General features: G+C 40.6%; 5 protein-coding genes across 5 annotated transcripts in view; 2 read left to right on the top strand and 3 right to left on the bottom strand.

Annotated features, from left to right (window-relative positions):
- LOC146578391 (putative C-type lectin domain family 20 member A) overlaps positions 1-287 on the bottom strand; it is a 1579-nt gene extending 1292 nt beyond the window's left edge. The window contains exon 1 of the mRNA XM_085259253.1: positions 1-287. This exon is cut by the window's left edge and continues 341 nt beyond it. Within this exon, the coding sequence (XP_085115379.1) occupies positions 1-140 (140 nt within the window). The 5' untranslated portion in view covers positions 141-287.
- A 22958-nt stretch (positions 288-23245) lies between these two features.
- Positions 23246-33870, bottom strand: LOC146578389 (putative C-type lectin domain family 20 member A). Its single transcript, XM_085259279.1, has 5 exons — positions 33825-33870; positions 24256-24639; positions 23828-24172; positions 23654-23742; positions 23246-23570 (listed from the first exon to the last, which is right to left on the bottom strand). The coding sequence occupies exons 1-5, from the start codon at positions 33862-33864 to the stop codon at positions 23445-23447; spliced, it is 984 nt and encodes a 327-aa protein (XP_085115405.1). The 5' UTR covers positions 33865-33870; the 3' UTR covers positions 23246-23444.
- Positions 27350-30328, top strand: LOC146578390 (zinc finger MYM-type protein 1-like). Its single transcript, XM_085259015.1, has 3 exons — positions 27350-28753; positions 29178-29292; positions 29500-30328. Exons 1-3 carry the CDS (start codon positions 27597-27599, stop codon positions 30025-30027), a joined length of 1800 nt encoding a protein of 599 aa, XP_085115141.1. The 5' UTR covers positions 27350-27596; the 3' UTR covers positions 30028-30328.
- Positions 33871-51404: 17534 nt separating the features above from the next.
- On the bottom strand, positions 51405-62721 carry LOC146578387 (putative C-type lectin domain family 20 member A). The gene is made up of 5 exons (XM_085259265.1): positions 62676-62721; positions 53140-53523; positions 52694-53038; positions 52520-52608; positions 51405-52436 (listed from the first exon to the last, which is right to left on the bottom strand). Exons 1-5 carry the CDS (start codon positions 62713-62715, stop codon positions 52311-52313), a joined length of 984 nt encoding a protein of 327 aa, XP_085115391.1. The 5' UTR covers positions 62716-62721; the 3' UTR covers positions 51405-52310.
- LOC146578388 (zinc finger MYM-type protein 1-like) lies at positions 57072-59211 on the top strand. The gene is made up of 3 exons (XM_085259194.1): positions 57072-57636; positions 58061-58175; positions 58383-59211. The coding sequence occupies exons 1-3, from the start codon at positions 57101-57103 to the stop codon at positions 58908-58910; spliced, it is 1179 nt and encodes a 392-aa protein (XP_085115320.1). The 5' UTR covers positions 57072-57100; the 3' UTR covers positions 58911-59211.
- Positions 62722-71852: the final 9131 nt, after the last annotated feature.

Below are 71852 nucleotides of genomic sequence, written 5' to 3'. Positions count from 1 at the left end.
AAGTGGTATTCTCTGGAGTGGGGAGGAAGAGTGGAAAGTCCTCCTGAGAGAAATGAAACAAAGGTTTTCAATTGTGTAAACTGGGTTCTTGGGAGAATCACTGAAAAGGACAAATTTAAAAAAATAAAAATTACAACCATTTAAATAGTCAAACTATATGGAGAATAACTAGAGGTGGAGGAGGAACCCCAGGTATTGAGCTGTGCTACCTAGCCAGAAACGTTTCTTTCAACCTTACCCCCTCACCCACCGTGTGGGTTCATGTGCGTGTGTGTATGTGTGCACCTGTCCCGATAACAGCTCGTTCATGTGAGTTGTAGGTTCACTTGAGTTCATATGGTTTACCCGTGGTTTTAATTTAATCAAACAATTATGTTTTAATTAAACTACTTTTTATGGGTTCTACATGTCTCTTACCAACCTGTTATACTGACATATGCCACTGCAGCTTCTCTAACATCTGATTGGTTGCCGTGAAAAGTAAGTTGATCCTAGATAATTGATTGCTTGTGTGGACTTGGGGCAGCCAGGTATCCCAGAATGCATTTCAAATCACAGGTAGCAATGGCAGCGGCATAAAGTTTTAATAGTGTTTTAGCCGCGAATGTAGTGGCTTAATCTTCACATGTCTGGTCAGGTTGTCAACATAGAACATGTTTGAAAAATTGCTCAGATGTTTTCAGAGATGTCACTATCTCCGCTAACAGTCAGCTGACAGAGTGCACCAAGCTCACAGCCCCGGTGTTCAATCCTAACAGTTTTTGTTTGTTTGTTTGTTTGTTTGTTTGTTTGTTTGTTTGTTTGTTTGTTTTATACGTTAACCAGTTTGTTTACATATTCCACTCTCCGTGTTCCACATGTTGCATACACAGATTCTTATTTCACCGAACGATCATCTCTTTCCGACTGGTCTTGTGTCTCTGTGTTTCTGTGACATAAAAAACGAGAAGAAAACTAATACTGCTCATGAATGAGACTAAAGGCAGGAAGGCGTCTTTAAAACTAAACATGTTATTTCCGCAGTGTCAGCTGTTTATTTCACAGCTGCTTTTGCAGTAACCATGGTAACCACGGACTCTTAGCGGCTGTATCGACACAGGTCAGACAACAATTTTACATATATGATCTTAAAACAGGACGCAGCCACTATACGTGCTGACCTCATATCAAATGTGTAGGCTACGTAGTCTGTGTTTGACGTGTGTTTTGTATCTAATCTTCGCTCTCAAACATTTAAACAGCAGCGAGTCTGCAGCTGAGGGAATACAAACTCAAAGTTTTTAGCAGGTTTGATCGTTTCTGTCATAAATCAACTGGAAATGCCACGTTTTCACTTTCTTTCTTTTTTTGCAAGAGCTCTGCGCAAACAGTGCCTGGTATTGTCACAGGAGCAATGTGTATTCATTTGGTAAATTATTTAAAAAAAAAGAAAAATTATTATACTTGATTCTAATCTGCTGCTGAGTCTCTTACACTGACGAAAATGCAGATAACACAGATCACGAAAACCTGTTCAACCAATCAATTTCATTCCACTTTGACCTGTGACAAACTGATGCATTCATCTCTGTTACAGTGTATTATGTTATTGATTTTATTATTATGTATTATGTTACAGGAATTGTTGACAGTAATAGAGAAGATTTTCATTAAAATAATGTGAATTCGTAGATGACCGTTAGATTAGTTTGATGCTGCCAACACTTTCATGTGACCGAGTTGGGAAACTCATAGAGCTGAAGATATCATGGATATGCTGACCTCTCTCCGTGGTGTACAGGACCCTTTACCCTCATGATTAATATGGCAGCACGGTGGCACGGTGGTTAGCACTGTTGCCGCACAGCAAGAAGGTCCTGAGTTCAATTCCACCATCAGGCCAGGGTCTTTCTGTGTGGAGTTTGCATGTTCTCCCCATGTTTGCGTGGGTTCTCTCCGGGTACTCCGGCTTCCTCCCACCGTCCAAAGACATGCAACTTGTGGGGATAGGTTAATTGGATAATCCAAATTGCCACTAGGTGTGAATGTGAGTGTGAATCGCTGTCTGTCCCTGTGTGTTGGCCCTGCGACAGACTGGCGACCTGTCCAGGGTGTACCCTGCCTCTCGCCCTATGACAGCTGGGATAGGCTCCAGCGCCCCCCGTGACCCTGAAAAGGATAAGCGGAAGCGAATGGATGGATGGATAAAAATATTAGCCGAACATCATGAAGTCCGTATGTGTTTCATAGTGTCGAACAACCTTTGCACAGTTAAAGCAAACAGTTACTAACTCGCGGAAACACCTTTTAATAAAGTTTAAACACAGGTCACGCTGATTATTAAACAAAAATACCTTCCAAAAGAAAAGGCCATCAGGCCAAGGCAATGGTTTCATTGGTTTAGATCAGCGGTAACCCCACCTCCTGAGTTCGATGGGAGAGGCTGACAGATAAAATAAATTTATGATGAGAGCTCAGGTCTGCCAGAATTAATTAAATTAATACACAATTAAATAATAATTAAATATGTCAATAATTAATTAATTAATTAAATGCGTAATAAATATTTATTTAATTAATTATTTATCATTTTAATTAGTCATTGCCACATTTAATTAATTATTTAATGGTGTATTAATTAATTCATTATGTCAGTCCTGGCGTTCCATAGTGCTACATAGTGCGTTCCTTCAGAATACATACTGGATCTCTTGGATGAGTCGTTGCTGTGCTCTTGGGATAATTCTGGCCGACCGGCCACTCCTGGGAAGATTCATCACTGTTCTGTGTTTTCACCATTTGTGTGTAATGGCTCTCACTTTGGTTTGCTGGAGGCCTACAGCTTTAGTCTTTTGTCCTTTTCCAGACTGAAAGACAGGGCTCTAAAGTGCGACTTAATTTTTCAGTGGTGCCTCAAAAAAAAAAAAATACTAGGTGGTACCGGTGCGACCAGCAGCTGTTTGAGTAAAAAGAAAACAAAAAAAGTCTCCGCAATTCTGCAAGTCTCCGTGTGGTCAACAACAGACACATTATGCCCATATCATGGTCTAAACCAGTGGTTCCCGAACTTAAACTTTTTTCTTTGTTTTACAAGAAAAGTATTCGTATTCATATTCAGGGATGCTTCATATCCTGCTTTGCATTTGTGTGGGTGCCCGTCAAAAATCTGTCAATTATGCTAGCAGTGTCCAAGTGTTTTTTTTTCTTTCCTTTTTATACTGTGCCCCCCCCCCCCCCCCCCCCCTTGCAATGGCTCTGCGCCCCCCTAGGGGGCGGGACCACACTTTGGGAAGCTCTGGACTAAACCAATCAGAGATGGTCAGGGGCGGGACCGCGCTTTGTGTTTACATCCTTTTTGCGCTAGATTCTGATGCTGCAGGTTTTGTCTCTCTCCAACCAAAATTCACTGAACAAGAGGCAAAAGAAGATCCAAACTACGCTTCACATTTGATAAACATCGTCATTAATTCCCTTTTGCTGTTTTGCTTCCACCATGAGAAAATCACACTTCATACACAGCTCTCCCTCTCTGTGTACTTTAAGAACAGTTTCCCATCTCAAATCTCTGTTTTTTGAATTATTCACTTGCTTATTACCCAGCAGTCTACCGTTGTTTACAGCGCTGTCGGCCACTGTCTTTCTTCTTTTTTTATACATGGTTTTCTTCAGTTTTTGATCTACTGCAGTATATTTTTAAGGTTATCTGCTATGAAAAGCCAGGCCAGGAAAATCTCCTTCATGTTTTTCTGTTTTATCCTCAGTTACTTTGACACAAAGGAAACTGCTGTGATGCTCACACCTCTGATCAAGTCTCACAAGTGTCAGTACTGATAAATGATCAGAATTATAATATTTTTGGCTGTCTGAGGCAAAATTGAATCAGATTCGAATGGATTATAGAAATGAGTGATGATACCCAGCCCTAGTGAGTAGCCTAACCCCAACTGAAGTGGATGTAGCTGTGGGTAATAAGAAAAGATGAAAAGAACTTTTCATAACTTTTTCTGTTAAGGCCTGATCTGTCTGAAATTCATAGCCAGTGCTCTGACATGGAGCCATCAGCCTCTGAACTTTGAAAAAGCACAGTAAAGCCAGAAAACATTATATGCAGCAATAAATGCACTGCCCAAATGTCCTCTCTCCACACTGCTTTTCCGCGGCAGGCAGCAGCAAACCGGTCGTCAGAGGAGGCTGATGTGATGATTAAGTTTAAGTTTAACATTGTCTACAATATTGCCAAAAAGTGCCAAAGCACTCTGGTGTTGGCCAGAGGAGCCGATGGCGCGATATGGCAGCCTCGCTTCTGTCAGTCTGCCCCAGGGCAGCTGTGGCTACAACTGTAGCTGCCTCCACCAGTGTGTGAATGTGAGAGTGACTGAATAGTAGAACTGTTTGTTGTGTACTGCTTTTGAGGTTCTCGAAAAGTGCTATACAAATGCAGTCCATTATTACTATTATTATTATTATTAAAGCACAAGCACTTTTTAAGTAACTTCTCTTTCTTGTAGAACTGTGCTCCAAATAAAGATCTTTGTGTTGACAAGATTGTTAGTTAATCATTTACAAATTAATATTGTCTGTATGGACAACAATTTTCCCCTGCAAAAAAGTGAACACATAAAACTGCGGTGTAAAGCAATGCGGTTGAAAAATTTGGGTGCACTTAACTTTTGTGCTGGTTCACCTAGGAAAAGAAGTTAGATGCACCACTGTGGCAAAAAGTTACAGCCCTGAGAGATCTTAATTACTTTGTTGTTCATGTTCCATTATTTTTTCACACAGGATTTTTTCCCCCTTAATAATAAAGATCTTCCTTTTAGAAACTGCATTTTGTGTTTACTTGTGCTATCTTTGTCTAAAATTTAAATTAGTTTGATGACGTGAAACACTTAAGTGTGATAAACATAAAAATAGAAAATCGGAGGGAACGCAAACAATATTTTATACCACTGTAAGAACCAGTCTATTTGTGCATCTTGATACAACATCGTGATAAAACTCTCCTCTTTAATCTGGGCTTAGGACCAGCACCAGCAATACATCAGGATGTGGTTAATATCAGTAATTTTTAGAACGAGGAGAAAAACAACTAGAAGCAGATACATATTGATCCCTAATGAAGCAGCCAAAACATGAAGTTTGTTAGATTTATTATTACAAAAATAAACTTCCAAATTTTCAATAAATCAAAAACCTAAATGTGAAAAAATAAAGAACTTACATTTAAAATGAATGCAGGTATTGTGGTATCAGAAAATGCAGATTTTCTCTGTCCTTGTGTTAAATGTGTTAATAAATATCTCATTAAAAAAAATTATCATGTAATCTGATTACCCGAATGACATCAGTTTATCTCATTATGATCATGGACTATATTTCAAATGTTTAAAATATTAAAATCACAGACCTGAGAGCAGCAGGATGAGCAGTAAACAGGTTTCTTCCATTCTTGGCATCTGTATAACAGATTTAGTCACCATGATTATTATTGTACCATAATTATTATCACCAATTTTAACATTCATTATCTCCAGTAAAACAAGTTGTCCTTATAATAGGTTTCTTAGTACATAGTTTGGTGCACATGTCTAAATTAATTATATGCAATACTGTTTGAATATTTAAAATCTATAATTTAGAGATCTTTAGTCTTGACACAATTGGACACCCAAAACGTGTCTATTTCAAAATGTTTAAATCAGAGTAATAAATTAATAATGACTTACCTGACAACATATCTTTTCATCTGCTGATTAAAGCTGATGTTCAAAGAGTTTTTCCCTTTGTTCTTCACACATATTTTACTGTCAAATAAGGCCACCTGAAGGGAGTGAGCTTTCTGCAGAATTTGGGTGTCCCTATTTGAAACACAAATACAAGTTTACTTTCTGACAACAGGATGAGACACCTTTCTGGGCCCGAGGACAGTGGATTTTATTTTATCTTTTTAATGTTGCTTCTGTTCTTTCTACAGGAATGTACAATGTAATAGATACATTCACCAACAATCAACTGACCAACAATGATCATGTAACCCTACCAATGTTTCCCTGAAATGAAAATGATAGGCCTCAGGGCTTAAAGAAACGTGAAGGTGACCAAAAGGTGACTCTGTCTCATCATAATGCAAATCATTAGGAAAATAAAGTTATTTCCATTTGTTTCCTATTAAACTAAGCTTGTACAAGTTCTAGGAACAGACAACATAGGTCAGGGGTGTCCAACTCCAGGCCTCGAGGGCTGGTGTCCTGCAGGTTTTAGACGTGTCCTTGATCCAACACTGATATAAATGGTTAAATGACATCCTCAACATGCCTTGAAGTTCTCCATATGATTAAAGTTCAGCCTGATTAATATAAATGTCACTGACAGTGACTAATATATTGGAAAACCAAAATACTTACAACAGCAGAAGTGCTGGTCCCGAGCCTCAAAGACAGTAAGAAGCAAGCAGAGGAGAAAACACAGAACGTTTTTTAGAAGCTGATTTGATCCTTAATGGCTGTGCAATCACTATAACTTACAACACAGAAGGTCAATGTAGACCCCATACAACCAAATTAGACTAACACATACAGTATTAAAAACACCATCTACTACTGTGTCTGAATGTGTGGTATCGGCACGGTCAGTTTAGGCCTGAAGAGATATGTGTTTGAAAAAAGACCACCTAATTTAAATATAATCATTACATGCTTGTTAAAAGTTAACTTCCAATATATAAAGTTTCTAATAAGCAAAATGATCAGATCTAACATATGGCAGGGATTATATGTAACACCATGTTTCTTATGATTCAACTGTGGAATTTAACTTAATTCTTTTGAAGGACAAGCTATATTACTAATTACAAATCTGGATTATAGCTTTCACAACAAAACTTGTTTTTAAACACATTTTTTAACAAAATAAATACTATTGTTATTATTATTATTTAAAATGTAATAAAACAGAAAAGTTGGTTAAATATAAAAGCAGTTTGCTTATGTTGTTAAAGAAAGGCTAGATTTGACATTGATAGATGCCACAGATGTTCAAAACCTGACACAAAGCATGAAAAAAATAGACTTCTCCGAAAACGTTGGAGCATTTTTGCAAATATCTTATGTCTTATAAGTATATATCAAATGTCTTGATAAATCGAACAAATGTTTGAACTTTACACAGCTACATTTTCGCCTGAAAATATCTTAAAAGTTTATTTTGTGACCCAGAAAAAGTAATATTTAAAGGGTTTTTAGCTGCGCTCCTCCGCCATTGCCGCGCTTACAAGTACGCAGAGGCTCTGACAACCGCGGCCGACAAATGCGATCCTCCTTTTCCCCAGACTACCCTTTCTGGGTCACAAAATAACCTTTGAAGATATTTTCAGATGAGAATGTAGCTGTGCAATGCTCAAATATCTACTTAATTCATCAAAATATCACATATTTGCAAAAGTGCTTCCACGTTTTCGGAGAGTTATCCACCAGCGGGACAGCTGAGCGGGAGGTCAAGGCTTGATAGAGTCCGCGAGCACAACTAACTCGTGGCGTATTGTTTTCAAACCCCCTGCGGTCTTTTGCTACTCAGGTTAAACACGATATATATAGCTACTTAGTTATGGCTATGGATTGAAAATACACCCCACCCCTAACGGCTGCACCTCCCGAAGAATTTTGTCTGGGCTCCTATCTCACTTTTTTATTTCAAACAATCAACAGAAAATTTCACAGACATATTTTTATGTAAGGTTTTTAAGGCTGTGGTGTTAATTTTTAAGTAACATGAGCCCAGCGGCAGCAGCACCGCTAGGCTAACACTAACTAGCTAGCAAGATTATAAGCCTGGTGCTAAACTAAGAGAAGCCACAAAATCAGTTTGAATAAGAGTAAACATTTACTCACCAAGTCAGTGTATCAGGTAAATATCCACAGCAATGACAACAATAATATCTTGAGCTGACGCTTCTCCAGGTTTACTCACAAAAATTTTATTGGCAAGGTCTGAAACATTTAAGCCTAAACTAGGGGCTGCACTTTCACCACATCACACAATGTGATAACAGCCCAAAACTTTGCTGATCCTAACTGTATACTGAAGATTAAGGCCTTTTTGTTAAATGTAAGTACCTAAAATCTATAACCAAGCAGTTTGAGTACATCAGGGTTGTATTAAGATACTTTATTAATCCCAGAGAAAACGATGAGGTCACAGTTGCTCCAAGGCAGTAAAAACAAACTATCACACTACATAAAACTGTGAAAAAGTGGTAGGCTTGAACTTATTCACCATTTGTCCTTTAAAAATATTTCTAATTTATTTCATGTTATTTTACAGTTGGTTATAATGCTTTAGTTTAGACATTGCTGGTGTAACTTTGCTCTAGATACCATCCTCATTTTGTTTGTAGTAGCATCATATTACATTTTACATCCATGCATACGCTTTTAAAACAAATACTACTCAACCATCAGGTGATTTGAATTTTCTTCTGTTGACAGGTAAATTTCTGGTACATTATGTTTGTTTATTGCTTTGGCTACACACTCCTTTGTTTGTCCCTTTCTTCTAGGCCTAAATCCAAAACAGATGTGTGCGAGGGGCCGACCAAGCACTTCCTCTTTATATAAGGATATGATATCTTCGATTGCATCCCTGGATACAACCAAATGAAGGGTTTTTCCTTTTGTGTAGTATTGTTTATTTTCTTTAAAGTAAGCTTTTGAGTTGTACTGTATGCAGTGTTTTACTTTTCAAACCATTTACCCATATTATTAAGTTTGTCAATTGGATGAATGACCTTTATTCCCATTTCTTTGTTTAGATTGTGTTGTTTGGTCTAACCTATTTCTTAATGGTGGAGACTAATGAGGTTCAGGTAGAATTCTGAATAAAGCAAGTGATATATTGATAGTGATGGCCAAATGAAGCTTTCTGAGGCTTGAGTAGAAAAACAGTTCATTACCCAAAGCTTTTCAACACAGTTATCTCTGGTGACATCTGGTGGCCAAAAATATGAAGAACAGCTTGAATTTGCAAAATAAAATGAACTGCTTCATTATGACTGTCCACTCTACAGAGTGGAGTTCACAATTCTGTCTGATACTGGGCAAACCTTGTGTTATTTTGAACATCTATTTTTATGGGTAAAAAAAAATATGTCTATTTGTTTAACCCTTTAAGACCTACCATAGAACCAAGTCCGCCAGATATTATATTTTTAGATGCTGTGGAGCCATTTTTGGGAGCATTTCAAGTTGCTATACATCAATACAACCATTATAACCCAAATTTTAACAATATATATGCATTAAGTGCATAGTAACAACATAAATTGCACAAAAGTGCAATAAACTACAAAAAATTTGAAAATCGTTTTTGTTTTTTTTAACATATATTTCTAGTTAGAGAAATTTAAGAGGCTTATCCCTCAAAACTGTAAATACAAAAAAGTTGCACAAAATAGTTTCCTACCACAGGAAATTTATTTTGAGTGTCTTCCGAGTTTTATTTTTGAAATACACCAATTTTTATATACTGCAGGAAAAACTATTTCCAGCAGTGCAATTCGAGTTCTAAGTATCCCAGAAATGTTACAGAAAGTCATAAAGTCAAAGATAACTTTTAAAAACCACCAGTATAGGCTTATGAGACCCTGAAATTAAAAAAAAAACTACATTTCCGCAAAATGACGTCACTTCCGGTTTCGGGCAGGTAATGGCGGGCATGCGATAGTTTGCGCTGACGTCTATTTCAACGTAGGAAGTGTTACAAACAGCTGATCGGATCGGCAAAGCGTGTTTCTAGAATATTATGTTTTTGTTGCTGCAAGCGCTTTTTATGCAGTTTTTGCAAAGCTATATGTGGAAGGAAACCATGACCTGCAAGCTGATGGCATAAGATGTAAGTCCAAGTCCTCCGGTTTCATATGAAACATATAATTTAACATCCTATTAATGCTAACTAGATGTTAAGAGTTTATATATTAACTCTCATAGAGTATTTTATTTTAACTACGCAAGAGTTATCTTTTAATTATTTCTAAACGGTGTAAATTTTACTGTTCTGAACTTTAAGAACTTTAATAAATAAATATTAATTAAAAAGATGCAATGTTTTTCTGAAAAACCTTTATTTTGAACTGTGTACCACAATTTCAAAACATTTTCTAGAACATGTAACAATATGGAAAAATGCTGTTGCTTTTATTAGAATATTGTTTCTCAAAGAGTCTGATATAGGTGAGCTGGTCAATGCAAATATCAGCATGCTCATCACTCTTTCCTTCAGTACAATATGCATGTCCTCCATTCATCACTTTGTGGAACTTTGACTTACTTTTGCTTTCCCCCATATTCCACTTTCGCAAATATATCCTGTGTGGAGATTCAATAAAATTAAATTGTGCAGTTATTAATAGTTAATGCCAAAATTAACTTAAAACCTCAGTCTTTTTCATGTTTACTTAAACCGTGTGCACAAAACTCTCAAGGGATCTAAATTTTAACCTGTAGGTCCCAGTCAGCACATCTGCTACTGCTGTTTGCTCGGTTTTTGTGGGGGGTAGGTTTCAGGCTTCAAGCAGTGAAGCAGTGATGACTTTATGCTTACGTTTCATGATCTAAACATTGTTTTAGGTATATTTGAGTTAGCAAGAAAATTACTGAATATTTTTATGCAAGCTTTCTTTTCTTTCTTTTTTTTAACGATACAGGATTTGGCTGCAAACAATACATTTCAGTAAGCAAAATGTTCAGAAATGTCTTCTCTTCAGCCTTGGTCAGAACATGTGATGCTGGGGCTGGAGTCTGTGAATTTACTCTATTACTGTCATAGGCACTGTAGAAGTTCAGAGTTAAGAGGTCAAGAGATAATGGCTCCATCGTAAAACCTCAAGAAGATATAGAAACACACCTTTTTAACACTCAATTTTAACTACTATTACTTTAAACCTCAGAGTTACATTAGAATAGAATAGAATAGAATAGAATAGAATAGAATAGAATTCAACTTTATTGTCGTTGCACATGCACAGGTACAGGGCAACGAAATGCAGTTTGCATCCATCCAGAAGTGCTTTAGTGATATAGATATATTAGAATATATATTAGCAATAATATAGATATGTAAGTATATTACAGAAATGGGTCTATTATGTTATAATGTACACGGTATGAAGTATGTTGTGAATATTCTATAACTAAGTATGTACAGGCTGTAGTGAGTACAAGCTATGTACAGGCTATGAACAGGATATAAATATGAAAAACTATACAGAATATGAAATAAATAACTTTACAGGAATCTGAGATATACAGCTATACAGAAATGGGAACTATGCAAGTTGTAAACAGTTGTAGGATTAAAGATTATCGTATGTACAGAATGATTATTTACACAGAGCTATACAGTAGTGCAGTTAAGATAAGTGAGGGTGTGGATAATTTCCACAGAGGCTATATAAAGTGCTAGTGGTTGTGAGTGGTGGTTCACTCCATAAAAAAAGGATTAAAAGGATGTAACGCTAGTTAGAGTACAATGAACTCTACTTTGTGTGGTTGGTTGCTGCATTCTGGAAATGGAATGAAGGTGAGTGTTATTAACTCTCTTGGGTCCACAGACACACCGCACTTCCAAATCACATGACTGATTTAAGCTGACATAGCATTAAGCTGCAGCCACACTGAGTCTCTATTTCAGCTTGTGTTGAAAATTCAACCTTCAAAGTATACACCAGTTTTTAGATTTTAATGACAGGCCACTAAATCCAGAATTATGATAAAAAAACAAAAAACAAAACACTGTATTGGCAGCCTCGCCTCTGTCAGTGCGCCCCAGGGTGGCTGTGGCTACAATGTAGCTTGCCATCACCAGTATGTGAATGTGGGGAATGGGGATGACAAAGAGTACAGAGGACTGACCCAAGACTTTGTGGACTGGTGCCAGCTGAACTACCTCCAGATTAACACCAGTAAAACCAAGGAACTGGTGGTAGACTTCCGCAGGCACAAACATCCTCCACTGCAACCACTGAACATCCAAGGTATGGACATTGAGACTGTGGACAGCTACAGGTACCTTGGTGTTCATCTGAACAACAAACTGGACTGGACTCATAATTCAGACACCCTCTACAGGAAAGGGCAGAGCAGGCTGTACCTGCTGTGGAGACTCAGGTCGTTTGGAGTGGAGGGCCCACTCCTTCTATGACTCTGTGGTGGCCTCAGCTATCTTTTACAGTGTGGTCTGCTGGGGCGGCAGCATCTCAGCCGGGGACAGGCAGAGACTGAACAGGCTGATCTGAAAGGCCAGCTCTGTTCTAGGATGCCCTCTGGACCCAGTGGAGGTCATGAGTGACAGGAGAATGGTGGCTAAGCTGTCATCCCTGTTGAACAACATCTCCCACCCCATGCAGCAGACTGTGACAGCACTGAGCAGCTCCTTCAGTGGCTGCGGCACCCACGGTGTGGGACGGAGAGATTTCACAGGTCTTTCCTCCCCACTGCTGTCAGACTCCACAACAAAGTCTCCAACTGATCAAACACACACATCCACACAATAACACTAAGTGTTATAACACTAAGTGCAATAACACTAAGTGCAATACTCTTTTCTGGCATCATTGTATTTTTACTCCGAACTTTGTTGTTTACAAAATTTGTGCACAAGTTTTCAAAATTTACAATTTATATTTGCATTTCAACTTGTAATTTTTTTCTAAATATGTCTTTGGTTTTTACAGTAAAAAAATGTACTACTCCTTGAATTTTGTGTTTTTTATATGGTTTCATTGTGTTAATACAGTATGTCAATGAAAAAATAAGTGTGAGATTGTACTGAAAAGAATGATACAAAACAAGGCAAAACATCAAAAAATAAAGGTAAAATCAAAGGTGGTCAGAAATGGTCAATTATATTTTGGACCTCAAAGTAACCCTTTAATTTTTGTTATGACAGTGCAGATTTCTGACATTTTGCATAAATGCAAGCAGACCAGTGTGAAACTTAAGTTAGACTTGTGTTTGTAAATGAACTGCCCCATGTTGTCAGGATTTTATACTCATTAAGGTACATATGTATTTATTATTCAGGCTATACAGTATACAAAAGGAAATTCACATGTTTTATGTAACTGAAATTATGTGGGCTACAGAAAATAATATAGTTATAGACTATACCGATATGAAACGTGTATACTCACTGAATTAGAATCATTTTAACCATATGTAATCCTTCAGTTTCACTCTGAGACACCTTTGAGCTTCCATATCTGAGTAGGGACATTGGGATTGAACCTTTTACTGTTGTTGAATATAATTATATAATATTCACTATCGTATAACTTACTTCCTAATACCAGTTTAGCTAAATATATCTTTTTCTGGAGTTTTCAGTCAGGTCTCTTATCATGTGAGGTGATAAACCTTCCTGTTTCCACTACAGCTGCTCTTTTTTAGATTGTGGAAGTCACATTCAGGCCTTTTACATGTGAATACCTCTGATTATAACACGGACCTCAAACTTGCATAGAAAGAAAAAACAAAACAAATAAAAAAACTTTAGTGTAAAAGTAGCTTTAATTTCATGGATCTGTAGCGATGTCACCTGATTCACAGCAGTAAGACCAGTTAGTGTATAACCCAGAAAGACTCATTCATTTGATAGATAATAGAAAAATAAGCTCAAATGATCTACACCATACAAGTTTAAGAGAAGAAAAAAAAAATGAAATTATCAGGACTGTAGTTGTTAATTTAATGATCTCTAGTTCACTTGAGTTAAGCTAAAGAAACAAACAAATGTGAAATCATGTTGTTAAGTAAGAAATGGAGCTACACAAAACAAAAGAAGGCTGATAAACTAACATGCTTCCATATTTTATTTTATTTTTTACTATTTTAATGTATGTCTCTTAACTCTAAAGAAATATCCAAAGCGTTAGTAAGGAAAGTGTAAAATTAGGAGAATTTTTAACATTTTGATAAAAATGAGTTGAAGTCTTATTTTAAGAAGTTGTTCAAAATCAAAATAAGAAAAATTGGCTGAACTTAAATATGTATCAGCTGTACATAAACATTTTCCCTTCACTTAAAAATATAGCAGTATTAAGTGGGTATAACTTAAATATCTTATGAGAATGTTTCAAAAGGAACAAGTCTGAGTCCTGAAACATGCGGATATTCCCAGAGCCTGGGTCTTGCTCATAGGGCAAATCTATGCACTCAACCTCAGCTACGTCAAAGAACTGAAAAACACATTTGAGGTGTTTAAAAAGATATTTCTGGAGCTGGAGTGTCTAAAAGCTAGCCCAAAGGTAAAGCCCACAGTAGTACAGAGCTGGAATCAAGTTCAAGAGGAAATGTTTTTTGTATGGACGTATTTTTTCTTTGAAGTTTTTTGAAGTGGGCCTATTTTGAACATTGGTTTTGTATTAAACAATGTTAATATCAAAGTGGAATTGCTATGTGTAATTTATTTTAACTAAAGTAAAGTACAGTTGCTAATAATAAAATTTATGTAACAATGTGCGTGGAAATTTTTTATTTGAATGAAAAAAAGCTTTTCACTGAAATTAGGTTGTTTGACCTTAAAAACAAATGTAAATCATGCTGGTTGTAGCAGAGTAATTGAGATAGTCTAACTACAAAAGTCTCACTGGATTTACTCAGTAGTGGCTGAGTTGGAATTACAAAAGTGCTGTATCACGTTGTTTATCTCCTCTCCCTATTTCCTATCTTTTTGCATACCTACCTACACTGATGCACCATTTAAGCAAATAGCTGCTGATTTGCAAAGCACAAAACAGGAATTAAACCGCAGAAAGCACATAAAGAAGACAACAACAATTAAAGCTGCAAGCAGCGTTATGAGGGCCCTCGCACCCCTGCGCGCCGAGCCACGCCAAACACCTAAAACCAGCACATCCGTAATGTAACATTGATGTAATTTATGCATTTAAGCACCAGCTAACATGAACTGGAAAAATAAAAATAATCTTAATTCTAACCAATATAGAAATTATCTATTAGATTACATTAGTCTTGACACAGCCTCTGCCACCACATCAGATCAATTGCTCTGGGCTCCTTTGATCAGCTCCATCACCTAGTGGGGGTGGGGGGGTCATAGTTTGGTCCCGCCTTCACTGTTGTGATTGGTGTGGGGGTAGGGACAGGCCTAGGGCGTCGGGGGGTTCCCCGGAGGCATCTTCCTTGGGGGGCTCAACCCGGGGTAGCGGTCATGTCCGGTTAGAGGCTCTGTTGGTTCTCAGGTGACTGTTTCCTCGTGGCTGCGTGCAGCGGGGCTAGGGGAGGGTCTGTGCTGACGGACGTGGGTTACTGACCTGGTAGCCTGGCTGCCCCAGGGTGGGTCTGGGATGGGCGTGAGGTTCTGGGGGCGCTCCGTCTCTGGGCTTGGGCCCTGGCCGGGCCTCGGGGGCTTGGGTCCTGGTTGGTGTGTTGCCGGGGTTGTGGGCGGGCGGGTGCATGGGGGCCCAGCCCTGGAGCAGGGTGCCGCCGGTGCGTCGAGCCACCTCGGGGGCTCTTCAACTGGTGGGGGAGGTTGTCACATCTTGCAGGAGCTTTCCTCTCTTCAGGAACTCTCTCTCCAGGAGGGGGAGATACAGGAGAGGTGGAGGAAGATCTCAGCCTGGGCGTCTATTGTCTTATGTAGTCTGGAAGATGAGTGGATGGTGGGGTGGGTGCAGTTTTCTCTGTGGTGGGGTTGGGTGGACTGTCCCGGGCTCTGTGGGGCCAGGAGGCGCTGCTGCACTGGTGGTTGCGTTGGTGGTTCTTTGTGTCCGGGGATGGGCGTCCAGGTACACACCGGCTCACTCCTTGGCGGCTGCTTATCGGGGCCTGGAGCCTGGGGCTTGCTCGGGCCACTTCGGAGGTGTGGTGCCCCCGGCCTCTCGGCCTGGGGCTCGGTCACTCAGGCACAGCTGGCTGCCGGCGGAGCTCACGGGCGCGTCACTGCAACTCCCCCTGGCTTCTGCTCCGCGGCTGCTGAGTGAGCCCTCATCTGGGACTCTCCTCAGCTCTTTCCGGGACAGTGGCGTGGCTGCCCCTCTGTTAGTCTTCCTTGGTCTCTCTTGTGTTCTGGGGGCCTCTGGATGTCTGGAGTTTTGATCTCCTCTATACCTGCTTCATGCCCTGGAGGACGGGGCTGTGGCCCCCCCACACCCTCTAGCAGATCATTACATGAAGGAACCTTTTAAAAAAACAAGCGCGTCCATGCTCACAGGTGTACACACGGGTGATCACACACACAAACTACACCCTTTTTGGCTCCTACCTCAAAGCACACTGTGTTCTGTTGATCTTATGTGCTGCACAATAATGTTTAACATTTAGTATTTACTGTCATATTCCCATATATCATTGTGATGTTGTTTATTCTATTACTCTTGTTCGCTTCTGCTTGTTTTCTTTTTTCTTTCTCAGCAGGTGATCCAGGTGATCGATAGATGCATTTTTTTTCTCTCTTTTTTTTTCTGCCCATTCTGTTGGTTTTTGTTTTTTGCCCTTCTCTCCCGTCCCTCTTCTCAGCTGTTTCTCTTTCCCTCTTTCTTTCTCCCCTTCTTTCCCCCAGTCAAGTCTGTCCCGTATTCAGCAAGTGAAAATAAAATAAACAATAAAAGGTGAATCAACTGGACCATTATAGCAAGGCTGGGATGGTGGTAAATTTGGTAAAGTATGACAGAATGAGAGGCAATAAGATTTTCATGGCGAGTCATCGAAATTCGCCATGGCGCCACGGCCTCACCATATTGTGAAAACTCAAAAGCTCCGCAATTTAACATGGCCCAGGTGTGTAGTTGAAACTGACCAAATATGAAGCTTATACAACCAATTTCCAAGGAGGAGTTCGAAAAAGTTCGAGGCATGGAAATGGCAAAATTAGAGCCAAAATGTCATATTCACGTCCCAATGGCGGACTTCCTGTTGGGTTTAGGACATGGCCATAACAGACATTTTTGTGTGTCTCCTAACGTTAGATATGTGTACCAACTTTCATACATGTAGGTCATACCCATTGTGGGTATGACCTAATAATAATAATAATAATAATAATAATAATAATAATAATAATAATAATAATAAGAAGAAGAAGAAGAAGAAGAAGAAGAAGAAATGGAGCAGATACAATAGGGCCTTCGCACTTTTAGTGCTCGGGCCCTAACAAGAAAAGGAGCAGATACAATACAATTTATGTTAAGCTGTCGTTACTTTTGTACAAGGTGAAGTGTTTGCTATGTGCCAGGGAGCTGGGATATACAGTGGGGCAAAAAAGTATTTAGTCAGCCACCGATTGTGCAAGTTCCCCCACTTAAAATGATGACAGAGGTCAGTAATTTGCACCAGAGATACACTTCAACTGTGAGAGACAGAATGTGAAAAAAAAAATCCATGAATCCACATGGTAGGATTTGTAAAGAATTTATTCGTAAATTAGGGTGGAAAATAAGTATTTGGTCACCTCAAACAAGGAAAATCTCTGGCTCTCACAGACCTGTAACGTCTTCTGTAAGAAGCTTTTCTGTCCCCCACTCGTTACCTGTATGAATGGCACCTGTTTGAACTCATCATCTGTATAAAAGACACCTGTCCACAGCCTCAAACAGCCAGACTCCAAACTCCGCCATGGCCAAGACCAAAGAGCTTTCGAAGGACACCAGGAAAAGTATTGTAGACCTGCACCAGACTGGGAAGAGTGAATCTACAATAGGCAAGCAGCTTGGTGTGAAAAAATCAACTGTGGGAGCAATCATCAGAAAATGGAAGACATACAAGACCACTGATAATCTCCCACGATCTGGGGCTCCACGCAAGATCTCATCCCGTGGGGTCAAAATGATCATGAGAACGGTGAGTAAAGATCCCAGAACCACACGGGGGGACCTGGTGAATGACCTGCAGAGAGCTGGGACCAAAGTAACAAAGGTCACCATCAGTAACACACTACAACGGCAGGGAATCAAATCCCACAGTGCCAGACGTGTTCCGCTGCTGAAGCCAGTGCATGTCCAGGCCCGTCTGAAGTTTGCCAGAGAGCACATGGATGATACAGCAGAGGATTGGGAGAATGTCATGTGGTCAGATGAAACCAAAGTAGAACTTTTTGGTATAAACTCAACTCGTCGTGTTTGGAGGACGAAGAATACTGAGTTGCATCCCAAGAACACCATACCTACTGTGAAGCATGGGGGTGGAAACATCATGCTACGGGGCTGTTTTTCTGCCAAGGGGACAGGACGACTGATCCGTGTTAAGGACAGAATGAATGGGGCCATGTATCGTGAGATTTTGAGCCAAAACCTCCTTCCATCAGTGAGAACTTTGAAGATGAAACGAGGCTGGGCCTTCCAACATGACAATGATCCAAAACACACCGCCCGGGCAACAAAGGAGTGGCTCCGTAAGAAGCATTTGAAAGTCCTGGAGTGGCCTAGCCAGTCTCCAGACCTCAACCCCATAGAAAATCTGTGGCGGGAGTTGAGAGTCCGTGTTGCTCGGCGACAGCCCCAAAACATCACTGCTCTCGAGAAGATCTGCATGGAGGAATGGGCCAAAATACCAGCTACTGTGTGCAAACCTGGTAAAGACCTATAGTAAACGTTTGACCTCTGTTATTGCCAACAAAGGTTATGTTACAAAGTATTGAGTTGTATTTTTGTTATTGACCAAATACTTATTTTCCACCCTGATTTACGAATAAATTCTTTACAAATCCTACCATGTGAATTCATGGGGTTTTTTTTCACATTCTGTCTCTCACAGTTGAAGTGTACCTCTGGTGCAAATTACTGACCTCTGTCATCATTTTAAGTGGGGGAACTTGCACAATCGGTGGCTGACTAAATACTTTTTTGCCCCACTGTAACAACAACACCTCATCTGTGCTTAGGCACTACAGAGCTTTGCATGAGAAAACGGGGAACACCGATTGTGGAGCAAGACATTATCCTAAACTGGACTAACAAAGGACCATGAGTACAACATGAAACGTACATTACATAGCGTTAGGCTGAAGTTCATTGATCATTTTAATCATAAACTTGTTGTTGAAATATTTTTATTGAACATTTTTATTTCATCTGCTGATGAAAATGTGTTGATTTATTGGTCTGTTATGAAGCTATTGCTATTTCTAATGTGTTTTATCACTTTCTGATGTTTTATTAATTAAACAATACATGTATTAATTGTTGTGTTATCCGGTGGCGCCAGTGTCCGGCAGCCTCGCCTCTGTCAGTGCGCCCCAGGGTGGCTGTGGCTACAATGTAGCTTGCCATCACCAGTGTGTGAATGTGTGTGTGAATGGGTGGATGACTGGATATGTAAAGCGCTTTGGGGTCCTTAGGGACTAGTAAAAGCGCTATATAAATACAGGCCATTTACCATTTACCATTTATAGTATTTATATATATTTATTTATAGTATAGCAAATATATTTAATTATTACTGTTTAAAACACTAATATGTGACATGTATTAGTAGTGATGTTGTGCTGAGGGTTAAAATGCCTTTTTGTCTTTTGGTAACTACAAAATGACAATAAACCATTAATATATGTCTATGCTGTGCTCGTGTTTATTTTACCCTACTCAAATTCAATTTATGATACATTTTTATTTTGAAAGATTTAAAATGGTTCTTTAAAGAACCGTTTTTAAAAAGGTTCTTTGGAAAACCATTAAAGGTTCCCCAAAGAACCATTTCTTGATGGTTCTTTGCGGCACCTTTAAAGGTTCTTCAATGAACCACTGAAAGAAATGGTTCTTCAAAGAACCATTGTTTGAAAGGTTCTTTGTGGCACCAAAAAAGGTTCTTCTATGGCATCAGTCTAAAGAACCACTTTTGGTTCCAGTTGGCACCTTTATTTTTCTGAGTGTACCCTAAATTACTAATATATCGATATTTTAATGTGAGAATCGATTCTCAAACATAAATGATTGGTATGGGAGGAATCGATATTTCATGATCGATCCGCACATCACTAGTCCCTGGCTCTTTCTCTGTCTCTCCCTCCTGCTCTGTTCCTGTGCTACTCAGGCTACATCCACACGTACCCGGGTATTTTTAAAAACTCTGTTTTTGCATTTACATGTGGATGAGGTCAACAGAGAAAACGCAGCGTTAAAGGTGTGCTCATTTTTTGACGTCACACTGTGCGCCACGTTATTGTTTCGGTGAAATGAATTTCTACAATGGCGGACGTAGACAAAATACTGTTACTGTTAATTTTACTCTCTGCAGTGTTTAAATGCTTAAATATACACACACAGTTACTGTCCCTCCACACATACGACTCAGTTCTGCTTCTATGCGCCATCTTTGTTTACTCCCACCCAGACTTATTGACTTTAGAATTTAGAATATTCTTTATTGTCATTGTCACAAGTACAATTAAATTGAAAGATGTCTCCGGTCAGTGCAACATCACGAAAGATAAATACTTAAAAACTATAATAGATATGATATAAAAGATAGAAATACATATAAAATACAGTATTCTCATACAGTAAATACACCCAAGCAATCCAGCCTAAGGCCCCATACAGACACTCAACATACGACCTAGTTGATATATCACTCAAACAATCAATCACTCAGTCAATTTGTTAGCGCATCCAACAAAACGTGTCTGAAAGCATTCCAACATCAAGGGCACAAATGACAACAGGGGCAATGAAAGTCATCTACTTTTAGTAGCATTGAGACATGATATTGCAATTGGGTAGAAACTGTGTTTGAGTCTGTTAGTCCTTGTGTATGTTGTTCTATACCGTTTACCTGAAGGCAGCAGTTCGAACATGGAGTGTCCAGGGTGTGAGGTGTCCTTTATGATGTTATGGGCTCTTTTGAGGCAGCGGGAACTGTGTAGGTCTTTCAGTTTGAGGAGAGGGCAGCCGATTGTCCTTTGGGCAGCGTTGATTACTCCCTGGAGTGCTTTCCTCTGAGCCACTGTGCAGCTAGCGTACCATACGCCTATGCAGTACGTTAGTATGCTTTCGATGGAGACTTCTGATTGGCCAACATTTCTACACGGATAGGAATATAGCACCACCTGCTGCTGTGGCATGTTCCTAGCAGCGTTTTCCTTCGTTTTTGGCTTTTATGTGTGGACGGGATTTTTTTTATTAATGAAAACGGAAAATCTTCGTTTTCAAAAATACCCGTGTACGTGTGGACGTAGCCTCAGTGTAACTACCGCCTCTCCCCCCTCTTCCCAGCGTAAAGCACAAGGCTCACATGCTGAGTGAAGCGGGAAAAAAGTGTGAGAGAGAGGGTGAGAGAAAGAAAAGAAAAAAACCACGGCTCGCGTCGTTCACGTCAAAGATCTGGCTCTAATAGCCATTTCGTTTGCGACCGACCCATCACTAATAGCAACATTATACAACTGTAATAAGTTACGTGTGTGATATTTATATTTGTGCTTTCCTCAGGAGAACAATCTGAAATAGATGAAGACCTGGTCAGCATGGTGATTGAGGACTCCCAGCCATTTAGCATTGTGGAGGAAAGGAGGTGAAGTGTTTGCTATGTGCCAGGGAGCTGGGATATAACAACACCTCATCCATGCTTAGGCACTACAGAGCTTTGCATGAGAATAAGGGGAGCACCGATTGTGGAGCAAGACCAGGTGAGCCATCAAATGCAATGATAATATAGGATGCAGTAATGTTACTAAATGATATAACAATATTATACAGCTGTTATAAGTTACATGTGTGATATTTATATTTGTGCTTTGTCTTTATTGTGTTTCCTCAAGAGAACAATCTCCAATAGATGGAGACCTGGTTAGCATGGTGATTGAGGACTCCCAGCCATTTAGCATTGTGGAGGACAAATGATTCAAAAGATTTGTTAAATCATTAAATCCTAGCTATTTTTTCCCCACTAAAAAGGTCATAAAAGAAGTGAAAATGTAGTTTTTACATAATTTAAATTGAACAGGCAGGACTGTGTAGCTGTTCATACCTCAACGTTACAAAAGCACAACCACTGTCCACACCCCAACCACACCTCACCTCACAGTAAATGATCATTTCCATTTTAAGCATTTCCAAATAATCATTTTCCATACTGCCAGTATAAATATACACAGTGTACTGCCATCACTACAATATACATGTTTTACACACTCCTTTTGTTGTTGACATTTACAGGCTGTGTGCAAAAGGCCACACTCTTCAAATTCATGCCAACTAATATTTTTACGTCCAGTAGGTGTCCTACTAGAGCAAATGAAGCTTCAAGAAGCTTTGCGCTGGGATGAACCAATTGGATGAAAAGCTTCAGTGCTTCATGAAGTTTCATCTGCCCATCACTATCAATAACCTTTTAAATATAATTTGAAAGAAGCTGAAAGATACAATACCAAAAGTAGACCTGGAGTGTGTGGTACATTTTCCAACATATATGGGAGGAAAAGGTAAAAGGCAAAAACGCGGCTGTGTGCACGCAGGAGAAGGACCCAAACGCAAAATTCACCACACAGGAATTAAACTCAAAAAGCTGCTTTATTGCAGAACGGCACAAAAAATATAACAAAACTAAACTGAGACAAGGATAACTATCACACAGGGAAACACAGCCATGAGAGAGACTATGATACTGACAAAGAGAAACACAGGGGTTAAATATATTGGGGGATAACGAGGTAATGAGACAGAGAAGGAGAGCACAGCTGGGAGTAATCAGGCTGGACGAGACAAGAGAAGCAAAACTAGAAACACTGACATGAGACACGGACCTTCAAAGTAAAACAGGAAACACACTGAACTCTAGACATGTAAACTTAACAGCAACTGGGGAGACAGAACATAGGGACCTGAAACATGGTACAGAAAGGCACAGTAGACACAACATGGAACACAGGGAAGCCATATTACAAAACCTAAGAAATAAACCTATGATAACCATAACTGAAAACCTAGGGAAATAACAAACACAGTACAACAAAGGACTCAAAACATAAACCATAATATAAAAAACACAAGAACAGAAAGACCCAGAACCGTGACAGCAAAAACTATTATCATAACAATAACTCTGAATATGCTAGAGTTTGCTCCCAGCCACTAAAGTTCAATTGAAGTTAACTTTACAGATACGAGAACAGCCAGAATCATTGCAGCTGATATCCTGATCAAATTTGAAATCAGGTAAGGTTTGGGGCTCTCATGGACCTATTTATGGCTGATATTTTTATAGTTATCAACCATCAAAGCAAAAGCAGAAGGACAGTGTCAAAGCTTTTAAAAGAGACACTGCAGAACAAAAACAAGAGACTAGAGCCTATCAGGAAAACTAGTGAGTGGACCTCTGATTCAAGAATTTCTACCAAACTACAACTGCAGCTGAACAAATGAGCTGTTGGTGGAACTTTACACTCTGAAATATTTAAAGGTTTAAAGGATGAGACAGCTCAGCACAGCATGTTATTAACTTCACACATGAAGTGGTTCAGTCCAGTCAGTCTTCAGTTTTGCAGCCACCGTCCACATCCTGCTTCTTTGACTGGTCGTCACGGTAACTCTGGACTTTCCTCCAACGAATCCTGAAGTCTCTCAGTCCTTCTGACAGCATGAGGCCTGACAGCTGGACAAAATGTGCAGATGATGACAAACATGAAGCATAGTTTGAACTTGTGTCAAGTTTGTGTTGGTGACTGAACTGCTGACCTGCTGTGAAACCTGCTGCTGGATCTCTGTGCTGTGCATGTCTGCCTCTGACTGAAGCTTCATTTTCACCACTGTTTGCTTTGTCACTGCTAAAAATGAACCACATATAACAACACAAACATTAGTGTTTTACATGATGACAGGATCTTACAGTGTTTGCATTCTGGACCTCACCTGTGAAACAGAAAAAACTGAATCTGGTGGTGCAGAGGCCATCTTCCCATGTCCCGGTCTTTAAATAAAATGCTCCACAGTACTCAGTGTGATAATAGTTTCTAGGCTCAAAAGGCGCCCAGTTAGTGAATGTGGAGGTGGTGTTGTCAGACCAGAAGGCCCAGGGATCCCTGTAGAGACCAATCCACACATACTGAACCCCTGATCCATTCAAAGTGAGCGTGATGTTGGATTTCTCCTCTTTGCTTCTTATACTGGTCAGGTCTGTGTGGTATGTCCTGCAGTACGACTGAGCCGCTGACCAGGAGCGGCTCTCCTTCACTAAGATGTAACTTGTGTTTTTGGCTGCAAAAAAGGATGAATTGAAACACACATTCTGAATCTCATAAAATTGTAGGGATATCAAGGGCAACAAATCTTTTTCCTACCATTGTAACACAGGAAAGGGTAAGAATCTCCACAGGGTCTATCATCCATCTGTGTTTGTCCCTGAAGAGCCACACAGTATTGATTTGCATTTACACAGTTTGGTTGGCCGTTAGCCCAGATCAAAAATTCATGTGTGCTGCCAACATAAAAAAGTTTTCCCTCCATGGACCACTTCCAGCTGTAAGGATCATCATAGAGCCCTATCCAAGCCCAAGTATTGGTCTTTGGTGAAATTGAAACAAGCAGTTGGTTGATGTCGCTGTTGTAAATGGTGACCAAGTCAGTGAAGTGTTCTCTGCAGTAACTCTGAGCTTCAGTCCAGGTCATCGGCTGGTTCACAAAGTGGTATTCTCTGGAGTGGGGAGGAAGAGTGGAAAGTCCTCCTGAGAAAAATAAAACAAAGGTTTTTTTATAGTGGAAACTGGGCGAATCACTGAAAAAGACAAATTTACAAAAATAAAAATTACAACCATTTAAATAGTCATATTATATGGAGACTAACTAGAGGTGGGAAGTTACAAAGTAACTTACAAACATAAAAGATAGTTCTGTGCTGTGTTTATCACCAGGGCTTACGCCACACAAGCAGATGAAAGAGGTAAAAACATGTAGTTTATATTGGGGATAGATGATGAATGGGAGGGAGAGCCTTCAGCTTTCAGGCCCCTCTTCTGTGGAACCAGCTTTCAGTTTGGATTCAGGAGACAGACACTATCTCTACTTTCAAGATTAGGTTTCAACCTTTACTTTCCTTGAAAGATGGCCGCCTCTCCCTGATCCTGGTTCTGTTGGAGTTAAAAAATTTAGTTTTCCAACCCCTACTGTTGCCAAATTGCTTGCTCATTCATAGAGAGTCATATGATTGTTGGGTTCTTGTCACAAATTTGTTACAATGTATTATTGTAGGGTCTACCCTACAATATAAAGCTACAATGTTTCAGTAAAGAGTGACTTGTACTTCTGGCCCGTTAAGCAACGGTTTAACACATTTCACTGCAAACTATAAAAGGAATCTGGATTTAAATAGAACATTGTGTTGAATTAAGTGTAGGAAGCACTAGTATACAGTGTCTATGGAACAAATCTCCTTCAACGTTCACAATGACCAAAGTGAGGACTACAGGCATTTCTCTCAGTCAGCTGATTGTGTTTAGGGAAAAAAGCAGCTAAATACACTGAGACTGCTCCACGTTGCTAGTGAGTTAACTTTGGATGTCTGTAGGTTTTGTCAAACTTGGAGTGAACAAAAGCAGCAAAACAGTAAAAGATGCAGACAGTGAAATTCTGATTTATTTCATGAATACAATGAAACATTTTACAGTCAACAGAAGAAAGTAGCATATATGATAAATGGATACTACAACATAACACGGACAGTGAGAAGTAAAACTCATCGTCTTACCAGATGCTATATTCTTTAAACCTAAAATAAACCACTGAAATTAGAGTTTAGTGTTGTGAGTCATCTATTAAAAACATTAGGTTCTTGTTTCACAATGTGCATGAACTCAAAAGTTTCATATTTATAAACTATCGAAAAGAATACTGTCACGATCCTGGGTCTTTTGACCCAGCGTTTTGAGTTTTAGTTTATGTTTAAACCCTTCAGGTTTTCTAAGTTCATTTTTTATTATGCCTAGGTTGTTATAGTTCTTTGTTATTAGATTCCCCTTGTGTCTTCCACCCATGTTAAGTGTCCCTTGCACTTCATGTGTTTCATGTCTGTGTCTTACGTTGTAGTTCAGGTTGTCATGTCTGCGTCTTATGTTTCCTGTTTTATTTTGAAGAGGTCTGGTGTTCCTGTGTTCATCGTGTTTAGTTTTACTCTTCCACTGTGACGTCGTTATGTTCATGTGTGTCAGCTGTCCCCCATGTGTTCCCACTTCTCTCATTAGCCTCCTGTGTGTATTTAGTCTGTGCGTTCTCATTCAGTCTTTGTTGGATCGTCTGTGTTGTTCCCGTGCCAAGTCCTGCGTTCAGGTTTTCATTCATATATATAAAACACCCAGCACGCCCCTGCGGGCGGTTTATCCTTCAAGCTCGGGTCCTCTACCAGAGGCCTGGGAGCTTGAGGGTCCTGCGCAGTATCTTAGCTGTTCCCAGGACTGCGCTCTTCTGGACAGAGATCTCCAATGTTGTTCCCGGGATCTGCTGGAGCCACTCGCCTAGCTTGGGAGTCACCGCACCTAGTGCTCCGATTACCACGGGGACCACCGTTACCTTCACCCTCCACATCCTCTCGAGCTCTTCTCTGAGCCCTTGGTATTTCTCCAGCTTCTCGTGTTCCTTCTTCCTGATATTGCTGTCATTCGGAACCGCTACATCGATCACTACGGCCGTCTTCTTCTGTTTGTCTACCACCACTATGTCCGGTTGGTTAGCCACCACCATTTTGTCCGTCTGTATCTGGAAGTCCCACAGGATCTTAGCTCGGTCATTCTCCACCACCCTTGGGGGCATCTCCCATTTTGACCTCGGGACTTCCAGGTTATACTCGGCACAGATGTTCCTGTACACTATGCCGGCCACTTGGTTATGGCGTTCCATGTATGCCTTGCAGTGGCGGCTGGCCCATAGGGGGCGCTCGGGCTCCGCCCCCCCAAATGTGGAGGAGTAAAAATATATATTTTTAAAAAATTCATCAATGATAGTTTTACTATGTGTGTGCCCATATACAGCCAGGCGTATTTTAACATTTTCACCAGCTGACTCATTAAAGTTCAACCAACAAACGGTGTTTTTCTTCTTCTGGGGCGCTCGTCAAAGCGCCCTTGATATGCAGCGAAATAGCCTATCATTAAATGGTTGCCAGGGGAAAATAATAAATATTTGACCTATCAGCGTCGCTGAATTAAATGGTTTGGGGGCGCTTAAAATTGCGCCCCTGCAGAAAACGCGCGAAGATTTGCTGTTCTAGAATTTTACCTCAGTCAGTAGCCTAAGTGAGCTATAAGGTCAGAGAGAGACGATGGCAGCGGTATTGTTAACGGTTGAGGCACAGCCTCCCCCAAATTCGGTTAGATCGCTTCTAACCTACCCTTTTGCCAGAAGGACAATGGCAGAAAAACTGCAAGATAAAGAGTTGGGACCTGACAAGCCCGAAATTCAACTAACCCAGGCAACGAAGGAGAAGTCAAAAGCATACAACAGGACTTTTTGTCGGAGTTGGTTCCAGCGCAAGTCGTGGCTGACAGGCTGTGGAACAGCTAATGCACTTTTTTGTTTCCCGTGCATACTGTTCAAAAGTGACAAGTGTGATTTGACGTGGACACAATCTGGACAAACCGACTTAAAGCACCTCTCCGAACGAATCAAGAAACATGAAAGCTCACGAGTTCATATGGACAACAGTGTAAAGCTAGCTGTGCTAGGGAAAACTAGCATAGCGGCGCAGCTAGATGATGGACATCGGATTGCTTTAAGAAGGCACAACGAAGAGGTAGATAAAAACCGTCATATTTTATCTAAAATCATCGATTGTATTAAGTTTTGTGGTGCTTTTGAGCTAGCAATGCGGGGACATGATGAAAGTGATTCCTCAGACAATCCAGGGATTTTTAGAGGTTTAGTCGACTTGATGGCATCAATTGATCACGACTTGAGGCAACACCTTGAAAATGCTACTGTATTTAAAGGCACCTCGAAAACAGTCCAGAACGAGATCCTGGATTGCATGTTGGCAGTTCTGAGAGAAAGGATCGTGGAAGAAGTAAAGGCAGCGAAGTTTTTAGCCATTCAAGCTGATGAAACCACTGACATTTCTACACACTGTCAGTTAGTCATGGTGCTAAGATACATTGACCAACGAAACCGTATTCAAGAGCGTTTTTTTGAATTCATCAAGCTACCCAATGCTTGTGCAGATGCAATAGCCAGTGCCTTATCGGAGAGGCTGCGCTTCATCCTCCCCCAGGGACAAGAGAGAAAGTTGATCGCCCAGGCCTACGATGGGGCCGCTGTAATGAGGGGTACCACTGGAGGAGTGCAGCGTAAGATACAGGACATTTATGCTAACGCTCACTACGTACATTGTTATGCCCATCAGTTAAACCTGGTAATGCAACAAGCAACCTCCCACATCCCTCAAATCAGTCACTTTTTTTCCGACATAGCAGGATTCGCTTCTTTTTTTACTAAATCGAGCAAGAGGACTGCAGTGCTTGACGAGGTGGTGGCGCACCGACTTCCAAGTGCATCGGCAACCCGTTGGAACTTCAACAGTCGTGCTGTGAATACAGTGTATGAACATAAAGACGATCTGGTGAGGTGTTTTCAGACCATCCGTAACAGTGAAGGATTTGATGCCCCTACAAAGAGAGATGCCGGTGGTTTCGTGAGAATGCTGGAAGACGAAGCTTTCTGTTTTTTCCTGGCCTTGTTTCACAAGATAATGCCACATGTAGACATGCTGTATAACCACCTACAGAAGAGAAACATCGATTCTGTCACCATCGCAGGGATCACCCAGACATTCATCAGCCGCATGCAGGCTATCAGGTAGGCATAAAAGCATAAATATGTAACCTAGAATAAATGTTAATTATCTATGCATAGATTCTATCAAATTCTCTGCATATATTCTGTGTTCTGTGACTTAAATGTTTAATGGAATTCAGATAATTTTGATTTATATCAGCCTTTGAAGTAATTTTATGAAAAATATTTGATTAAGTATATTTGATGAAGTATATTCCCAGTAATGATTTGATGTAGCCTATACCATAGGCTATTTCCTGAAATTATGGCCAGGGCCTTTATTTACTTGCACTGGTTTTCCCCCAGCCATTAAACCAGGTCCGGTTATTAATTAAATCCGGTAATTCCCGGTAATTAGAACACAACCTTTGTTTGGTTTGTGTTTGGTTAATATATCCCTATTCAGTTTTCAGAAGCCATTAATGAAACTTATGTATTGGATCAGGGAGGCACTTCCTAATCTGGTTGTGGATGAGGAGTACAGGGGACCTGTTCAAGACCCACCCACAAAGAGACGGAGAACATTGGGGGAAGACAGGCAACACCATTTGGCACTGGAGGTAAGCACTAGCTGCTTGGTCTGATTTAAATCGGATCATCAGATAAAATCTAATGACGATGCTGTCAGATGTCATTTGATATAGTGGTCATGACTGTTTTGTTTTGTTATGGACAGATTTTTTTTTTCAGAATAATGATTAACATGAGACATGTGCCAAAGTCTTACCACTGAATCTAACTCTTACCAATTATATATTATTGGATAGGTGTGCGACACCATTATGAGCCATGCCAAGGAGAGGTTTTCTTTCACCAAGCACCTTGTCAGCGCCACTCTGTTGCAAGGAGACTTGTTCCAACAACACAGCAAAAATTTTCCAGATGCAGCACTACAAACCACAGTGGAAGCCTATCCCTCATTGGACAAAGCCAGACTTAAAACAGAACTGTCCCTGATCTACGACAACGAGGAGTTTCAGAGTTGTAGTGGTGCGCTGGCGCTCTATCAGGTTCTGATGGAAAACAACCTTCAAGACACATTCACCGAAACTGTAAGTCTTCTTAACATCCTCATCACCACACCAATGACAACATCAGAATCGGAGAGGTGTTTCTCTACTTTAAAGAGGATAAAAACTTTCCTGAGAAACAATATGGCTCAGGATCGGCTCAACGCTCTGGCTATGCTGTCCATAGAGAAAAAACTCACACAAGAACTTCCTGATTTCAACACCAGGGTCATCGAGAAATTTGCCACTCAGAAAGACAGACGAGCAAAGTTCTTGTACAAATAAGAACCCTTAACCATATTTACTCTCTTTCTCCATCCCTCTCTCTTTCTCTCTTTAGCCCACCCCCCCAATCAGTTTACAGTTGTTGTTTTCAATAGTTATTTTTCATTCATTCAAAAAAAAAAAAAAAAAATCTGTTCATGTTCATTTTTACAAATCTATACAAATGGCCAGAATATGGTTGTTCATTTTTACAAATCTATACAAATGGCCAGAATATGGTTGTTCATTTTAAATTTAAATTAAAATTGTGTTGTTTGATGTACTCATTAAATGGGTCATTTTAGTCGATATCATAAAAATTGCCCCCCCTGAGATTTTTTTCAGGAGCCGCCACTGATGCCTTGCCTGCTAGCATCTTGCACCCTGCTATATATATATATATATATATATATATATATATATATATATATATATATATATATATATATATATATATATATATATATATATATATATATATATATATATATATATATATATATATATATGCTCATCATCATTGCCATGTTTAGTAGTGATGGCCAAATGAAGCTTTCTGAAGTACTGAAGCTTGTATTGAAAAATAGTTCACTACTCGAAGCTTTTCAACACAGTCCTCTCTGGTGACATCTGGTGGCCAAAAATATGAAGAGCAACTTGAATCCACAAAATAAAACCGCTTCATTATGATTGCCCACTCTACAGAGTGGAATTCTGTCTGATATTGGGCCTCCGTTGTGTTGCTTTGAACGTGTATTCTTTGGTGGTTAAAAAAATGTGGTTTATTTGTTTAATAAATAATTTTGACCAGTAAACTCTCCTTGTTCAAACATGCACCATGGTGTGGTCTTTCTTTGCTTGTGACTTATTGATGTTGGTAAATACAATAATTGAAAAATACCACATTACACAAAATATACATATAATAATGTACAACACATTATGGAGTATGCTTCTGCTCTGAGGTCCTGCCTCCTTGTACTTGTGCAATTAACCGCTAGACAGGTGTATTTATAAATAATATTATATTAGGGAAATTTTCCCAGACATATTTTTGACCTGGGGGTAGAATTGATTGTGAAATGGAAAGGAAAATGCTTATGAACTTGGAAATTAAAAACATGATGCATTTAAAGTAGCCCTTTTCCATTTTTATTTAAGAAGGGAATTTGTTCTAGTGTGTGATGGCCGAACCTGTTCCTTTTCGTGGAGATAATTTCTCCTGCCTTAAGGGAAATCCCTTCACATGGAACAGAGGAGGCTGGAGTGCACAGAAACTGGTAGAGATGCAGTTTTACAGTCTACCTGGGCCCCACCAACTATCAGCTAAAGAGAATAAATAAATGAAATTGCTGCACATTTGGCAGACTAACATTTTCAGATTAATTAAACAATAAAATATATATTTTTACAACATTACATGTAAAGAGTAAAGTGGAAGTTTTTCTAAAGTTATTTAATGATATTTATATTATGGAAGCAGATTTTTGACATTTTACCTTTTTCCCGTTTTCAGATATAATAAACACGCACAAAACAAAAGCAAACGGCCAGAACACAAAGCTGGAAAACCCACCCGATTGACAAAAATCAACTCAATATTCTCCCACACAACAGATGTTAGAATGTCTGCACCTGGGTCCAGTCTTCAAACTCCACGCAGTTTGCCTCGGCAAACTGTGACAAATACATTTATTTCGATATATGAACTACACTTCTTGTAAAAGAAAAGCTGATTGGAAATGCATTCAAAAAAAGCTCCTGCCATGACCTTCCTTCTGCAAGCACACACTCACATAGTAGCACATGCAGCATCTCACTCACACATGCACACACACATGTCACGTTTTAAGCGCGGTTTGAATAATCAGCGCTGACAGACATTTATGAAGCGCAGGCTATAACAGACATGCTTACCGTGTGAAAGGACCGCGGATGTCTTGGAGCAGAGCAACACGTTGTATTGTTGGTATTCTCTTTTGCATAAACAACAACCGACTGTCAGAAACGCTCTGTCTGGGTAACAAAATCGGCTCCAACGCGCGCCCAGGCATCAACCGGTCTTTCCACCGGCTGGCTTGACCCTCAGCTTTCATGCTGGGATCTGCAGCACAACCTCGCACTGTCCCCTGGGGCACGGCAAAAGTTGTAAGTCCTAGTTTGTGTCTTCACTGCTCCCAGAGAAATAACAATTAAAGAAAGGGCTTCAACACGAATTGTCCACAAGCACGTTCATTTTCAGAAGTAAACAAAAAAACTTGCACCAGCCATACTGTTCATAGCCACAGGAGAGAAAGCTGAAAACTTCCCAGAAACTGAAATTGTAATAAATTGATCAAGCTAAAGCTGCCTCTACATCATTTTGGAAAGTTCCCGAGCCTTTATAGCCAAACAAACTCTGTGCGAGACAAATAATATGTAGAATTAAACATCTACAGTTTATTGAGACACACAGGTCAGTACCTCGCTATTGTCTCTAAACATTAAGATCCATAAAAAATCAGTTTTATCAACAGAGGACACATGAAAGGAGCAAAGCTAACAGTTCTGAAGAGCGGTGCACGCTCTCATTTCACAAGTTGGCCTACATTTTCCAGAAAGACGACACAGTGAAAACCTGTAAAAATACTGAATTAAAAAAAAAGGTTCACACTATGTTTCACCAAGTTAAAAACAAATCCAGCGAAGCTGCTTCTAACACAAACAGTTATCTTTCAGATCAATGGCTAAAGAGCACCATTAAAAAAATTTGATCCTGCATTTACAAAAGTAATTCCTGTTTGTATAAATTCACACTGAAAATATCACTTTATAAAACAGATAAATCTAATTAAAATGCGCCCCCCAATACTTACTCTCCCCACTCCACCGCTCTGTCTCTATCTCCCTTTCTGCTGTTCGTGTTGTGTTGATTGGAAACACGCCTGAGCTATATGGTAATGTTCAATCATATGTTACATGCAGCAAGCCTTTTTCTCCAGTCAATAGCATGAGGGAGAGATATTGCGGGAGTTTTCTTCGGCTCTGATGGCCTCGATTGAGCAAGTAAAACAGTGTGCACCTGATGTTAAGGCTAAGCTTGTGCACACTTTCAGTGGCTGCGGCAGTGGCTAGGTGGGAACACCCTCGCCAAGTGTCTAAGCTGCGGTTGTTTAGTTACTACGAGCACTTTGTACGGTGGTTTGCCATGTTGGCTGTTCCCCTACATAAATTGATGGCTTACTTGGCTGGCAAGTAGGTCAAAGTGGGGATCAGGAGAGGTCGTGAGCACTCCCTGGACATGCGAGCATGAAGAGAGTTTTGAGGTCCTAAAGTTAAAGTTGGTATCTGCTCCTGTATTGGAGTACTCAGACTTCAAACGTCTTTTCATTTTAGAGATTGACGGCAACCACAGTGGCTTCCTGATACAACTCTCCCCTTTAATCTGGGCTTGGAACCAGCACTAGCAATACCTCGCGATGCGGTTAATATCAGTACTAATTAGAATGAGGAGAAAAACAACTAGAAAAAGAAACATATTGATCCCTAATGATGCAGCCGAAGGATGAAGTTTGTTAGATTTAATATTACAGAAAAAACTGCAAAGATTTTCAATAAATCAAAGATATAAATGTGAAAAAATAAAGAACTTATATTTAAAATGAATGCAGGTATTGCGGTATGAGAAAATAAAGATTTTCTCTGTGTGTTAGATGTGTTAATAAATATCTAATTTTAAAAAATTAACATGCAATCTGATTACCCAAATAACATCAGTTTTTTTCCCCATTATGATCATGGGTTATAATTCAAATGTTTAAAATATTAATATTACTGACCTGAGAGCAGCAGGATGAGCAGTAAACAGGTTTCTTCCATTCTGGGCATCTGTACAACAGATATAGTCATCATGATTATTATTGTACCATAATTATTATCACCCATTCTTGTCATTTAAGATTCATTAAAAACTAAAAAAACTGTTGGACATTATGAACAATGCCAGGCATCCTCTGCACACGGCCATTAACAACCAGAAGAGTCTGTTCAGTGACAGGTTGCTTCTCCCCAAGACAAGAACTAACAGACTTAAAAACTCTTTTGTCCCACACGCCATCAGACTGTTTAACTCCTCTCTGGAGGGGAGAGGGAGGGGAGACAGGAGGACAAAGGAGGGGGGAACAACTAAGCTGTAGTGCCTCTTCACCTCACTGTGCAATACCTTTTGTTAATAGTCAACGGTGCAATAGACTCCATACTTGAAATGTGCAATTCACTTGTATTTTTATTTTTATTCCTATTTATTCTATTTATCCCCTTCGTATATTTTATTTATATATGTCTCTGCATTTATATGTGTGTGTGTGTGTGTGTGTGTGTGTGTGTGTGTGTATATATATATAATATTCTGTAACTGTAACTTCTGTCGGTGCTGTGCTTTTGGAAACCGAATGTCCCAGAGGAACCCACCCGAGGGATTAATAAAGTTTTATCTTATCTTATCATTATCTCCAGTAAAACAAAGTAATGTATAATAGGTTTCTTAGTACATCTTCTTTGGCATCCTCTTAGCTTGACATTGTTATTTAAATGGTCTGTACTTGTATAGCGCTTAAAAAAAAAAAGAAAAAAAAAAAAAGGTTTCTTAGTACATAGTTTGGTGCGCATGTCTACAATAATTACATGCAATATTTTTTGAATATTTAAAATCTATAATCTGTAGATCTATAGTCTTGACACAATTGGACACCCAAAGCCTGTCTATTTCAAAATGTTTAAATCAGAGTGATAGATTAATGACGACTTACCTGACAACTTATCTTTTCATCTGCTGACTGAAGCTGATGTTCAAAGAGGTTTTTCTTTGTTCTTCACACATATTTTACTGTCAAATTAGGACACGTGTACGGAGTGAACTTCCTGCAGAATTTGTGTGTCCCTAACTGATTAATTTAAAACAAAAATACAAGTTTACTTTCTGACAGTAGAGAATGAGACACCTTTCCTGGCCTAAGGACGGTGAATCTTATTTTATCTCTTTAATATTGCTTCTATTTTTTCTGCAGGAATGTACAATGTAATAGATATATTGACTTTGTAGGGTCATGTGACCCTACCAAAGTTCCTTTGAAACAAAAATGATAGGCCTCAGGGCTTAACGAAACATGTGAAGGTGACCAAAAGGTGACTCTGTCTCACCAAAATGCAAATCATTAGGAAAATCAAGTTAGTTGAATAGGAAACAAATGGAAATAAGCTTGTGCAGGTTCTGGGAACAGACAACAGAGGTGATGGTAACAAGGTGCTAGTGGCTTAACAAAATGTCATCTTTAAAGTATAGGGGCTGATTACACAGTAATAGATATAGTAATGTCTACATTAGAAGATTACCACTGTGTTAGCATTGTCAGTAAACTGGATGCAGTTACATTATCAGACTATGGCAATGGCTGCACCAAAGCCCCTGTAGAACCGTGTAATCCATTAACTATCAAATGCATGTATCCTCTGACAACTGAGTTTTTGAGCCCTGAGGTTCTGAGGTAATACTAAATCCTGTTCAAGTACAGCAACACAAATGCATTGTAATTACTGTAATTATCAGGATGTCCTAAAAACTCCCCGAAAAGCCTTCAGTTAATCCAAAATGCTGCAGCAAGAGTACTGACAGGGACTAGAAAGAGAGAGCAGATTTCTCCTGTATTCTCCAACAACGATGAGGCGGCCTACATGGACAAAGTGAAGAATCTGGCATCAAGACCAAGGAGCTGGTGGTGCTTTTTTTTTGTGTCCCGTTTGGATCTTTAGCCATCAGAATTGTTGTCTTAAGGCCAAGAAAGATGCCAAGCAGATTTATTTTACCAAGTGGATCATCATGGCCTTGCCATATTGGTCCATTTGATTGACCTTTATTATAATTATGAATTTATTTTATTTTCAGTTGCTACAAACGGGACAGACATGACTGGGGGATAGGACAGGGGGAAAGAATGAAAGAAAGAGAGGGAGAGAAAGAAAACCAAAGGGGAGAAGAGACGGTGAGAAGGGGGGGAAGAGAGAAAAAAAACAAACAAACAAAAAAAACAAAACTCCTGGGTCACCTGTATGGAGAAAAAAAACAGAGGAAGCAGCAAACAACAAAGAGCAACATAATAAGAAAAAAAAAAGCACCATCACAATAAACTAGCTAGCCGTCGATATCAATAGTTACTAAATAATAAGCGATATTGTGCAGCACGCAAGATAGACAGCGCACAATGTGCTTTGAGGCAGCAGCCAAGAAAGCTGTAGTCCGCGTCTGTGAATACCCATGTGTACACCTGTGTGCATACCTGTGTGGATCAGCATGCTTGTATTCCAAAGGTTTCTCCATGTAATGATCTGCTAGGGAGTGTGGGGAGCCACAGCCCCGTCCTTCACAATTCTGTCTGATACTGGGCAAACCTTGTGTTATTTTGAACATGTATTTTTATGGGTAAAAAAAAATATGTCTATTTGTTTAACCCTTTAAGACCTACCATAGAACCAAGTCTGCCAGATATTATATTTTTACATGCTGTAGTGCCATTTTTGGGAGCATTTCAAGTTGCTATACATCAATACACCCATTATAACCCAAATTTTAACAATATATATGCATTAAGTGCATAGTAACAACATAAATTGCACAAAAGTGCAATAAACTACAAAAAATATGAAAATCGTTTTTGTTTTTTTTAACATATATTTGTAGTTAGAGAAATTTAAGAGGCTTATCCCTCAAAACTGTAAATACAAAAAAGTTGCACAAAATAGTTTCCTACCACAGGAAATTTATTTTGAGTGTCTTCATAGTTTTATTTTTGAAATACACCAACTTTTATATACTGCAGGAAAAACTATTTCCAGCAGTGCAATTTGAGTTCTAAGTATCCCAGAAATGTTACAGAAAGTCATAAAGTCAAAGATAACTTTTAAAAACCACCAGTATAGGCTTCTGAAATTAAAAAAAACTACATTTCCGCAAAATGACGTCACTTCTGGTTTCGGGCAGGTCATGGTGGACATGCGATAGTTTGCGCTGACGTCTATTTCAACGTAGGAAGTGTTACGAACAGCTGATCGGATCGGCAAAGCGTGTTTCTGGAATATTATATTTTTGTTGCTGCAAGCGCTTTTTATGCAGTTTTTGCAAAGCTATATGTGGAAGGAAACCATGACCTAGGGCAAGCTGATGCCATAAGATGTAAGTCCAAGTCCTCCGTTTTCATATGCAAAACAAATTATTGCGCTAGCTTACATGGTTCCAGTTCTACCTGGATTTAAAAATAGTTATGCAAAACAGAGCGTGCCCACTCCGACCGGCTTTAAAGGGTTAATGAATACATTTGATCAATAAACTTTCCTTATTTCAAGGTGTAACATGGTGTGGTCTTTCTTTGTGTGTGACTTCTTGATGTTGGTAAATACAATATATAAATACATTAATTTACATATAATAATGTACAACACATTATGGATCTGCATCTGCATCTGCTGTGAGGTCCTGCCTCCATGTACTTATGCAATTAATCACTGGACAGCTGGAAAGGTATGTTTATAAGTAATATTATATTAGGCCAATTTCCTATTTTTGACCTGTGGGTAGAATTGATTGTGAACTGAAGAGGGAAAATGCTTCTGAACTTGTAAAGAAACACATGATGGATTTAAGGTCATAGTGTTTGGTTTTTATTTAAGAAGAGAACTTGTTCCACTGTGCGATCCCCGAGTCGGTTTCTTTTCTTGGACATGATTTCTCCTGCCTGAGAGAAAATCCTCTCACATGGAACAGAAGAGGCTGGAGTGCACAGAAACTGGTAGAGATGCAGGTATACAGTCTTCCTGGGTCCCACAGACTATCAGCTAAAAAAAATAAACAAATTAAATTGCTGCAAACTCTGTAGAATAACATTTTAAGATTTTTTTTAAAATAACTTTTTATTTATTACATTTTAAGAGTCAAATCCCAGAATTCATTCCGCAGCCCGGCCAATTCCAGTTCCCGTTTAATATGAGCCGTTTAATATGGCTGGTAGAAAAGGTACAAACAAAGGGCAAGGCAAACTGAAGCAAAATTAACACAAACCTAAACTGGGGAATCTAAACAAACAATAAGAAAAACCTAGACAAGAAACTTGGAAGCATGGCATGGCATGGACAACAGACGACCTGACAATCACACACTGAAAACAGAGGACTTAAATACACAGGAGGTGATTAGGGGAAGTGGGAACACATGGAGGAACAGCTGACTGACATGAGCCTAATGACAGGACAAGGGAAGTGAAACTAAATACAATGAACAAAGAACACACGACTCCTTCAAAATAAAACAGGAAACATGAGACAGACATGATAATACAAACTTGATAACATAAGACGCGCAGCATGAAACACGAAGGGTGAGGGGAAGCTTAAATACAGGGGAAGAAAACACAAGGAGTCTAATAACCAAATGAACTTAGATAACCTAATGAACAAAATAAACTCAAACTTAAAACGCTGGGTCAAAAGACCCAGGATCATGACACTTTATTAATTAAATCATTATACTTCTTTTTTGTTTTTGATAAAACTATTTGTCAAGTGCAGCAATGGCAGAGGAAATATTACTCTTTCTGGGTCATAAAATAAACTTTTAAGATATTTTCAAGCAAGAACAGAATCAACGTTTGGAGGTTTACTTACCTGGATAATTGAGCATGCATCAAGAAGATTTAGTGTTAAATACCAAATCTGGAGTTGATAATTTAACATCCTATTAATGCTAACTAGATGTTAAGAGTTTATATATTAACTCTCATAGAGTATTTTATTTTAACTACGCAAGAGTTATCTTTTAATTATTTCTAAACAGTGTAAATTTTACTGTTCTGAACTTTAAGAACTTTAATAAATAAATATTTATTAAAAAGATGCAATGTTTTTCTGAAAAACCTTTATTTTGAACTGTGTACCACAATTTCAAAACATTTTCTAGAACATGTAACAATATGGAAAAATGCTGTTGCTTTTATTAGAATATTGTTTCTCAAAGAGTCTGATATAGGTGAGCTGGTCAATGCAAATATCAGCATGCTCATCACTCTTTCCTTCAGTACAATATGCATGTCCTCCATTCATCACTTTGTGGAACTTTGACTTACTTTTGCTTTCCCCCATATTCCACTTTCGCAAATATATCCTGTGTGGAGATTCAATAAAATTAAATTGTGCAGTTATTAATAGTTAATGCCAAAATTAACTTAAAACCTCAGTCTTTTTCATGTTTACTTAAACCGTGTGCACAAAACTCTCAAGGGATCTAAATTTTAACCTGTAGGTCCCAGTCAGCACATCTGCTACTGCTGTTTGCTCGGTTTTTGTGGGGGGTAGGTTTCAGGCTTCAAGCAGTGAAGCAGTGATGACTTTATGCTTACGTTTCATGATCTAAACATTGTTTTAGGTATATTTGAGTTAGCAAGAAAATTACTGAATATTTTTATGCAAGCTTTCTTTTCTTTCGTTTTTTTAACGATACAGGATTTGGCTGCAAACAATACATTTCAGTAAGCAAAATGTTCAGAAATGTCTTCTCTTCAGCCTTGGTCAGAACATGTGATGCTGGGGCTGGAGTCTGTGAATTTACTCTATTACTGTCATAGGCACTGTAGAAGTTCAGAGTTAAGAGGTCAAGAGATAATGGCTCCATCGTAAAACCTCAAGAAGATATAGAAACACACCTTTTTAACACTCAATTTTAACTACTATTACTTTAAACCTCAGAGTTACATTAGAATAGAATAGAATAGAATAGAATAGAATAGAATTCAACTTTATTGTCGTTGCACATGCACAGGTACAGGGCAACGAAATGCAGTTTGCATCCATCCAGAAGTGCTTTAGTGATATAGATATATTACAATATATATTAGCAATAGTATAGATATGTAAGTATATTACAGAAATGGGTCTATTATGTTATAATGTACACGGTATGAAGTATGTTGTGAATATTCTATAACTAAGTATGTACAGGCTGTAGTGAGTACAAGCTATGTACAGGCTATGAACAGGATATAAATATGAAAAACTATACAGAATATGAAATAAATAACTTTACAGGAATCTGAGATATACAGCTATACAGAAATGGGAACTATGCAAGTTGTAAACAGTTGTAGGATTAAAAATTATCGTATGTACAGAATGATTATTTACACAGAGCTATACAGTAGTGCAGTTAAGATAAGTGAGGGTGTGGATAATTTCCACAGAGGCTATATAAAGTGCTAGTGGTTGTGAGTGGTGGTTCACTCCATAAAAAAAGGATTAAAAGGATGTAACGCTAGTTAGAGTACAATGAACTCTACTTTGTGTGGTTGGTTGCTGCATTCTGGAAATGGAATGAAGGTGAGTGTTATTAACTCTCTTGGGTCCACAGACACACCGCACTTCCAAATCACATGACTGATTTAAGCTGACATAGCATTAAGCTGCAGCCACACTGAGTCTCTATTTCAGCTTGTGTTGAAAATTCAACCTTCAAAGTATACACCAGTTTTTAGATTTTAATGACAGGCCACTAAATCCAGAATTATGATAAAAAAACAAAAAACAAAACACTGTAATGGCAGCCTCGCCTCTGTCAGTGCGCCCCAGGGTGGCTGTGGCTACAATGTAGCTTGCCATCACCAGTATGTGAATGTGGGGAATGGGGATGACAAAGAGTACAGAGGACTGACCCAAGACTTTGTGGACTGGTGCCAGCTGAACTACCTCCAGATTAACACCAGTAAAACCAAGTAGCTGGTGGTAGACTTCCGCAGGCACAAACATCCTCCACTGCAACCACTGAACATCCAAGGTATGGACATTGAGACTGTGGACAGCTACAGGTACCTTGGTGTTCATCTGAACAATAGACTGGACTGGACTCATAACTCAGACGCCCTCTACAGGAAAGGGCAGAGCAGGCTGTACCTGCTGTGGAGACTCAGGTCGTTTGGAGTGGAGGGCCCACTCCTGAAGACCTTCTATGACTCTGTGGTGGCTTCTGCTATCTTTTATGGTGTGGTCTGCTGGGGCGGCAGCATCTCAGCCGGGGACAGGCAGAGACTGAACAGGCTGATCTGAAGGGCCAGTTCTGTTCTAGGATGCCCTCTGGACCCAGTGGAGGTCATGAGTGACAGGAGAATGGTGGCTAAGCTGTCATCCCTGTTGAACAACATCTCCCACCCCATGCAGCAGACTGTGACAGCACTGAGCAGCTCCTTCAGTGGCTGCGGCACCCACGGTGTGGGACGGAGAGATTTCACAGGTCTTTCATCTCCACTGCTGTCAGACTCCACAACAAAGTCTCCAACTGATCAAACACACACATCCACACAATAACACTAAGTGTTATAACACTAAGTGCAATAACACTAAGTGCAATACTCTTTTCTGGCATCATTGTATTTTTACTCCGAACTTTGTTGTTTACAAAATTTGTGCACAAGTTTTCAAAATTTACAATTTATATTTGCATTTCAACTTGTAATTTTTTTCTAAATATGTCTTTGGTTTTTACAGTAAAAAAATGTACTACTCCTTGAATTTTGTGTTTTTTATATGGTTTCATTGTGTTAATACAGTATGTCAATGAAAAAATAAGTGTGAGATTGTACTGAAAAGAATGATACAAAACAAGGCAAAACATCAAAAAATAAAGGTAAAATCAAAGGTGGTCAGAAATGGTCAATTATATTTTGGACCTCAAAGTAACCCTTTAATTTTTGTTATGACAGTGCAGATTTCTGACATTTTGCATAAATGCAAGCAGACCAGTGTGAAACTTAAGTTAGACTTGTGTTTGTAAATGAACTGCCCCATGTTGTCAGGATTTTATACTCATTAAGGTACATATGTATTTATTATTCAGGCTATACAGTATACAAAAGGAAATTCACATGTTTTATGTAACTGAAATTATGTGGGCTACAGAAAATAATATAGTTATAGACTATACCGATATGAAACGTGTATACTCACTGAATTAGAATCATTTTAACCATGTGTAATCCTTCAGTTTCACTCTGAGACACCTTTGAGCTTCCATATCTGAGTAGGGACATTGGGATTGAACCTTTTACTGTTGTTGAATATAATTATATAATATTCACTATCGTATAACTTACTTCCTAATACCAGTTTAGCTAAATATATCTTTTTCTGGAGTTTTCAGTCAGGTCTCTTATCATGTGAGGTGATAAACCTTCCTGTTTCCACTACAGCTGCTCTTTTTTAGATTGTGGAAGTCACATTCAGGCCTTTTACATGTGAATACCTCTGATTATAACACGGACCTCAAACTTGCATAGAAAGAAAAAACAAAACAAATAAAAAAACTTTAGTGTAAAAGTAGCTTTAATTTCATGGATCTGTAGCGATGTCACCTGATTCACAGCAGTAAGACCAGTTAGTGTATAACCCAGAAAGACTCATTCATTTGATAGATAATAGAAAAATAAGCTCAAATGATCTACACCATACAAGTTTAAGAGAAGAAAAAAAAATGAAATTATCAGGACTGTAGTTGTTAATTTAATGATCTCTAGTTCACTTGAGTTAAGCTAAAGAAACAAACAAATGTGAAATCATGTTGTTAAGTAAGAAATGGAGCTACACAAAACAAAAGAAGGCTGATAAACTAACATGCTTCCATATTTTATTTTATTTTTTACTGTTTTAATGTATGTCTCTTAACTCTAAAGAAATATCCAAAGCGTTAGTAAGGAAAGTGTAAAATTAGGAGAATTTTTAACATTTTGATAAAAATGAGTTGAAGTCTTATTTTAAGAAGTTGTTCAAAATCAAAATAAGAAAAATTGGCTGAACTTAAATATGTATCAGCTGTACATAAACATTTTCCCTTCACTTAAAAATATAGCAGTATTAAGTGGGTATAACTTAAATATCTTATGAGAATGTTTCAAAAGGAACAAGTCTGAGTCCTGAAACATGCGGATATTCCCAGAGCCTGGGTCTTGCTCATAGGGCTAATCTATGCACTCAACCTCAGCTACGTCAAAGAACTGAAAAACACATTTGAGGTGTTTAAAAAGATATTTCTGGAGCTGGAGTGTCTAAAAGCTAGCCCAAAGGTAAAGCCCACAGTAGTACAGAGCTGGAATCAAGTTCAAGAGGAAATGTTTTTTGTATGGACGTATTTTTTCTTTGAAGTTTTTTGAAGTGGGCCTATTTTGAACATTGGTTTTGTATTAAACAATGTTAATATCAAAGTGGAATTGCTATGTGTAATTTATTTTAACTAAAGTAAAGTACAGTTGCTAATAATAAAATTTATGTAACAATGTGCGTGGAAATTTTTTATTTGAATGAAAAAAAGCTTTTCACTGAAATTAGGTTGTTTGACCTTAAAAACAAATGTAAATCATGCTGGTTGTAGCAGAGTAATTGAGATAGTCTAACTACAAAAGTCTCACTGGATTTACTCAGTAGTGGCTGAGTTGGAATTACAAAAGTGCTGTATCACGTTGTTTATCTCCTCTCCCTATTTCCTATCTTTTTGCATACCTACCTACACTGATGCACCATTTAAGCAAATAGCTGCTGATTTGCAAAGCACAAAACAGGAATTAAACCGCAGAAAGCACATAAAGAAGACAACAACAATTAAAGCTGCAAGCAGCGTTATGAGGGCCCTCGCACCCCTGCGCGCCGAGCCACGCCAAACACCTAAAACCAGCACATCCGTAATGTAACATTGATGTAATTTATGCATTTAAGCACCAGCTAACATGAACTGGAAAAATAAAAATAATCTTAATTCTAACCAATATAGAAATTATCTATTAGATTACATTAGTCTTGACACAGCCTCTGCCACCACATCAGATCAATTGCTCTGGGCTCCTTTGATCAGCTCCATCACCTAGTGGGGGTGGGGGGGTCATAGTTTGGTCCCGCCTTCACTGTTGTGATTGGTGTGGGGGTAGGGACAGGCCTAGGGCGTCGGGGGGTTCCCCGGAGGCATCTTCCTTGGGGGGCTCAACCCGGGGTAGCGGTCATGTCCGGTTAGAGGCTCTGTTGGTTCTCAGGTGACTGTTTCCTCGTGGCTGCGTGCAGCGGGGCTAGGGGAGGGTCTGTGCTGACGGACGTGGGTTACTGACCTGGTAGCCTGGCTGCCCCTGGGTGGGTCTGGGATGGGCGTGAGGTTCTGGGGGCGCTCCGTCTCTGGGCTTGGGCCCTGGCCGGGCCTCGGGGGCTTGGGTCCTGGTTGGTGTGTTGCCGGGGTTGTGGGCGGGCGGGTGCATGGGGGCCCAGCCCTGGAGCAGGGTGCCGCCGGTGCGTCGAGCCACCTCGGGGGCTCTTCAACTGGTGGGGGAGGTTGTCACATCTTGCAGGAGCTTTCCTCTCTTCAGGAACTCTCTCTCCAGGAGGGGGAGATACAGGAGAGGTGGAGGAAGATCTCAGCCTGGGCGTCTATTGTCTTATGTAGTCTGGAAGATGAGTGGATGGTGGGGTGGGTGCAGTTTTCTCTGTGGTGGGGTTGGGTGGACTGTCCCGGGCTCTGTGGGGCCAGGAGGCGCTGCTGCACTGGTGGTTGCGTTGGTGGTTCTTTGTGTCCGGGGATGGGCGTCCAGGTACACACCGGCTCACTCCTTGGCGGCTGCTTATCGGGGCCTGGAGCCTGGGGCTTGCTCGGGCCACTTCGGAGGTGTGGTGCCCCCGGCCTCTCGGCCTGGGGCTCGGTCACTCAGGCACAGCTGGCTGCCGGCGGAGCTCACGGGCGCGTCACTGCAACTCCCCCTGGCTTCTGCTCCGCGGCTGCTGAGTGAGCCCTCATCTGGGACTCTCCTCAGCTCTTTCCGGGACAGTGGCGTGGCTGCCCCTCTGTTGGTCTTCCTTGGTCTCTCTTGTGTTCTGGGGGCCTCTGGATGTCTGGAGTTTTGATCTCCTCTATACCTGCTTCATGCCCTGGAGGACGGGGCTGTGGCCCCCCCACACCCTCTAGCAGATCATTACATGAAGGAACCTTTTAAAAAAACAAGCGCGTCCATGCTCACAGGTGTACACACGGGTGATCACACACACAAACTACACCCTTTTTGGCTCCTACCTCAAAGCACACTGTGTTCTGTTGATCTTATGTGCTGCACAATAATGTTTAATATTTAGTATTTACTGTCATATTCCCATATATCATTGTGATGTTGTTTATTCTATTACTCTTGTTCGCTTCTGCTTGTTTTCTTTTTTCTTTCTCAGCAGGTGATCCAGGTGATCGATAGATGCATTTTTTTTCTCTCTTTTTTTTTCTGCCCGTTCTGTTGGTTTTTGTTTTTTGCCCTTCTCCCCCGTCCCTCTTCTCAGCTGTTTCTCTTTCCCTCTTTCTTTCTCCCCTTCTTTCCCCCAGTCAAGTCTGTCCCGTATTCAGCAAGTGAAAATAAAATAAACAATAAAAGGTGAATCAACTGGACCATTATAGCAAGGCTGGGATGGTGGTAAATTTGGTAAAGTATGACAGAATGAGAGGCAATAAGATTTTCATGGCGAGTCATCGAAATTCGCCATGGCGCCACGGCCTCACCATATTGTGAAAACTCAAAAGCTCCGCAATTTAACATGGCCCAGGTGTGTAGTTGAAACTGACCAAATATGAAGCTTATACAACCAATTTCCAAGGAGGAGTTCGAAAAAGTTCGAGGCATGGAAATGGCAAAATTAGAGCCAAAATGTCATATTCACGTCCCAATGGCGGACTTCCTGTTGGGTTTAGGACATGGCCATAACAGACATTTTTGTGTGTCTCCTAACGTTAGATATGTGTACCAACTTTCATACATGTAGGTCATACCCATTGTGGGTATGACCTAATAATAATAATAATAATAATAATAATAATAATAATAATAATAAGAAGAAGAAGAAGAAGAAGAAGAAGAAGAAGAAGAAGAAGAAGAAGAAGAAGAAATGGAGCAGATACAATAGGGCCTTCGCACTTTTAGTGCTCGGGCCCTAACAAGAAAAGGAGCAGATACAATACAATTTATGTTAAGCTGTCGTTACTTTTGTACAAGGTGAAGTGTTTGCTATGTGCCAGGGAGCTGGGATATACAGTGGGGCAAAAAAGTATTTAGTCAGCCACCGATTGTGCAAGTTCCCCCACTTAAAATGATGACAGAGGTCAGTAATTTGCACCAGAGGTACACTTCAACTGTGAGAGACAGAATGTGAAAAAAAAAATCCATGAATTCACATGGTAGGATTTGTAAAGAATTTATTCGTAAATCAGGGTGGAAAATAAGTATTTGGTCACCTCAAACAAGGAAAATCTCTGGCTCTCACAGACCTGTAACGTCTTCTGTAAGAAGCTTTTCTGTCCCCCACTCGTTACCTGTATGAATGGCACCTGTTTGAACTCATCATCTGTATAAAAGACACCTGTCCACAGCCTCAAACAGCCAGACTCCAAACTCCGCCATGGCCAAGACCAAAGAGCTTTCGAAGGACACCAGGAAAAGTATTGTAGACCTGCACCAGACTGGGAAGAGTGAATCTACAATAGGCAAGCAGCTTGGTGTGAAAAAATCAACTGTGGGAGCAATCATCAGAAAATGGAAGACATACAAGACCACTGATAATCTCCCACGATCTGGGGCTCCACGCAAGATCTCATCCCGTGGGGTCAAAATGATCATGAGAACGGTGAGCAAAGATCCCAGAACCACACGGGGGGACCTGGTGAATGACCTGCAGAGAGCTGGGACCAAAGTAACAAAGGTCACCATCAGTAACACACTACAACGGCAGGGAATCAAATCCCGCAGTGCCAGACGTGTTCCGCTGCTGAAGCCAGTGCATGTCCAGGCCCGTCTGAAGTTTGCCAGAGAGCACATGGATGATACAGCAGAGGATTGGGAGAATGTCATGTGGTCAGATGAAACCAAAGTAGAACTTTTTGGTATAAACTCAACTCGTCGTGTTTGGAGGACGAAGAATACTGAGTTGCATCCCAAGAACACCATACCTACTGTGAAGCATGGGGGTGGAAACATCATGCTATGGGGCTGTTTTTCTGCCAAGGGGACAGGACGACTGATCCGTGTTAAGGACAGAATGAATGGGGCCATGTATCGTGAGATTGTGAGCCAAAACCTCCTTCCATCAGTGAGAACTTTGAAGATGAAACGAGGCTGGGCCTTCCAACATGACAATGATCCAAAACACACCGCCCGGGCAACAAAGGAGTGGCTCCGTAAGAAGCATTTGAAAGTCCTGGAGTGGCCTAGCCAGTCTCCAGACCTCAACCCCATAGAAAATCTGTGGCGGGAGTTGAGAGTCCATGTTGCTCGGCGACAGCCCCAAAACATCACTGCTCTCGAGAAGATCTGCATGGAGGAATGGGCCAAAATACCAGCTACTGTGTGCAAACCTGGTAAAGACCTATAGTAAACGTTTGACCTCTGTTATTGCCAACAAAGGTTATGTTACAAAGTATTGAGTTGTATTTTTGTTATTGACCAAATACTTATTTTCCACCCTGATTTACGAATAAATTCTTTACAAATCCTACCATGTGAATTCATGGGGTTTTTTTTCACATTCTGTCTCTCACAGTTGAAGTGTACCTCTGGTGCAAATTACTGACCTCTGTCATCATTTTAAGTGGGGGAACTTGCACAATCGGTGGCTGACTAAATACTTTTTTGCCCCACTGTAACAACAACACCTCATCTGTGCTTAGGCACTAGAGAGCTTTGCATGAGAAAACGGGGAACACCGATTGTGGAGCAAGACATTATCCTAAACTGGACTAACAAAGGACCATGAGTACAACATGAAACGTACATTACATAGCGTTAGGCTGAAGTTCATTGATCATTTTAATCATAAACTTGTTGTTGAAATATTTTTATTGAACATTTTTATTTCATCTGCTGATGAAAATGTGTTGATTTATTGGTCTGTTATGAAGCTATTGCTATTTCTAATGTGTTTTATCACTTTCTGATGTTTTATTAATTAAACAATACATGTATTAATTGTTGTGTTATCCGGTGGCGCCAGTGTCCGGCAGCCTCGCCTCTGTCAGTGCGCCCCAGGGTGGCTGTGGCTACAATGTAGCTTGCCATCACCAGTGTGTGAATGTGTGTGTGAATGGGTGGATGACTGGATATGTAAAGCGCTTTGGGGTCCTTAGGGACTAGTAAAAGCGCTATATAAATACAGGCCATTTACCATTTACCATTTATAGTATTTATATATATTTATTTATAGTATAGCAAATATATTTAATTATTACTGTTTAAAACACTAATATGTGACATGTATTAGTAGTGATGTTGTGCTGAGGGTTAAAATGCCTTTTTGTCTTTTGGTAACTACAAAATGACAATAAACCATTAATATATGTCTATGCTGTGCTCGTGTTTATTTTACCCTACTCAAATTCAATTTATGATACATTTTTATTTTGAAAGATTTAAAATGGTTCTTTAAAGAACCGTTTTTAAAAAGGTTCTTTGGAAAACCATTAAAGGTTCCCCAAAGAACCATTTCTTGATGGTTCTTTGCGGCACCTTTAAAGGTTCTTCAATGAACCACTGAAAGAAAAGGTTCTTCAAAGAACCATTGGTGAAAGGTTCTTTGTGGCACCAAAAAAGGTTCTTCTATGGCATCAGTCTAAAGAACCACTTTTGGTTCCAGTTGGCACCTTTATTTTTCTGAGTGTACCCTAAATTACTAATATATCGATATTTTAATGTGAGAATCGATTCTCAAACATAAATGATTGGTATGGGAGGAATCGATATTTCATGATCGATCCGCACATCACTAGTCCCTGGCTCTTTCTCTGTCTCTCCCTCCTGCTCTGTTCCTGTGCTACTCAGGCTACGTCCACACGTACCCGGGTATTTTTAAAAACTCTGTTTTTGCATTTACATGTGGATGAGGTCAACAGAGAAAACGCAGCGTTAAAGGTGTGCTCATTTTTTGACGTCACACTGTGCGCCACGTTATTGTTTCGGTGAAATGAATTTCTACAATGGCGGACGTAGACAAAATACTGTTACTGTTAATTTTACTCTCTGCAGTGTTTAAATGCTTAAATATACACACACAGTTACTGTCCCTCCACACATACGACTCAGTTCTGCTTCTATGCGCCATCTTTGTTTACTCCCACCCAGACTTATTGACTTTAGAATTTAGAATTTAGAATATTCTTTATTGTCATTGTCACAAGTACAATTAAATTGAAAGATGTCTCCGGTCAGTGCAACATCACGAAAGATAAATACTTAAAAACTATAATAGATATGATATAAAAGATAGAAATACATATAAAATACAGTATTCTCATACAGTAAATACACCCAAGCAATCCAGGCCTAAGGCCCCATACAGACACTCAACATACGACCTAGTTGATATATCACTCAAACAATCAATCACTCAGTCAATTTGTTAGCGCATCCAACAAAACGTGTCTGAAAGCATTCCAACATCAAGGGCACAAATGACAACAGGGGCAATGAAAGTCATCTACTTTTAGTAGCATTGAGACATGATATTGCAATTGGGTAGAAACTGTGTTTGAGTCTGTTAGTCCTTGTGTATGTTGTTCTATACCGTTTACCTGTAGGCAGCAGTTCGAACATGGAGTGTCCAGGGTGTGAGGTGTCCTTTATGATGTTATGGGCTCTTTTGAGGCAGCGGGAACTGTGTAGGTCTTTCAGTTTGAGGAGAGGGCAGCCGATTGTCCTTTGGGCAGCGTTGATTACTCCCTGGAGTGCTTTCCTCTGAGCCACTGTGCAGCTAGCGTACCATACGCCTATGCAGTACGTTAGTATGCTTTCGATGGAGACTTCTGATTGGCCAACATTTCTACACGGATAGGAATATAGCACCACCTGCTGCTGTGGCATGTTCCTAGCAGCGTTTTCCTTCGTTTTTGGCTTTTATGTGTGGACGGGATTTTTTTTATTAATGAAAACGGAAAATCTTCGTTTTCAAAAATACCCGTGTACGTGTGGACGTAGCCTCAGTGTAACTACCGCCTCTCCCCCCTCTTCCCAGCGTAAAGCACAAGGCTCACATGCTGAGTGAAGCGGGAAAAAAGTGTGAGAGAGAGGGTGAGAGAAAGAAAAAAAAAAACCACGGCTCGCGTCGTTCACGTCAAAGATCTGGCTCTAATAGCCATTTCGTTTGCGACCGACCCATCACTAATAGCAACATTATACAACTGTAATAAGTTACGTGTGTGATATTTATATTTGTGCTTTCCTCAGGAGAACAATCTGAAATAGATGAAGACCTGGTCAGCATGGTGATTGAGGACTCCCAGCCATTTAGCACTGTGGCGGAAAGGAGGTGAAGTGTTTGCTATGTGCCAGGGAGCTGGGATATAACAACACCTCATCCATGCTTAGGCACTACAGAGCTTTGCATGAGAATAAGGGGAGCACCGATTGTGGAGCAAGACCAGGTGAGCCATCAAATGCAATGATAATATAGCATGCAGTAATGTTACTAAATGATATAACAATATTATACAGCTGTTATAAGTTACATGTGTGATATTTATATTTGTGCTTTGTCTTTATTGTGTTTCCTCAAGAGAACAATCTCCAATAGATGGAGACCTGGTTAGCATGGTGATTGAGGACTCCCAGCCATTTAGCATTGTGGAGGACAAAGGATTCAAAAGATTTGTTAAATCATTAAATCCTAGCTATTTTTTCCCCACTAAAAAGGTCATAAAAGAAGTGAAAATGTAGTTTTTACATAATTTAAATTGAACAGGCAGGACTGTGTAGCTGTTCATACCTCAACGTTACAAAAGCACAACCACTGTCCACACCCCAACCACACCTCACCTCACAGTAAATGATCATTTCCATTTTAAGCATTTCCAAATAATCATTTTCCATACTGCCAGTATAAATATACACAGTGTACTGCCATCACTACAATATACATGTTTTACACACTCCTTTTGTTGTTGACATTTACAGGCTGTGTGCAAAAGGCCACACTCTTCAAATTCATGCCAACTAATATTTTTACGTCCAGTAGGTGTCCTGCTAGAGCAAATGAAGCTTTGCGCTGGGATGAACCAATTGGATGAAAAGCTTCAGTGCTTCATGAAGTTTCATCTGCCCATCACTATCAATAACCTTTTAAATATAATTTGAAAGAAGCTGAAAGATACAATACCAAAAGTAGACCTGGAGTGTGTGGTACATTTTCCAACATATATGGGAGGAAAAGGTAAAAGGCAAAAACGCGGCTGTGTGCACGCAGGAGAAGGACCCAAACGCAAAATTCACCACACAGGAATTAAACTCAAAAAGCTGCTTTATTGCAGAACGGCACAAAAAATATAACAAAACTAAACTGAGACAAGGATAACTATCACACAGGGAAACACAGCCATGAGAGAGACTATGATACTGACAAAGAGAAACACAGGGGTTAAATATATTGGGGGATAACGAGGTAATGAGACAGAGAAGGAGAGCACAGCTGGGAGTAATCAGGCTGGACGAGACAAGGGAAGCAAAACTAGAAACACTGACATGAGACACGGACCTTCAAAGTAAAACAGGAAACACACTGAACTCTAGACATGTAAACTTAACAGCAACTGGGGAGACAGAACATAGGGACCTGAAACATAGTACAGAAAGGCACAGTAGACACAACATGGAACACAGGGAAGCCATATTACAAAACCTAAGAAATAAACCTATGATAACCATAACTGAAAACCTAGGGAAATAACAAACACAGTACAACAAAGGACTCAAAACATAAACCATAATATAAAAAACACAAGAACAGAAAGACCCAGAACCGTGACAGCAAAAACTATTATCATAACAATAACTCTGAATATGCTAGAGTTTGCTCCCAGCCACTAAAGTTCAATTGAAGTTAACTTTACAGATACGAGAACAGCCAGAATCATTGCAGCTGATATCCTGATCAAATTTGAAATCAGGTAAGGTTTGGGGCTCTCATGGACCTATTTATGGCTGATATTTTTATAGTTATCAACCATCAAAGCAAAAGCAGAAGGACAGTGTCAAAGCTTTTAAAAGAGACACTGCAGAACAAAAACAAGGGACTAGAGCCTATCAGGAAAACTAGTGAGTGGACCTCTGATTAAAGACTTTCTACCAAACTACAACTGCAGCTGAACAAATGAGCTGTTGGTGGAACTTTACACTCTGAAATATTTAAAGGTTTAAAGGATGAGACAGCTCAGCACAGCATGTTATTAACTTCACACATGAAGTGGTTCAGTCCAGTCAGTCTTCAGTTTTGCAGCCACCGTCCACATCCTGCTTCTTTGACTGGTCGTCACGGTAACTCTGGACTTTCCTCCAACGAATCCTGAAGTCTGTCAGTCCTTCTGACAGCATGAGGCCTGACAGCTGGACAAAATGTGCAGATGATGAAAAACATGAAGCATAGTTTGAACTTGTGTCAAGTTTGTGTTGGTGACTGAACTGCTGACCTGCTGTGAAACCTGCTGCTGGATCTCTGTGCTGTGCATGTCTGCCTCTGACTGAAGCTTCATTTTCACCACTGTTTGCTTTGTCACTGCTAAAAATGAACCACATATAACAACACAAACATTAGTGTTTTACATGATGACAGGATCTTACAGTGTTTGCACTCTGGACCTCACCTGTGAAACAGAAAAAAGAGAATCTGATACCACAGTCGGCATCACCCCATTTCCCTGACATTAAATTAAATGCTCCACAGTACTCAATTAAAAAGTAGTTTTCAGGCTTAGAAGACAGCCAGTTAGTGAACGTGGAGGTTGTGTTGTCAGACCAGAAGGCCCAGGGATCCCTGTAGAGGCCAATCCACACATACTGAACCCCTGATCCATTCAAAGTGAGCGTGATGTTGGATTTCTCCTCTTTGCTTCTTATACTGGTCAGGTCTGTGTGGTATGTCCTGCAGTACGACTGAGCTGCTGACCAGGAGCGGCTCTCCTTCACTAAGATGTAACTTGTACTGCTGGCTGTGAAAGATTAAAAACTTTTTTAGAACATGCACATAATATGAAAAAATAAATCTCATAAAAATCTAGAGATAAGTAGGGCAACAAATCTTTTTTCCTACCATTGTAACACAGGAAAGGGTAAGAATCTCCACAGGGTCTATCATTCATCTGTGTTTGTCCCTGAAGAGCCACACAGTATTCCTTTGCATTTACACAGTCTGGTTGGCTGTTAGCCCAGATCAAAAATTCATTTTTACTGCCAACATAAAAAAGTTTTCCCTCCATGGACCACTTCCAGCTGTAAGGATCATCATAGAGCCCTATCCAAGCCCAAGTATTGGTCTTTGGTGAAATTGAGAAAAGCAGTTGGTTGATGTCGCTGTTGTAAATGGTGACCAAGTCAGTGAAGTGTTCTCTGCAGTAACTCTGAGCTTCAGTCCAGGTCATCGGCTGGTTCACAAAGTGGTATTCTCTGGAGTGGGGAGGAAGAGTGGAAAGTCCTCCTGAGAAAAATAAAACAAAGGTTTTTTATAGTGGAAACTGGGCGAATCACTGAAAAAGACAAATTTACAAAAATAAAAATTACAACCATTTAAATAGTCATATTATATGGAGACTAACTTGAGGTGGGAAGTTACAAAGTAACTTACAAACATAAAAGATAGTTCTGTGCTGTGTTTATCACCAGGGCTTACGCCACACAAGCAGATGAAAGAGGTAAAAACATGTAGTTTATATTGGGGATAGATGATGAATGGGAGGGAGAGCCTTCAGCTTTCAGGCCCCTCTTCTGTGGAACCAGCTTTCAGTTTGGATTCAGGAGACAGACACTATCTCTACTTTCAAGATTAGGTTTCAACCTTTACTTTCCTTGAAAGATGGCCGCCTCTCCCTGATCCTGGTTCTGTTGGAGTTAAAAAATTTAGTTTTCCAACCCCTACTGTTGCCAAATTGCTTGCTCATTCATAGAGAGTCATATGATTGTTGGGTTCTTGTCACAAATTTGTTACAATGTATTATTGTAGGGTCTACCCTACAATATAAAGCTACAATGTTTCAGTAAAGAGTGACTTGTACTTCTGGCCCGTTAAGCAACGGTTTAACACATTTCACTGCAAACTATAAAAGGAATCTGGATTTAAATAGAACATTGTGTTGAATTAAGTGTAGGAAGCACTAGTATACAGTGTCTATGGAACAAATCTCCTTCAACGTTCACAATGACCAAAGTGAGGACTACAGGCATTTCTCTCAGTCAGCTGATTGTGTTTAGGGAAAAAAGCAGCTAAATACACTGAGACTGCTCCACGTTGCTAGTGAGTTAACTTTGGATGTCTGTAGGTTTTGTCAAACTTGGAGTGAACAAAAGCAGCAAAACAGTAAAAGATGCAGACAGTGAAATTCTGATTTATTTCATGAATACAATGAAACATTTTACAGTCAACAGAAGAAAGTAGCATATATGATAAATGGATACTACAACATAACACGGACAGTGAGAAGTAAAACTCATCGTCTTACCAGATGCTATATTCTTTAAACCTAAAATAAACCACTGAAATTAGAGTTTAGTGTTGTGAGTCATCTATTAAAAACATTAGGTTCTTGTTTCACAATGTGCATGAACTCAAAAGTTTCATATTTATAAACTATCGAAAAGAATACTGTCACGATCCTGGGTCTTTTGACCCAGCGTTTTGAGTTTTAGTTTATGTTTAAACCCTTCAGGTTTTCTAAGTTCATTTTTTATTATGCCTAGGTTGTTATAGTTCTTTGTTATTAGATTCCCCTTGTGTCTTCCACCCATGTTAAGTGTCCCTTGCACTTCATGTGTTTCATGTCTGTGTCTTACGTTGTAGTTCAGGTTGTCATGTCTGCGTCTTATGTTTCCTGTTTTATTTTGAAGAGGTCTGGTGTTCCTGTGTTCATCGTGTTTAGTTTTACTCTTCCACTGTGACGTCGTTATGTTCATGTGTGTCAGCTGTCCCCCATGTGTTCCCACTTCTCTCATTAGCCTCCTGTGTGTATTTAGTCTGTGCGTTCTCATTCAGTCTTTGTTGGATCGTCTGTGTTGTTCCCGTGCCAAGTCCTGCGTTCAGGTTTTCATTCATATATATAAAACACCCAGCACGCCCCTGCGGGCGGTTTATCCTTCAAGCTCGGGTCCTCTACCAGAGGCCTGGGAGCTTGAGGGTCCTGCGCAGTATCTTAGCTGTTCCCAGGACTGCGCTCTTCTGGACAGAGATCTCCGATGTTGTTCCCGGGATCTGCTGGAGCCACTCGCCTAGCTTGGGAGTCACCGCACCTAGTGCTCCGATTACCACGGGGACCACCGTTACCTTCACCCTCCACATCCTCTCGAGCTCTTCTCTGAGCCCTTGGTATTTCTCCAGCTTCTCGTGTTCCTTCTTCCTGATATTGCTGTCATTCGGAACCGCTACATCGATCACTACGGCCGTCTTCTTCTGTTTGTCTACCACCACTATGTCCGGTTGGTTAGCCACCACCATTTTGTCCGTCTGTATCTGGAAGTCCCACAGGATCTTAGCTCGGTCATTCTCCACCACCCTTGGGGGCATCTCCCATTTTGACCTCGGGACTTCCAGGTTATACTCGGCACAGATGTTCCTGTACACTATGCCGGCCACTTGGTTATGGCGTTCCATGTATGCCTTGCAGTGGCGGCTGGCCCATAGGGGGCGCTCGGGCTCCGCCACCCCAAATGTGGAGGAGTAAAAATATATATTTTTAAAAAATTCATCAATGATAGTTTTACTATGTGTGTGCCCATATACAGCCAGGCGTATTTTAACATTTTCACCAGCTGACTCATTAAAGTTCAACCAACAAACGGTGTTTTTCTTCTTCTGGGGCGCTCGTCAAAGCGCCCTTGATATGCAGCGAAATAGCCTATCATTAAATGGTTGCCAGGGGAAAATAATAAATATTTGACCTATCAGCGTCGCTGAATTAAATGGTTTGGGGGCGCTTAAAATTGCGCCCCTGCAGAAAACGCGCGAAGATTTGCTGTTCTAGAATTTTACCTCAGTCAGTAGCCTAAGTGAGCTATAAGGTCAGAGAGAGACGATGGCAGCGGTATTGTTAACGGTTGAGGCACAGCCTCCCCCAAATTCGGTTAGATCGCTTCTAACCTACCCTTTTGCCAGAAGGACAATGGCAGAAAAACTGCAAGTTAAAGAGTTGGGACCTGACAAGCCCGAAATTCAACTAACCCAGGCAACGAAGGAGAAGTCAAAAGCATACAACAGGACTTTTTGTCGGAGTTGGTTCCAGCGCAAGTCGTGGCTGACAGGCTGTGGAACAGCTAATGCACTTTTTTGTTTCCCATGCATACTGTTCAAAAGTGACAAGTGTGATTTGACGTGGACACAATCTGGACAAACCGACTTAAAGCACCTCTCCGAACGAATCAAGAAACATGAAAGCTCACGAGTTCATATGGACAACAGTGTAAAGCTAGCTGTGCTAGGGAAAACTAGCATAGCGGCGCAGCTAGATGATGGACATCGGATTGCTTTAAGAAGGCACAACGAAGAGGTAGATAAAAACCGTCATATTTTATCTAAAATCATCGATTGTATTAAGTTTTGTGGTGCTTTTGAGCTAGCAATGCGGGGACATGATGAAAGTGATTCCTCAGACAATCCAGGGATTTTTAGAGGTTTAGTCGACTTGATGGCATCAATTGATCACGACTTGAGGCAACACCTTGAAAATGCTACTGTATTTAAAGGCACCTCGAAAACAGTCCAGAACGAGATCCTGGATTGCATGTTGGCAGTTCTGAGAGAAAGGATCGTGGAAGAAGTAAAGGCAGCGAAGTTTTTAGCCATTCAAGCTGATGAAACCACTGACATTTCTACACACTGTCAGTTAGTCATGGTGCTAAGATACATTGACCAACGAAACCGTATTCAAGAGCGTTTTTTTGAATTCATCAAGCTACCCAATGCTTGTGCAGATGCAATAGCCAGTGCCTTATCGGAGAGGCTGCGCTTCATCCTCCCCCAGAGACAAGAGAGAAAGTTGATCGCCCAGGCCTACGATGGGGCCGCTGTAATGAGGGGTACCACTGGAGGAGTGCAGCGTAAGATACAGGACATTTATGCTAACGCTCACTACGTACATTGTTATGCCCATCAGTTAAACCTGGTAATGCAACAAGCAACCTCCCACATCCCTCAAATCAGTCACTTTTTTTCCGACATAGCAGGATTCGCTTCTTTTTTTACTAAATCGAGCAAGAGGACTGCAGTGCTTGACGAGGTGGTGGCGCACCGACTTCCAAGTGCATCGGCAACCCGTTGGAACTTCAACAGTCGTGCTGTGAATACAGTGTATGAACATAAAGACGATCTGGTGAGGTGTTTTCAGACCATCCGTAACAGTGAAGGATTTGATGCCCCTACAAAGAGAGATGCCGGTGGTTTCGTGAGAATGCTGGAAGACGAAGCTTTCTGTTTTTTCCTGGCCTTGTTTCACAAGATAATGCCACATGTAGACATGCTGTATAACCACCTACAGAAGAGAAACATCGATTCTGTCACCATCGCAGGGATCACCCAGACATTCATCAGCCGCATGCAGGCTATCAGGTAGGCATAAAAGCATAAATATGTAACCTAGAATAAATGTTAATTATCTATGCATAGATTCTATCAAATTCTCTGCATATATTCTGTGTTCTGTGACTTAAATGTTTAATGGAATTCAGATAATTTTGATTTATATCAGCCTTTGAAGTAATTTTATGAAAAATATTTGATTAAGTATATTTGATGAAGTATATTCCCAGTAATGATTTGATGTAGCCTATACCATAGGCTATTTCCTGAAATTATGGCCAGGGCCTTTATTTACTTGCACTGGTTTTCCCCCAGCCATTAAACCAGGTCCGGTTATTAATTAAATCCGGTAATTCCCGGTAATTAGAACACAACCTTTGTTTGGTTTGTGTTTGGTTAATATATCCCTATTCAGTTTTCAGAAGCCATTAATGAAACTTATGTATTGGATCAGGGAGGCACTTCCTAATCTGGTTGTGGATGAGGAGTACAGGGGACCTGTTCAAGACCCACCCACAAAGAGACGGAGAACATTGGGGGAAGACAGGCAACACCATTTGGCACTGGAGGTAAGCACTAGCTGCTTGGTCTGATTTAAATCGGATCATCAGATAAAATCTAATGACGATGCTGTCAGATGTCATTTGATATAGTGGTCATGACTGTTTTGTTTTGTTATGGACAGATTTTTTTTTTCAGAATAATGATTAACATGAGACATGTGCCAAAGTCTTACCACTGAATCTAACTCTTACCAATTATATATTATTGGATAGGTGTGCGACACCATTATGAGCCATGCCAAGGAGAGGTTTTCTTTCACCAAGCACCTTGTCAGCGCCACTCTGTTGCAAGGAGACTTGTTCCAACAACACAGCAAAAATTTTCCAGATGCAGCACTACAAACCACAGTGGAAGCCTATCCCTCATTGGACAAAGCCAGACTTAAAACAGAACTGTCCCTGATCTACGACAACGAGGAGTTTCAGAGTTGTAGTGGTGCGCTGGCGCTCTATCAGGTTCTGATGGAAAACAACCTTCAAGACACATTCACCGAAACTGTAAGTCTTCTTAACATCCTCATCACCACACCAATGACAACATCAGAATCGGAGAGGTGTTTCTCTACTTTAAAGAGGATAAAAACTTTCCTGAGAAACAATATGGCTCAGGATCGGCTCAACGCTCTGGCTATGCTGTCCATAGAGAAAAAACTCACACAAGAACTTCCTGATTTCAACACCAGGGTCATCGAGAAATTTGCCACTCAGAAAGACAGACGAGCAAAGTTCTTGTACAAATAAGAACCCTTAACCATATTTACTCTCTTTCTCCATCCCTCTCTCTTTCTCTCTTTAGCCCACCCCCCCAATCAGTTTACAGTTGTTGTTTTCAATAGTTATTTTTCATTCATTCAAAAAAAAAAAAAAAAAATCTGTTCATGTTCATTTTTACAAATCTATACAAATGGCCAGAATATGGTTGTTCATTTTTACAAATCTATACAAATGGCCAGAATATGGTTGTTCATTTTAAATTTAAATTAAAATTGTGTTGTTTGATGTACTCATTAAATGGGTCATTTTAGTCGATATCATAAAAATTGCCCCCCCTGAGATTTTTTTCAGGAGCCGCCACTGATGCCTTGCCTGCTAGCATCTTGCACCCTGCTATATATATATATATATATATATATATATATATATATATATATATATATATATATATATATATATATATATATATATATATATATATATGCTCATCATCATTGCCATGTTTAGTAGTGATGGCCAAATGAAGCTTTCTGAAGTACTGAAGCTTGTATTGAAAAATAGTTCACTACTCGAAGCTTTTCAACACAGTCCTCTCTGGTGACATCTGGTGGCCAAAAATATGAAGAGCAACTTGAATCCACAAAATAAAACCGCTTCATTATGATTGCCCACTCTACAGAGTGGAATTCTGTCTGATATTGGGCCTCCGTTGTGTTGCTTTGAACGTGTATTCTTTGGTGGTTAAAAAAATGTGGTTTATTTGTTTAATAAATAATTTTGACCAGTAAACTCTCCTTGTTCAAACATGCACCATGGTGTGGTCTTTCTTTGCTTGTGACTTATTGATGTTGGTAAATACAATAATTGAAAAATACCACATTACACAAAATATACATATAATAATGTACAACACATTATGGAGTATGCTTCTGCTCTGAGGTCCTGCCTCCTTGTACTTGTGCAATTAACCGCTAGACAGGTGTATTTATAAATAATATTATATTAGGGAAATTTTCCCAGACATATTTTTGACCTGGGGGTAGAATTGATTGTGAAATGGAAAGGAAAATGCTTATGAACTTGGAAATTAAAAACATGATGCATTTAAAGTAGCCCTTTTCCATTTTTATTTAAGAAGGGAATTTGTTCTAGTGTGTGATGGCCGAACCTGTTCCTTTTCGTGGAGATAATTTCTCCTGCCTTAAGGGAAATCCCTTCACATGGAACAGAGGAGGCTGGAGTGCACAGAAACTGGTAGAGATGCAGTTTTACAGTCTACCTGGGCCCCACCAACTATCAGCTAAAGAGAATAAATAAATGAAATTGCTGCACATTTGGCAGACTAACATTTTCAGATTAATTAAACAATAAAATATATATTTTTACAACATTACATGTAAAGAGTAAAGTGGAAGTTTTTCTAAAGTTATTTAATGATATTTATATTATGGAAGCAGATTTTTGACATTTTACCTTTTTCCCGTTTTCAGATATAATAAACACGCACAAAACAAAAGCAAACGGCCAGAACACAAAGCTGGAAAACCCACCCGATTGACAAAAATCAACTCAATATTCTCCCACACAACAGATGTTAGAATGTCTGCACCTGGGTCCAGTCTTCAAACTCCACGCAGTTTGCCTCGGCAAACTGTGACAAATACATTTATTTCGATATATGAACTACACTTCTTGTAAAAGAAAAGCTGATTGGAAATGCATTCAAAAAAAGCTCCTGCCATGACCTTCCTTCTGCAAGCACACACTCACATAGTAGCACATGCAGCATCTCACTCACACATGCACACACACATGTCACGTTTTAAGCGCGGTTTGAATAATCAGCGCTGACAGACATTTATGAAGCGCAGGCTATAACAGACATGCTTACCGTGTGAAAGGACCGCGGATGTCTTGGAGCAGAGCAACACGTTGTATTGTTGGTATTCTCTTTTGCATAAACAACAACCGACTGTCAGAAACGCTCTGTCTGGGTAACAAAATCGGCTCCAACGCGCGCCCAGGCATCAACCGGTCTTTCCACCGGCTGGCTTGACCCTCAGCTTTCATGCTGGGATCTGCAGCACAACCTCGCACTGTCCCCTGGGGCACGGCAAAAGTTGTAAGTCCTAGTTTGTGTCTTCACTGCTCCCAGAGAAATAACAATTAAAGAAAGGGCTTCAACACGAATTGTCCACAAGCACGTTCATTTTCAGAAGTAAACAAAAAAACTTGCACCAGCCATACTGTTCATAGCCACAGGAGAGAAAGCTGAAAACTTCCCAGAAACTGAAATTGTAATAAATTGATCAAGCTAAAGCTGCCTCTACATCATTTTGGAAAGTTCCCGAGCCTTTATAGCCAAACAAACTCTGTGCGAGACAAATAATATGTAGAATTAAACATCTACAGTTTATTGAGACACACAGGTCAGTACCTCGCTATTGTCTCTAAACATTAAGATCCATAAAAAATCAGTTTTATCAACAGAGGACACATGAAAGGAGCAAAGCTAACAGTTCTGAAGAGCGGTGCACGCTCTCATTTCACAAGTTGGCCTACATTTTCCAGAAAGACGACACAGTGAAAACCTGTAAAAATACTGAATTTAAAAAAAAGGTTCACACTATGTTTCACCAAGTTAAAAACAAATCCAGCGAAGCTGCTTCTAACACAAACAGTTATCTTTCAGATCAATGGCTAAAGAGCACCATTAAAAAAATTTGATCCTGCATTTACAAAAGTAATTCCTGTTTGTATAAATTCACACTGAAAATATCACTTTATAAAACAGATAAATCTAATTAAAATGCGCCCCCCAATACTTACTCTCCCCACTCCACCGCTCTGTCTCTATCTCCCTTTCTGCTGTTCGTGTTGTGTTGATTGGAAACACGCCTGAGCTATATGGTAATGTTCAATCATATGTTACATGCAGCAAGCCTTTTTCTCCAGTCAATAGCATGAGGGAGAGATATTGCGGGAGTTTTCTTCGGCTCTGATGGCCTCGATTGAGCAAGTAAAACAGTGTGCACCTGATGTTAAGGCTAAGCTTGTGCACACTTTCAGTGGCTGCGGCAGTGGCTAGGTGGGAACACCCTCGCCAAGTGTCTAAGCTGCGGTTGTTTAGTTACTACGAGCACTTTGTACGGTGGTTTGCCATGTTGGCTGTTCCCCTACATAAATTGATGGCTTACTTGGCTGGCAAGTAGGTCAAAGTGGGGATCAGGAGAGGTCGTGAGCACTCCCTGGACATGCGAGCATGAAGAGAGTTTTGAGGTCCTAAAGTTAAAGTTGGTATCTGCTCCTGTATTGGAGTACTCAGACTTCAAACGTCTTTTCATTTTAGAGATTGACGGCAACCACAGTGGCTTCCTGATACAACTCTCCCCTTTAATCTGGGCTTGGAACCAGCACTAGCAATACCTCGCGATGCGGTTAATATCAGTACTAATTAGAATGAGGAGAAAAACAACTAGAAAAAGAAACATATTGATCCCTAATGATGCAGCCGAAGGATGAAGTTTGTTAGATTTAATATTACAGAAAAAACTGCAAAGATTTTCAATAAATCAAAGATATAAATGTGAAAAAATAAAGAACTTATATTTAAAATGAATGCAGGTATTGCGGTATGAGAAAATAAAGATTTTCTCTGTGTGTTAGATGTGTTAATAAATATCTAATTTTAAAAAATTAACATGCAATCTGATTACCCAAATAACATCAGTTTTTTTCCCCATTATGATCATGGGTTATAATTCAAATGTTTAAAATATTAATATTACTGACCTGAGAGCAGCAGGATGAGCAGTAAACAGGTTTCTTCCATTCTGGGCATCTGTACAACAGATATAGTCATCATGATTATTATTGTACCATAATTATTATCACCCATTCTTGTCATTTAAGATTCATTAAAAACTAAAAAAACTGTTGGACATTATGAACAATGCCAGGCATCCTCTGCACACGGCCATTAACAACCAGAAGAGTCTGTTCAGTGACAGGTTGCTTCTCCCCAAGACAAGAACTAACAGACTTAAAAACTCTTTTGTCCCACACGCCATCAGACTGTTTAACTCCTCTCTGGAGGGGAGAGGGAGGGGAGACAGGAGGACAAAGGAGGGGGGAACAACTAAGCTGTAGTGCCTCTTCACCTCACTGTGCAATACCTTTTGTTAATAGTCAACGGTGCAATAGACTCCATACTTGAAATGTGCAATTCACTTGTATTTTTATTTTTATTCCTATTTATTCTATTTATCCCCTTCGTATATTTTATTTATATATGTCTCTGCATTTATATGTGTGTGTGTGTGTGTGTGTGTGTGTGTGTGTGTGTGTGTGTGTGTGTGTGTGTGTGTGTATATATATATATATAATATTCTGTAACTGTAACTTCTGTCGGTGCTGTGCTTTTGGAAACCGAATGTCCCAGAGGAACCCACCCGAGGGATTAATAAAGTTTTATCTTATCTTATCATTATCTCCAGTAAAACAAGGTAATGTATAATAGGTTTCTTAGTACATCTTCTTTGGCATCCTCTTAGCTTGACATTGTTATTTAAATGGTCTGTACTTGTATAGCGCTTAAAAAAAAAAAGAAAAAAAAAAAAAAAAGGTTTCTTAGTACATAGTTTGGTGCGCATGTCTACAATAATTACATGCAATATTTTTTGAATATTTAAAATCTATAATCTGTAGATCTATAGTCTTGACACAATTGGACACCCAAAGCCTGTCTATTTCAAAATGTTTAAATCAGAGTGATAAATTAATGACGACTTACCTGACAACTTATCTTTTCATCTGCTGACTGAAGCTGATGTTCAAAGAGGTTTTTCTTTGTTCTTCACACATATTTTACTGTCAAATTAGGACACGTGTACGGAGTGAACTTCCTGCAGAATTTGTGTGTCCCTAACTGATTAATTTAAAACAAAAATACAAGTTTACTTTCTGACAGTAGAGAATGAGACACCTTTCCTGGCCTAAGGACGGTGAATCTTATTTTATCTCTTTAATATTGCTTCTATTTTTTCTGCAGGAATGTACAATGTAATAGATATATTGACTTTGTAGGGTCATGTGACCCTACCAAAGTTCCTTTGAAACAAAAATGATAGGCCTCAGGGCTTAACGAAACATGTGAAGGTGACCAAAAGGTGACTCCGTCTCACCAAAATGCAAATCATTAGGAAAATCAAGTTAGTTGAATAGGAAACAAATGGAAATAAGCTTGTGCAGGTTCTGGGAACAGACAACAGAGGTGATGGTAACAAGGTGCTAGTGGCTTAACAAAATGTCATCTTTGAAGTATAGGGGCTGATTACACAGTAATAGATATAGTAATGTCTACATTAGAAGATTACCACTGTGTTAGCATTGTCAGTAAACTGGATGCAGTTACATTATCAGACTATGGCAATGGCTGCACCAAAGCCCCTGTAGAACCGTGTAATCCATTAACTATCAAATGCATGTATCCTCTGACAACTGAGTTTTTGAGCCCTGAGGTTCTGAGGTAATACTAAATCCTGTTCAAGTACAGCAACACAAATGCATTGTAACTACTGTAATTATCAGGATGTCCTAAAAACTCCCCGAAAAGCCTTCAGTTAATCCAAAATGCTGCAGCAAGAGTACTGACAGGGACTAGAAAGAGAGAGCAGATTTCTCCTGTATTCTCCAACAACGATGAGGCGGCCTACATGGACAAAGTGAAGAATCTGGCATCAAGACCAAGGAGCTGGTGGTGCTTTTTTTTTGTGTCCCGTTTGGATCTTTAGCCATCAGAATTGTTGTCTTAAGGCCAAGAAAGATGCCAAGCAGATTTATTTTACCAAGTGGATCATCATGGCCTTGCCATATTGGTCCATTTGATTGACCTTTATTATAATTATGAATTTATTTTATTTTCAGTTGCTACAAACGGGACAGACATGACTGGGGGATAGGACAGGGGGAAAGAATGAAAGAAAGAGAGGGAGAGAAAGAAAACCAAAGGGGAGAAGAGACGGTGAGAAGGGGGGGAAGAAAAAAAAACAAAAACAAACAAACAAACAAAACAAAAAAAAACTCCTGGATCACCTGTATGGAGAAAAAAAACAGAAGAGAAAGCAAACAACAAAGAGCAACATAATAAAAAAAAACAGCACCATCACGAAAAACTATCTAGCAGTAGATAACAGTAGATACTAAATAATGAACGATATTGTGCAGCACGCAAGATAGACAGCGCACAATGTGCTTTGAGGCAGCAGCCAAGAAAGCTGTAGTCCGCATCTGTGAACACCCGTGTGTACACCTGTGTGCACACCTGTGTGGATCAGCATGCTTGTATTCCAAAGGTTTCTCCATGTAACGATCTGCTAGGGAGTGTGGGGAGCCACAGCCCTGTCCTCCAGGGCATGAAGCAGCTATGGAGGAGATCCAGGCCCCAGATATCCAGAGGCCACAGAGTATGAGGACCGAGGAGGACCACCAAAAAGGGGGGGGAACCGTGCCACCCTCCTGGGAAGAGCTGAGTAGAGCCCCAAAGGAGAGGTCACCCCGCAGCTACGGAGCAGAGGCCAGAGGGGGTTGCAGTGGCGTGCCCGCGGGCTCTGCCGGCAGCCAGCTGTGCCAGAGAGGAAGGGGCCCAGCCGGGCCACAGGCGCCCGGCCCCGCCAATCGGCCACCAGGAGTGAGCCGGTACATACATGAGCGCCCACCAACACACCAACGTCTGAGGGCATCAGCCACCGGCAGGGAGTGTGGTGAGGGGAGATAGGCCTCCGTACTTTAGAGGGCCTGAGATGTACCCAGAGAGGTTGAGTCTAAGACCCAACCTGACATATAGACACAGACGAACAGGCGCACGCGGACACAAACGTGCATTCCCACCCCATATGCACAACCAAATACTCGGCACTCACCCAACGTGTAGACAGACACAAATAGACACTGCACAGACAGTCGCACTCTCCAAACATACTCTATATCCCAGGTCCAGGTACCCCCGCCCTCAGAGGGGCAAGCCGCACCTAGACCCAGGAGATGTAACCCTTCTCTCTGGGGTGGAGGCAAGCGGACCACCTCCTTATCTGCAGTACGCCGCTCATATGTAGTGTTGCTGTGTGCTGTTCTAAAGTGCATTTAAAACTCAGGAGAGCATGGTACGAGCTTCCTCTCAGAGAGCAGCACGGCTCTTCCCGAAAACCCTTAGTGTCTATATGCATTTAAAATTGAGGGTAGGGCACCAGCGCCTGAGGTGTGTTGGAGTACACCGACCATCCTCTGGATGCTGTAAAACATTCCCACCCCCAAGGCCCTATATGTATGTGTTATGTGAGAGTGTGAGTAATGTGGATGTCTAGGTTGCAGAATAAAATTGAGGCACAGGCGGCCAGAAGGGGACAGAGGGGGAGTGCCTCCCCTGCACCCTGGTGACATACCTGCACCCCAAGCCCTGCGTGTGTGGGTGGGTGTGGTAGAGCGGGAATAGGGAGGCAGCTGGAGATGGGGAGGGAAGAAAGGGAGGGGCAAGCGGCCCCTCCCTGGGGCCAGCTCCCCCGCTGACCCCAGTAGGCACCCCCACACTCTGGAACCCACCAGGGCAAGGGGGCCCAGGCCCATCCGGACCGGGGCCCGCAGCACCACCCAGCCCCACAGAGTCCGGGGCAGCCCACCCGACTCCACCCCAGAGAAAACTGCACCCACCCCATCATCCAATCATCTCCCAAACTACACAAGACAATAGACACCCAGGTTGAGTTCATTCTCCACCTCTCCTATATCTCTCCCCCCACCTGCAGAGTGAGCTCCTGTAGTGAGGAGACCACCTGCAAAGATATAACAACCTCCCCACCAGTTAGAGAGCCCCCTAGTAGGGCCGATGCACCAGAGGTCCCCTGCACTGGGGCTGAGCCCCCCATTATCATCAATGGCGCTCCAGTGGAGAGGATGTAGTCCTTCAAGTATCTTGATGTCCACATCTCCTCAGACCTGACAAGGACTGCCCACATTCAGGTCCAGGTCTTGCTTGGCTCTCTGTGAAGGCGGTCGCACTTTTTCTCCTCTCCTCCTTCCCCTTATCTTCCCTGCTTAGCCTCTTGTGTCCTGTCTTGTCTCGTGTGCACTACTTTTCCCTGGAACAGTCTCTCACTGTCGTTCTCTAAAACCTAACAGAGAATTATGGATTTGATCAACTGGTCTCTGAATGCTATTGACACCCTCTTCTCAACGAGAAGTCTGGGCTCGGGAGAGCCCGAGTGCCCTGGAGGGACTTTCCCTGCCGGATACACGATGGATGGGTGGCAGACCTGGAGGATCTTGTGCCTGGCGGGACTGTCTATCGAGGACGCTGAGGATATTTACCTATTCGGAACCATGATAACAGGGTTCTTGCTGATCGGAGCTGGCTTGGCCCTGACTTATCGGAGAAATAAGAGAGCGGAACCAGCTGTTCAAACCCCCCCTAAGCTGACCGCTGGAATTGAAGCGATGGGACGAGGCGCGGCCTCCCACACCGAACGCAGCATGGTCAACACCTTGGAGACGCTTACAGCTGCCGTGAAGACTCAAACTAACACCATTGAGCGTATGATGGGATACATCAGAGAGGGGCCTGCTCACAATAACACCCTTGAGCGGAAGTTGGATAACATCGCAGAACGGCTCACTGCAGCTGTGGGGTCTCAGAATCAAAAGAATGACAACACCACGGAACAGAAGCTTGATACCATCATGGGGAGGCTCGCAGCGCTCCAACGGGAGATCGAGGCCCCAGTGTCAGAGTGCTAAATTCACTGCTCGCATAAAGGAGAAATCAACAATATTCTACATTTGGACACCATGGCGCCAGCTGCTCAGGCCCAAGGCTGGAGCCTACCAAAACAACTCCCTGATAACGACTGTGTGATGACTATTCTTCCCATCCCATGAAGGACACCTGGATCGGCTGGAGGACTGTTTACTTAGCCTGATAGGCCGAAGGACACTGTCTCAGCTGAACTATGGACACGCACACACATACACTTACACTGATAAGCACGCACTCATCCCCCTCCCTTCCAAACGCCTTCGATGCTTGTTCCTGCGGGGGAAGACAGCAGGTCTGTGTGCCGCGCTGAAATGATAGCATGGTGCAGGACGACTGCTGTGTTCCTTCGGATTACCCCCCACCACCCTATCCATCCCCTGTGGCTTGTCATGTGCTCTGATGTTGTAATGTGGACATTAATGTGCTCTCTGTGCAGAGGAGTTTTTTTGTTTCCTGTTCTCATGCTGTCCTCCCATAGGTGCCCAGCGTGTGAAGAGGTCTCTTTTTTTCCTCTTGTACTTTTCCCATTGTTGTGTATTTTTTTCAGTGTTATTCTCCCAACGCTGCCGATCTCGGACTGTATTCCCATGTGATGTCTTTGTTGTGTGTGTAAGTCGGGGGGGGGGGGGGTCCTATTCCTCTGTGGGGCAACCTGCATATGGCCAATAAAGCATTCATTCATTCATTCATTCATTCATTCATTCAGACCAAAAAGGCTAGGCAGCGCCTGTATCACCTACGACAACTGAGGAAGTTCAGAGTCTCTCCAAAGATCCTCATGATTTTCTATACGGGCACTGTGGAGAGCATCCTCACACAGAGCATCACATTGTGGTTTGGGAACAGCTGTGTTAAGGACCAAAAAGCTCTCCAGAGAGTGATCCGTACAGCAGAACGCTGCTGCAGGATTGCTCTCCCACCGCTTCAGGACACCTACACCCAGGAAGTGCCGGACTAGAGCAGCACAGATACTGAAGGACCCATCCCATCCTGGCAACAAACTGTTCCAACTTCTACAAAGAAGGTTCCGCACCATCCGGGCAAGGACAGAGAGACTCAAGAGGAGCTTCTATCCCCAAGCCATCTGGGCCCTAGGTTACATTTCACTGTGTCTTATACATGTGTAACTATGCATGTGACAAATAAAGAACCTTGAACCTATTGGCTTCCCTTCATTGGCTTCCTGTTAAATCAAGAATTGAATTCAAAATCCTGCTCCTCACATACAAGGTCTTAAATAATCAGGCCCCATCTTATCTTAATGACCTTGTAGTACCATATCACCCTGTAAGGAAGAGGACTCCCTTACTGCTTTTATTTATATTATATTATCTGTATAGCACTTTAGAGCACACCTTTCACTCTATTAAAAGCACCTTATCAAGCACTTTGCACTTTAAGCAGGTGTAACCCATGTGAAATACAGGGCTTCAAAATCCCTTTTTGTAATCTAAGGCTATAGCCTGTTATTGTCACAAGGGGGCGCTGTGATGCAGTCTTGTGTTCTGATGACCTTGCGTCTAGTGCGCAGGAAGTATTACCTCTCTCTTCCTGTGAGATTTTCCCTCTGATGGCGGTCAAGTACGTGTCGGAGCGCATGGAAAAAGTATCTTGGTATGCAATACTGCAACCCGGTTAATGAGACCAGATTGTTTTACGTATAAATGCTAATAAGGTACTCTTTTATTAGGCCCCGAACTCTGACCACAAAGGGAATAACGTCTGTCAAGTTATTTGTGTCTGAAAATCCCGGTGAGTCACGTGCTTTCGTTAGCTACCTGTTAAGTTAGATAATGTATTTCACTAGCCGATTCAGCTCAGAAACCTTTGAACAAAAACCAATCGGGAGCTATGAGAATCTGGCGTGTTGTTTCACTTCTCCTGTTGTTCTTTACAGTGTGTTATAAGTGTTGAATGCTTTGAGCTAAACGATGCCGATGCTAGATGCGATGCTAGCTGCTAATAGCTGTTAGCCACCCCACCCCGCTGAAGCCATATTCCGATCGGGGAGGTATTCAAGTAGAAGCAATAGCTCTGTTTATATTAGAATGGTTATGTCTTAATAGATATGAGCATATTTCAAGTTTAATAGTATTTGCACTGAATTAAGTTACATTTGCTTGTAAGCCTTAAGGATGAATGTCGCTTTCATTGCTATGACTGTTTACATTACAGTTTAAGCTGCTGATGTTCTTTGTTGTGATGTAATTTTGATAAAATTGTTGATACTGGTACAAACAAGTTACTGTAACTCTTGTAACTTGGTAAAGCTAAAGGGAATGCCATTTGTGATTAATACATTTGGAAAAGAAATTAATGAGCTCATGTTAAGAACACAAAATGGGAAAAGAAATTGATTGTTCTGCACTGTTTGTGTAGATTGGTTTTTTTGAACTACTAGAAGGATTCTGGAGAACCACTGACGGCGAGAACAGCCCAAATGAGATCCTGGATGATCGTGAAATGGTGTGGCCAGCCATGCGATCGGATTGTGGGATTTGCCTGAGAAACTGATTCAAGCAACCCTGGATTACAGATAAGCCCTATGCACTACTTTTCCTACCCGGATAATAGGGTTTGCACACTGACAACTCCCCTACAGTACACCTGTTTGGGTTTTCAACGACTTTAAAGGACAATTCAGACTGGACAATTCAAACTTCACAACAGGAACACTTTAATCTGTTTCATTCATTCCCAAGAGCTCTGATACTGTTCAGTATAAATCTTCCATTTAAATGTCTTTATTTTGTTTTGTTTTACATGTATTCACCTTTAAAATGCACTATTAGTGTGCAATTTGGGTTATTGTGTTGTATATGTGTATAAATGGTACTGAGGCAATAAAGGTCCCAGTTATTCACTTCCAAGCCAACTCCTTTTGTGAGTCCCCAAAACAAAACCTCCTCCTGAACCTAGTAAGATGTCTAGGGTCTCTATTTGAAGTGAGAGTGTACTGGTCCTGAGTAGAGGCGCTACACAAAACGTGGCGAGCCAGCCAGGAGGTTTAATTCCTTTTATTTTGGAAGTTGAGCAACTGGTGCTTTCATGCCTTTTGGGTCAAATCATTACAATTGTCCATGACATTCTGGGTTGGAGCAATAAGACAACATGGATGTAATCCAAAGTGAAGGTGTCAAAGTACCTAACTCTGTCCTAGTAGGAGGGTTAACAGGCGATGAGGTTGACAATGAGGTTATTGATTACTTAGGGCAGTTTGGTTCTATTGGAAGAGTAATCAAAGTAACTAGCACAGAGGCACAGTTTAAAAACACAGCCATTGTGGAGTTCCAATCAGGTGAACCAGTCCAGTTCCTTAAGGATAGCTTGCCTTGCAAAAGACAAAGCCGTAACCCAAGTGTTGTCCATCATATCCAGCTTCTGTCTGCGCTGTATGCTGCAGACAGGGGTTCATGTTTAACCCATTCTTACCTAACTGAACTGAAAGGGCTTGCTAAACTGAGTGGTGCAGATTTTGAGAAGGTTTTACTAGATGAGCTGGCCAGAATGAAGAAGTCCACTGAGAGTGATCCCGCAGTTGGACCAAATGTAACAGTGCCTAATCAGAATCTGCAGCTCACTAGTGACACAGACCAAGATGAACCAGCCATCATAGAGCATCAAAGTCCTCTTAAACTGGGCAGTGATTTAACCCACTTGCCTGAGCATGACTCTCACTCATCCTCTCCAAGTGTAGAAGTGACTCCCTCGCACAGAAAAACCACTATCTACTTACCACCTGAACAGCTCACTACACCTGAAGTACAGAGAGTAGTAGTTGAGCATGTCATTAAGAACAATGAAATGCCTTCTCAAGGTCATGCAAAGCTCAGGCCCTTCTCGGGGAAAACCCCTTGCTCTACTTTCGAAGCTGATTATGATACGTGGCGCAACAATGTTGAATTCCACCTCATAGATTGTACCATATCTGACAAACATATGGTAAGGAAAATAGTTGAGAGCCTTCTTCCACCAGCTGCTAACATTGTAAAGCACCTTGGTCCTAACGCTTCTCCCCATGACTATCTCAGCCTTCTTGACTCAGCATATGGTACTGTTGATGATGGGGATGAGCTTTTTGCCAAATTCCTGAGCACAAACCAGAACTCAGGTGAAAAGCCTTCTGCCTATTTACAGCGGTTGCAGATAACCCTGAGTAAAGT

The sequence above is a fragment of the Mchenga conophoros genome, linkage group LG3, assembly GCF_057382185.1.
Source record: "Mchenga conophoros isolate Kocher_MC1m ecotype Shallow Benthic linkage group LG3, M_conophoros_male_GT1.1, whole genome shotgun sequence".
In the NCBI taxonomy this organism is placed as follows: domain Eukaryota; kingdom Metazoa; phylum Chordata; class Actinopteri; order Cichliformes; family Cichlidae; genus Mchenga; species Mchenga conophoros.
Note: the sequence above shows the minus strand (reverse complement) of the source record. Positions and strands in the feature narration are given on the sequence as shown.

Coding starts and splice junctions, on each gene's coding strand:
- LOC146578390 (XM_085259015.1), top strand. CDS start 27,597: ATGGACAACAGTGTAAAGCTAGCTGTGCTAGGGAAAACTAGCATAGCG. Junction 28,754..29,177: donor AGCCGCATGCAGGCTATCAG/GTAGGCATAAAA, acceptor GTATTGGATCAG/GGAGGCACTTCCTAATCTGG. Junction 29,293..29,499: donor AACACCATTTGGCACTGGAG/GTAAGCACTAGC, acceptor ATTATTGGATAG/GTGTGCGACACCATTATGAG.
- LOC146578389 (XM_085259279.1), bottom strand. CDS start 33,864: ATGGAAGAAACCTGTTTACTGCTCATCCTGCTGCTCTCAG. Junction 24,173..24,255: donor CCCTTTCCTGTGTTACAATG/GTAGGAAAAAGA, acceptor CCTTTTTTGCAG/CCAAAAACACAAGTTACATC. Junction 23,743..23,827: donor CAGTTTTTTCTGTTTCACAG/GTGAGGTCCAGA, acceptor GTTCATTTTTAG/CAGTGACAAAGCAAACAGTG.
- LOC146578388 (XM_085259194.1), top strand. CDS start 57,101: ATGAGGGGTACCACTGGAGGAGTGCAGCGTAAGATACAGGACATTTAT. Junction 57,637..58,060: donor AGCCGCATGCAGGCTATCAG/GTAGGCATAAAA, acceptor GTATTGGATCAG/GGAGGCACTTCCTAATCTGG. Junction 58,176..58,382: donor AACACCATTTGGCACTGGAG/GTAAGCACTAGC, acceptor ATTATTGGATAG/GTGTGCGACACCATTATGAG.
- LOC146578387 (XM_085259265.1), bottom strand. CDS start 62,715: ATGGAAGAAACCTGTTTACTGCTCATCCTGCTGCTCTCAG. Junction 53,524..62,675: donor GCTCATCCTGCTGCTCTCAG/GTCAGTAATATT, acceptor TATTTTTCTCAG/GAGGACTTTCCACTCTTCCT. Junction 52,437..52,519: donor AGCAGCAGGTTTCACAGCAG/GTCAGCAGTTCA, acceptor CATTTTGTCCAG/CTGTCAGGCCTCATGCTGTC.